At 36.0% G+C, this 72,089-nt stretch overlaps 4 protein-coding genes and 1 pseudogene across 5 annotated transcripts; 1 reads left to right on the forward strand and 4 right to left on the reverse strand.

Annotated features, from left to right (window-relative positions):
• Positions 1-576: 576 nt before the first annotated feature.
• SCC3 (sister-chromatid cohesion protein 3) lies at positions 577-6,482 on the forward strand. The gene is made up of 20 exons (XM_078976041.1): positions 577-737; positions 873-1,056; positions 1,472-1,584; positions 1,732-1,824; positions 1,921-2,084; positions 2,155-2,391; positions 2,482-2,626; positions 2,727-2,905; positions 2,987-3,434; positions 3,558-3,719; positions 3,815-4,015; positions 4,106-4,243; positions 4,313-4,516; positions 4,598-4,742; positions 4,817-4,923; positions 5,030-5,179; positions 5,273-5,532; positions 5,611-5,726; positions 5,821-6,070; positions 6,148-6,482. Exons 1-20 carry the CDS (start codon positions 693-695, stop codon positions 6,155-6,157), a joined length of 3,351 nt encoding a protein of 1,116 aa, XP_078832167.1. The 5' UTR covers positions 577-692; the 3' UTR covers positions 6,158-6,482.
• A 230-nt stretch (positions 6,483-6,712) lies between these two features.
• Positions 6,713-12,451, reverse strand: BSL1 (BRI1 suppressor 1 (BSU1)-like 1). Of its 2 annotated transcripts, XM_078976043.1 has the most exons (22): positions 12,131-12,451; positions 11,808-12,054; positions 11,660-11,720; positions 11,508-11,586; positions 11,306-11,385; positions 11,124-11,218; positions 10,928-11,027; positions 10,763-10,832; positions 10,142-10,243; positions 9,963-10,044; positions 9,702-9,869; positions 9,397-9,568; positions 8,994-9,201; positions 8,757-8,924; positions 8,451-8,689; positions 8,294-8,378; positions 8,097-8,195; positions 7,800-7,999; positions 7,590-7,665; positions 7,368-7,503; positions 7,144-7,286; positions 6,713-7,073 (listed from the first exon to the last, which is right to left on the reverse strand). In XM_078976043.1, exons 2-22 carry the CDS (start codon positions 12,010-12,012, stop codon positions 6,990-6,992), a joined length of 2,652 nt encoding a protein of 883 aa, XP_078832169.1. In that variant the 5' UTR covers positions 12,013-12,054; positions 12,131-12,451; the 3' UTR covers positions 6,713-6,989. The 2 variants fall into 2 exon arrangements, with proteins under 2 accessions (XP_078832169.1, XP_078832168.1); XM_078976042.1 differs by having other exon boundaries at positions 11,808-12,451.
• Positions 12,452-12,995: 544 nt separating this feature from the next.
• On the reverse strand, positions 12,996-14,251 carry LOC145018129 (histone H2AX-like). Its single transcript, XM_078976044.1, has 3 exons — positions 13,965-14,251; positions 13,368-13,880; positions 12,996-13,280 (listed from the first exon to the last, which is right to left on the reverse strand). The coding sequence occupies exons 1-2, from the start codon at positions 14,160-14,162 to the stop codon at positions 13,659-13,661; spliced, it is 420 nt and encodes a 139-aa protein (XP_078832170.1). The 5' UTR covers positions 14,163-14,251; the 3' UTR covers positions 12,996-13,280; positions 13,368-13,658.
• A 20,208-nt stretch (positions 14,252-34,459) lies between these two features.
• On the reverse strand, positions 34,460-35,125 carry LOC145017370 (putative histone H2AXa). Its single transcript, XM_078975413.1, has 2 exons — positions 34,867-35,125; positions 34,460-34,776 (listed from the first exon to the last, which is right to left on the reverse strand). Exons 1-2 carry the CDS (start codon positions 35,068-35,070, stop codon positions 34,555-34,557), a joined length of 426 nt encoding a protein of 141 aa, XP_078831539.1. The 5' UTR covers positions 35,071-35,125; the 3' UTR covers positions 34,460-34,554.
• Positions 35,126-47,905: 12,780 nt separating this feature from the next.
• On the reverse strand, positions 47,906-49,489 carry LOC145014089 (protein VAPYRIN-LIKE pseudogene; annotated as a pseudogene).
• Between the last annotated feature and the right edge of the window lie 22,600 nt (positions 49,490-72,089).

Consider the following 72,089-nt stretch of genomic DNA (forward strand, 5'->3'; position numbering starts at 1 on the left):
ATAAATAGTAGGGACCATTTAAGTTAAAAAAATAAATTAGGGACAAAAACCATAAATTCCCCCAAACCACAGGGACCATTCATGTAATTTAATTTTTAATTTTCATTTTGTTCATATTTGGGTAACTATTTTTTTTGTACACATTTAAGTAACAAACTTGTTGAAAAAGTTCACATCTAGGATTTAACTTGCTATAGCAGGTCATAATGGTCATATGTGAACACTTTCAAAAAGTTTGTTACCTACATATGTAAAAAAAAAAAATAGTTACCCAGATGTAAACATACCGAAAAGTTAATTACCTTGATAAATCATATTCCCATTAAGTTTTGGAATTCCCGATTGGACTTTTTCCCATAAACCGGATCATTAGAAGGATCCGAACCTGAACCAAGATTGGCCAATCTGGTTATGAATCTGGATGCGGGTTGAGAAATACGGATCACATTATTTTAATCGTATACGATAGACGGAAAGTAGTAAAAAATTATCTACGAAATTACTGGAAAAGAGTGGGAAATGATCCGGTGAAAGCCGTCTTCCAAAAGACAGGATGCACTCGTTGTACGGTGCAAGTAACCGTGTAGGTATATAAACACCAACATCTCCGGAGCCCCAAATAATTTGCTTCATTTCCTGGCGGGAAATTCCCAAATCTCACACACTACACACACACTCAAGATCACAACGCCATGGAAGACGAACCCGATGTTCCTGAGCCACTCGTTCGCCGCTCGGTTAGTCTTGAAATATGCTCGCAAGTTATTTTTTATTGTGAAGTGATTTGATAACTAGGGTTTTAAAATTTCATATTCGCCTGTTTGTGTAATTGTGTGGATATGAAATTAATTGATGTGCTTATGTGTTAACAGAAAAGGAATAGAGTTCAGACGAGGACTTTCGATGGGTTAGTAAGTGATATTAGAGATATTGTCGAGTCTGAGGAGGAGTCTGCAGATGAATTCGTCGAACCTCGTCGGAAACCTACCCGAACTCGAACTGCGGAAGCAGCTCCTTCTACTACGGCATCCAAAGCTTTTGATCAGAATTTAATCGGTGAGTTTAGTGAAATTAATATCGTTCATAAATTGGAGTTGGGTGTTATAAAATCATTTATTGTAATGCTCAATTCATCATTCAATTTACAATAAAAAAAAGAACATACGAGGTAAACTATGTGGATAATACCAGTAGACGATGTTGGAAAGAAGAAGAGGGATGGGTTGGGAGTTTCCTACTTCAAGCCTTAAAATTATAGTGGTCAAACTAAAGTGATTTGAGTTTATAAGATAGTTACGCTTCATCAAGACATGGATTGTTATCGGCTAGTTCAATGCTGTATCATAGCCTATACTGCCTAAACTATCTTTGTCTGTTGTTCCATGTGAAAGTTTAGTGTCAATTTTTTTTTACACTGCATAAACTATCATTTCAACATGCATTCATATTGTTTACCCTTTCTCTTCATTAGAGGTCGTTAAAAGCAATGGGAAATTCATTCCACAAGTGGTTAAATCATGGGTTGAGCGATATGAGAAGGATCCGAAACCTGCAATGGTTGAACTCTTAACGATGCTGTTTGAGGTAAATCCGTAAATATGCATTTGGTTTTCTCCAATCTCAAACATAGTTACTTTCCTATGTTGCCCCCATATCCCAGTAGCCTGAAGAAATGTCACACTTCATTTTAGTGACTCGAATGTTTACCTGATTAGACTTGAAAATGTACAGGCTTGTGGAGCTACATATAACATCCAAGGAGAATTCTTGGACGAAACTAATGTTGATGATGTTGTAGTTGCTCTTGTAAATCTGGCTGCACAAGTATCCTTTTGTTATAGTTAATTTCCATGTTCTTTTAAGCTCTACCAACATATGACATCCATTCCTATGTTTTCTGCTTAGCGTGATGAAATTTAGGGCAGAGTTGAAGACTATCAAAATTCAAAAAAGAAGGAATTCAGAAGTTTTAAGGAGAACCTTGTCTCATTCTGGGATAATTTGGTATCAGAGTGCCAAAATGGACCATTGTTTGATCAAGTATTGTTTGACAAGTGCATGGACTACGTTATTGCTTTGTCATGGTTGGTATACCTACACTTTGTTCTATAGCTTTCAAAATACATCTCTTTCTCAGTATACACACTTTTTCAGTACACCCCCGAGAGTTTATCGCCATGTTGCTTCCATGGTGGGGCTCCAGATGGTCACCTCCTTCATAGGGGCTGCCAAGATACTTGCTGCCCATCGCCAGACTACCCAAAGGCAGTTAACTGCTGAGAAGAAGAAAAACTCTGAGGGGCCTCATATCGAATCACTTAATAAGAGGCTTTCAGAGATGCATGAAAAGATCACAATGATAGAGGAGATGATGCGCAAAATATTTACAGGGTACTCACTTAATAAGAGGCTTTCTTTCTAGTTGCTTCATGCTTACCATAGTTTCTTCAGTTCAGTAACAGCTTCTTGATTGTTTTGAAGGTTGTTTGTGCATCGTTATCGAGACATTGATCCTGAAATCCGCATGTCGTGCATACAATCACTTGGAACATGGATCATCTCATACCCATCACTGTTCTTGCAGGATTTGTACTTGAAATATCTTGGATGGACACTGAACGACAAGGTAAGTTGCTTTTGTGGCTCTTATCTTTTTATAAATTATGTTCCTGCTCACCCACAAAAGGATCATTTATTAATGTTATTTTATTTATATATATCTGAAGAATGCTGGCGTCAGGAAAGCTTCAGTCCTTGCATTGCAAAATCTGTATGATGTGGATGACAATGTGCCATCTCTTGGATTGTTTACTGAGCGATTTTATAAACGGATGCTGGATCTTGCTGATGATCTTGATCTGTCTGTTGCAGTGTGTGCTATCAGTCTTGTAAAACAGCTATTGAGGTATCTATCGGAATACCCTTTTTGATTATTTGTATTCAGTTTAATGTGGATAATTTTAACATTATCTGTGGCTCATTGCAGACATCAGTTGGTTCCGGATGACGATTTAGGCTCATTATATGATTTATTAATCGATGATCCTCCCGAAATCAGGCATGCCATTGGGGCGCTTGTGTATGATCATGTTGTTGCTCAGAAGTTCAACAACTCACAGTCTCGTTCATCAGGAGATGAAGGCGATTCATCACATATTCATCTTCTCAGGATGCTGCAAATACTAAAAGAGTTTTCAGCAGATCAAATGCTAAGTACCTATGTGATTGATGACATTTGGGAGTTCATGGATGCCATGAAGGACTGGAAGCGTATAATCTCTATGCTGTTGGATGAGAATCCCTCAATTGAGCTTACAGATGATGATGCAACAAACTTGACACGATTGTTCTGTGCATCTGTCAAGAAGGCTGTTGGAGAGAGGATTGTTCCTGTTATCGACCATAGGAAACAGTCCTACACTAAAGCTCAGAGGGTAAGCAAGTCGCCTTATTTCATTGTTTCATAATCAAGTATAAGTCTTGCCATAATAATATATATATATATATATATATATATATATATATATATATATATATATATTTTGCTTCAAATATAGGAAATGATTGACAGCAATAGGAAGGATATAACTGTTGCTATGATGAAGAACTACGCACCACTTATGCGCAAATATATGACTGACAAAACGAAAGTCCCTTCGCTTGTTGAAATTATTGTTCACATGAATCTTGAGCTTTACTCACTGAAGAGACAGGAACAGGTAGGCTGGTAAAAATTAAAATTTCCCTTTTTGTTCATTATATATGTTTGTAAAGTCTTACTTAAAAGAATTGTTTATTATTTTTTTTATTCCAGGGTTTTAAAACGGTTCTTGACCTGATAATAGAGACGTTCTTCAAACATGGTGACAAAGATGCTCTCAGATCTTGTGTTAAAGCTATCAACTTCTGCATAACTGGAAGCCGGGGTGAGCTACAAGATTTTGCTCAAAATAAACTGAAGAAGCTTGAGGAGGAGCTTATTGTTAAACTTAAAGCTGCAATAAAAGAAGTAGCGGTATGATTGTATTACAATTTAATATCACTAGGATTCCTAAATGTGAGTGAGTTTATCTTGGTGAAACTAAGATGTGTATTTTGTTTGTAGGATGGTGATGACGAGTACTCACTTCTTGTAAACATGAAGAGATTATATGAGCTGCAATTGTTAAGGCCTGTACCAATTGAAAGTCTGTATGATGATATTGCTATGGTTCTAAAAAATTTCCGCCACATAGATGACGAGGTTTGAATCCAAATCTTTTTTAAACATATTTTCAATGCTTTTACATATTTGAATAAATGTATTATGTAGGTTGTCAGTTTTCTGCTTCTCAACATGTATATACATGTTGCCTGGTGTTTATGCTCGATTTTGAACAGCAAAGTTGTCTCTGAGGAATCCTTGTCTTCTCTGGTATCCAAACGGAACATTCTATTTAATGAGCTTGATTACTTTTTGCAAAACCCACCTGAAGCTCAAGGAAAAGGAACTTCTAGAAACCTCATTGCTAGTAGGGTGAGCATATATATTGCATTTTTTTTTTTGAATTTTGAACCAAATTTGGTATTTTCTAAACTCTCTCCCATTTTTTCCAAGGTCTGTACAATACTTGCAGAGTCATGGTGTTTGTTCAGAAAGCCGCTCTTTGAAGCAACACATCTGGAGAGTTTAGGATACTGTCCTGACATCTCTACCATTAGAAGATTCTGGAAGCTTTGTGAGCAGCAGTTTGATGTTTCAGGTAACATAACTTTCTCAAAAAAAAAAAAAAAAATTGTTAATAAGTGATTGAACACTTGTTTTTCTTGTATGCAGACGAGACGGAAGATGAAGAAGCTAACAAAGAGTATGTGGAAGAGACGAATCGAGATTCTATTATGATTGCAGCTTCCAAGCTAGTTGCAACTGAAGCTGTTCCCAAGGTACCTTTTTTGTTTTTTGTTTTTTTTTTAAATTTTATCATTCAAGTTTCTTGTTTGTTTATTTATGGCAAAAAAGTGCAGTGTGATTTATATATTTAAAATGCAGGAGTATTTGCAGGAGCATCTTGCCCCGGATATTATTTCTCATTATGTAATGCATGGGCCAGGTGTGGCTGAAGTAGTAAAAAGTCTGATTATTTCTCTTAGAAAAAAGAACGAAGATGTGTCTGATATATTTCTAGGGGCACTCAAACAGGTAAATAATAATTGTTTTTTTTTAAGAAAAAAAATATATACTTGATGATCCTAGTAAATAGTAATTATTATTTTGATTGTATTTGGGATATAGGCATATGGGAGGTATCTGAGTACGGCGGACAATGAGTCATTGTCTGCCCAGAGGTTCAAAGAATGTAAAGATCTGTCAGCTCGGCTTTCCGGTTTCTTTGTTGGTGCAGCTGCACGCATGAAATACAGAGGGGTCATATTAAAAATCATGCACAATGGAATCAATCTTGCCTTCATGGATCGTCCATGGCGTTTGCCTTTTTTAATGGCTGCTATTATAAATTTCGCATCCAGGCTTGCTAAGTCTGATAATCTTGCCATGTAAGCTTACTTTACTTTTTTTTTTTTGTAATGCAGTCAGTTATACTATACTAATCATACAACAAACAATTGACACAGTATAAAGGATCTTGAGGATCGAACAAGAGGTGAAAACATGGATCAAGATCCAAGTGGGTGGGCCCCATTCAAGGCATTTATGGCCAGCATACATGAGAAATGTTTGAGAAATGAAGGTTGGTTGGTTGGTTGGTTATATTATGTTATGTTATGCTCCATGTGTCGTGTATTTATTAATTAAGTGATGATTGATTTGGTTTGGTCTGTCAGATGAAAAAGAGGTGAGTACTGTTAAACGTGGGCGGGGTAGGCCACGTAAGAAACCACCATTGATGGAGGGGAAGAAACTGTTTGCTGACAACAGCTCAAGTGAAGACGAGGATTCCATAGATGAGGAAGAAAATCAAATGGATGAAGATGACGAGGTGCCCATGATACATTCCATCAGAGCATCTGCTAAACTCAGGGCACTCAGACTTGCAAACAAAGGACACGATCTGCCTGCTTCTGCATCAAAGACGTAACACAAATGATTTTTTAATAAAAAATTCCTGCTTCTGTTGTTAATCTGTGTGATTGTTGCTGTATTTTTTGCAGTGGCCTATAACTAGGGAGAGGAAGCATCAAGTGGAGGGGTTTAATTAAAAAGATGTCGTTTATAGGTGTAGACGATAGGGGAATATGTAGATTGTTGTTTTATCATCCTCATGTGTGTGTGTGTAATTTTATGCACAAAGCATGTGTTTACAGAGAAGGGAAAGAGGTTAATTAGTTTTGTATGTTTTCATTTCTGTAGTAGATGCTTATTTTGTTCAGGTCAACCTTGTAACATTTGATATCTTTAAAACGTATCTTGTTGGTGCTGAAACCATAAAGCGGAACATGTGTGTATGTGGTAGTTTGAACATTTAATTAGTTATTTGATCAAATCATTACACAATGTATAATCAAAATTCAATTGAACTAAGACAGCACACTTATCCTAAGATGCTCTGCAACGTGATCATTTTGGGGCAGTTGCAATATACGACAGTTATTCCTTTATTCCAAACATTAACAAAGCTACCTGTACACAGATCACATTTGGGTGAAATTGTAACTAGTCTGGTGAGCTCATCATAACCAAGTGCAAGCGTATTACATAACAAATATTGGATCAAGATAAAAGTAAGCTACATTTAGTTTTTTTTTATTTCTACAGTACCAGTACACACCATCATTTGTCTTGTGATGTAACAAAATATGCCCAAATTTACAATATATATATATTTATGGGAATAAAACTATGTGCATGGTATGATATGTTACAAACAGTCTTGATAACTATAATATAATTTAAATAAAATACAAGACAAACCCTTGCCAGTGGCCATGCATGCAGTTGCCTTCCACATACAAGAAGAAGAAGAAAGAAAATAGTTCAAAAATGGATATGCTTGTCAAATATATGCAAGGGAACTCCTATCGTGGTCAGGTTGTGGGCGTCCCCTGGTTGGGGTAGGTGGTCTTTGTATATTCAACTCCTACAAACAACACAGAATCGGAATCAGAATGATAAGACATTATAAATTGAAGTGTGAAGAGAAGAGAAACCTGCATCCAGGTGTCATCTTGGGGGGGACGTTCTGGAGAAGTTTCTGGTGATTGAAGTGGAGGTGGCAATGGATGAATGAGTTTTGGAACAATCATCAGCCCCCTCCCGATTACTAGTATAGCACCAGCATTGTTAGCCGTACCTGAAACCCACAAACAAACCCACCATAATTTTATATTTTGATTAGATGAGATACCAAAATCAAAAATTTTCTAATTGTTACCGCAGTAATTGGTTGCAGAGAAAAGGGTAATGAGTTGTCCCTGAGCAAATCTTTCAAACCCGTCCATTACACATTCATGCGCTCTTATAATCAGCTGAAGTTTGTTCCTCTTACAAAAGTCCGAAACCCTGTCAGGCTGCAAATGCAATGCATGTAGTAGTTACTAGCTATAATATTATGCATAAACTAATCAGTAGCTGTAAATAACTAAAACATACATACCCCAAAAGTGACGAGACCAGGGCCCCTAGCGTTTGGCCTCAGACCTTCCACGCTATCATTTTCTGTAGGATCAGACCTGCCAGCCAGATATAAGAATAAATGTATATGTATAAATTATGATGTATCCTTATCTTTCTTGTCTTGAAAGTTGAAACACAACACAACAAAACAAAACAAAATAAAAAAAAAAAGCAGAATTTAGTTGGTTACCAGAGCAGATCCATGAGGACAAGGGATCCGGCATCCATGGTTATGGGCCTTTCTATTTTCTCAATCTGTTCAACTAAATGTATGGATCTCCCTATGCCACCATGCATACAGATTATCTTTTTCTCAATAAGCGCTGCAAGTGGAAGATGGTTGAATAGCTGATTGAACCGTGTCCATGCCCATATCCCATCATTCTCTCCCTGTATGTATTATGTATTATATGCATTATGTATTACGTACATCCATAGTCCATCCATGCATATAAAAAATAAAAACCCTTCATCAGCAGAATCATACCATTCTTTCAATGCATTCAAGACGGAAACCAAAGAGTGCGTTGATATCAGCAGCCTCATGATTCCCTCGTATCAAGTGAACATTCTCCGGATACTGAATCTGATAACAACCAACCAACATAATAATTATTATTAATAAATCAAATCAAATCAAATCAAATCATAGTATGATGTTGGATGGCTGGCTTGCTTGCTTACCTTTAGAGCAAGGAGCAGAGTGATGGTTTCCAAACTATGTTGTCCTCGGTCAACATAATCCCCAAGGAATAAATAGTCGATATACCTGGAGTGGACCCACACACAAAAACAAGTAAACAACAACACAAATCAAGTATTATAATCTAGTCATACTTACGTTATATCTCCAGCTGTTGAAGGATATCCGTATTCATCAAACAACCGCATCAGATCACCAAACTGACCATGTAAATCACCAAACACTTTGATGGGAGCTTTCAGCTGAAGTACTGTAGGCTCATGCAAAAATATCTGCTCAGCCGTGTAGCAAAGCTCTCCCACCTCATAAGAATCCAGGAAAAACCTCCTGTTGGCAGGAGGTTTCCAGTTTCTAGGCCTAAGCAAAGTAGATATGATCTGCAAAAAAAACATCCATATATACTAAGTAAATCAATAACAGAAAAAATGGACTCGGAATTTTTACCTTCTTATGGAGCCCTTGTGGTGACTTTTGCCTTGTAAACTTTTTGGCAGAATATGACATGTCATTTTGCAAAGGAATCATTCGTCTGCTTTCGTTTTCAAACTGATCCAAGGACAACTGCCTCACCAGTCCACCTAGGTTACCCACAGCCTCTTTCGCCACAACAACCTGCAGTATGTTACTGTTACTTTAGCATCTGAATAGTAACATAATGTTAGAAAACAAGAAATATCATACAGCTCTTGGATGAAGTCGAACATCTCCCTCCCCATCACTACCCTCCGAATGATTATCTGCAGCTTGTGCGCTGTTATCATCTGCTGCTGCAACAGATGTCTCTTCAGGAGATGCAGCATGTGCCTGTGCGGCTTGCCACACCGCATTAGCAGCTTCCGCTTCAGCAGCCGAAGCTTCCACCAGCCTGTTCATTGATTCTTTGTCCATGCTGTCAGCCCAACCCAAACATCATCATCATCAATCACTTCCATAATTAATAAAACCAACAACATTATGTCATGTTCTATAATACGGGAAAAGTTGAAATTTGGAAACCAACTTTCTCCATTTTCAAAGTTATTCTAGCAAAAAGGGTTTTCCAAAATTCAACTTTTTCCCTTTAAAATATATCACGACTAATAACCTTAAGCCTCCAGATGAGGGACTTTGAGATCCATTATCAGGAGTTAAAGGATCAAATGGGGTCAAAGGATTTGTCCTGGGACTGGAGCTTCTCTCTGATGTTAGTACAGGAGTATTCACATCAGATTGGTAAGGCGAATTCTCAGCGATTAGGAAATCATCTAACAAAATCTCTGCACCACACATATAACAAACAATATTATATTATAAAAAATATATATATATATATATATATATATATATATATATATATATACATATTCTGTTTGACTTATGAGTAGTGAATTTATTGGGTTTAAGCCTTACCTCCCCTGAGGCCACCATAGATATATAAACGGACACCGACAGCAGAAGCAGCATGGCGACAACGGCGCATGACTTCCAAAGAAGGATCTTCTGTTTGGGGCTTCGTAGTCCGTGTGGCGGTCACCAACCCATGTCTATCTAACCAAACACCAGCAGCCGTGTCCAAAACTGTAAAAGTAAAATTCATATCTGCTTATTTATATACACTCACTCGTTAATTATATTAAAAAAAAAATACAAACTTAATCCATATGAATTAACCTGCAACGGCTGCTTCACCATCTACAGCCCGACCCCCCCTCAGAACACCTCCTGTAACATGCAGCCGAGCCCCAACAAAGACCTGATTACCACCAGATCAATTCATCATTAGCAACTTTACACACACACACACACACTCACACACAAGAGGGAGAGAGAGTCAGAGTCCTATTACTTACAGAGGCATGTTGGTATCTTGATGATGGGGAGACTCCAGGTGCAAGAGTCCATTCCCATTGGCCATTCCTATGCATCAGGAGTCCATAAGCATCTGCCAACGGCTGCACATGCACACATACAACTAAAACCATCACAAAATCTACTCAATCTTACAAAAAGACTTGTACTCATTTGTTATTGGTTTAACAATATTGGCTGGTTATAATATGAAATTTTGAACTGTAATATTGTTAATAAAAAAAAGAGAGAAAAAGCATCAAGTTGTATGTACTCATCTGTTTACCTAAAAATGGGTTAATTTGGGTTATACATTATCTTCATCGGGTCGAATGGTATATATTTAAAAGAACTTGGCTAGTATGAAGCAACTCAGATGGGTCAAATAGGTCACAAATCACCCATACTGTATCCAAATACTTAAAACCTCCTAAACCACATTATTAAGTAAATGTACAGGTTTATGTATACTAGTATAGCTTTTATCATCTTATATAATATAATAATTATTAATAGAATTTTTAAAAGTGGACAATGGACTGTAATCACTGTATTAAAATTAAATATAGTAATAGAATATTATGGTAAGCCTACATGATAATTGATAATGATAATCCACATACCGTGCCAGAGGTGTCTCTTCCACCACAAAGCAAAAACATGCCATCTGAGCGTGCGCTAGCTGTTGCATACCTGAAAAGACCAACATAAAATCGACAGAATACACAAATACCCTCAATCTCAAATAAAGGACAATTATCTACTTACAACTAAAAATATCCACTTACATTCTAGCAGAAGGTTTATCACCTTCTGGATTCAGCTTCTGCCATGCATATGGTTTTTGAGCAGTATCCAGAGCCCAAGCATCTGACAATACTCTCTTTCCTAGAGAAAAACACAGATCACAGATGATATTGTTAGTGGTTACAAATTACAATTACAAGAATGTAAATGCACCCATCTGTTCATAAATCCACTCACCATCATTGCCACTAACAGTAACTAGGTATCGTTGTGCAACCAAGTCCATGACATGGCCATATCGCGGGCCAGGACCCTGTCCTTGAACAACAAGTCTGCACACCACAAACAAGAAATCAAGTCAACACTTGAACAGAATTGTAAGCATTAACTGAGAATTCCAATTCCACAAAAAAGGTTACCTGTGCCATTTGTATTTATCATTAGTCATGTCAAGCACATAAAGATCATCTGTTGAATGCCCAGCAGGACCAATGCCGCCCTAATCATGCACAATCAGTTTATCAAAAACCAAAAAATCAGATAAAAGGCTAAAAGCTCTCTCTCTCTCTTTTTTTTTTTTTTTTTTTTCGCTTTAGTTCATAATTATGGATTTATGGTTACCTGAAATACAACCATGGTTCCAACAACAGCAGCTGCATGAGCAGCCCTGGGTGAAGGTGGTTCTCCAGCTGGTCGAATTCTGAAAAAAAAAAAAAACATTAGCATTGACTTGTAGAAAAGTTAAATCAAATACAAGAACGAATTAGAACTACCTGGTCCATTTCCTGGTCAGAACATCGTAAGAATGAACAGAATTTGTCACGCCAGCTAACCCTAAAGTTGTGAATCCAACAAAGAGTCAATAACTCGAAGCTATTTCAAATTATTTATGTAAGGATTAAGAGAGGTTTAAAACATTACTGATGCCGGGGACGGGGGAGGAAGCGCCACCTTCGATGGCAGTGGCGCCGCCGAATAAGATCAGCCGAGGGCCGTGAGCTTTGGTTTGGGCGACGGCGGTCAGAGTGTGGGCACATCTAGGTCCAGGGGCGTCGTCTTCAGTGTCCCAATACGTCTCCAATGGGTGATAGGAGGGAGCGGGTTGTAGCCAAGGCTTTGAACCCATCAAAGCCAAAACCCCAATTCTTATGGATCCCCAAAATCAATTCTACCAAGTAGAAAGAATAAGAAACGAATCTCAATGAAACGTTCGAAAGAGAAAAAAGGATTGGAGCAAATCCCACCTCCGTGCCACGATGGTGAATGGAGGTGGTGGGAGACGTGGTCCCTGAGTTTTAGTGAGACTCTCTATCTAAATCACTATTACTGCTTCAATTGTTAGTACAAAAAAGTTGACAAATAATAGAACATGAAATTTGACGATCGATGTTGAGACTTTTGAATCTTCTTCTGCTGATTTTGAATTGAAATTTGGGTGAAAGTGAAACCCCACAGGATGAACGCATCAAAGACGGGGATTAACAGGGAAAAATCAAAAAAGGGAGAATGAGAGTTAGTGGGCCAGCAAAGACCAAACTGTGTTTGAAAGGCTGTATCTGTATCTGGTGGAAATGGAATACTCCCGGAAGTAACAATCTGGAAAGCGATCAACTAAAAAAGTAATAAAAAAATAAAAAAACAGAATTCTTCTCATGGTATTAAATAGCTTTCTCACATGAAAATTTTATTTTCTTTCTTCTTTGTCAACCAAAAACTACAATATCTTTACTAAAAAGTTAAAACTTATATTTACTTAATGCCAAAAACTACAATATCTTTACTAAAAAGTTAAAACTTATATTTACTTAATGCCCTCGTCATCGTGATATTATCTATTAATAAAGAATATTTGTTTATCAAAATACTGTTTAAGAATTTAATTAATTAATAAAAAATATTCTTGTCAATCTATCAAAGGCATGTTCTACCAGTTGTTTCATCCCTAAGTCATTGGATATTCCGCAGCCTAAAAAGTAACAAGAAGAACAAACTCTTGTATGCACAACTATTCATAACAATTTACAGAAAAAAAAAAAAAAAAAAAAAAAAGATAAAAGTCAACTCATGAAGAAGCTTATTGGTTTTAGTAACAATTATTTTTCCCTTCAATCAAGCACAATTATATAGCAATGGGGTTTCCTCAACGTGTTCATATCCATTCATAATAATGTTCGTATTAAGTATTGCCTACTGAGCCAATGATCACACGATAAATTCTAACCCGTCATGTTATGTGGTTCCCCAAAAGCTGCAACAGAATCAAAGAAGTAACATTTCATTTTTGTCAAAATATAAAAAGTCTGCTTGTAGCAAAAGTATGAACCGTGTTTCTTTTTTTTTTCCAGCGACAGTAGTATTCATGGCTTTGTCTGTGTCTTTTTGCCACTTGGATGCCTGAAAAAAGTTCTTAGAACATAAGTAGAGGATAAATGCTGTTCCATTGCATGTAAAATAAACTCTCATGAACTTTAAGATGATTACCTTCATCAAGGTCAAGCGTGTTAGTATTAATTAACTCATATAATATCGTTTGCAAACTCTTGTTCATTGGCATAACACACAGCAAAAATAAACCCTCATGTCAAATTTTTACAACTAAATTTCATTTAATCTTCAAAATTCAGGATCAGGGATCAACTGATCAATGTGTATTACGTATATAGGCCAGGGTTTTACATTGATTTTGAGATCAGGAAAACAATATGAAAAACCCCAAAGATGTTTAACAATCCTCAAAACTATGAGATCCGGTCGCAGATACTAATTAAACCCTTAGAATTCTTGCGAAGCAGATCCAATCTCATCCTTCCCCTTCCCAAACTTTTTAGGCAACAGATTGTGATGAATATTAGGTAAAACGCCGCCATTAGCAATAGTAACAGTCCCCAAAAGCTTGCTTAATTCCTCATCGTTTCTCACAGCCAACTGTATATGCCTCGGAACAATCCGATTCTTCTTATTATCCCTCGCTGCATTTCCCGCCAATTCAAGGACCTGCTAAAACAAACTCCAAATCAAATCACAAGAACAATAGCACAAACCAAAAATAAAATGAAACAACGAATGTAAATGATCAACCTCAGCAGCGAGGTATTCAAGAACGGCAGCGAGATAGACTGGAGCTCCGGCACCAACACGTTCCGCGTATTTACCGGCTTTGAGGAATCGAGCGATTCTACCGACGGGGAATTGGATGCCAGCTTTCTGAGATCTGGAGACTGATTTTGTTATTTTAGATTTACCTCTCCCGCCTTTAGTCGAACCTTCCGTACTCATTGTCGATCAGCGATGAAGAAAGAAAAACCCTAAAATAGCTCCGATCACTTAAGCGTTGTACTTGTGCTTGATTTGGAGTGTCAAAGATGGGACGAAGAGAATGCTTATATATAGGTTTTCGAAAGGCCGATGACCGGTTTTTACGAACCGTCAATTTTACAACTTCCATCGGTTCAAATATTCTAATAAAACCCGTTTACATAATTTTAAGAGTAAATTACTCAACTTGTCCCTGTGGTTTGGTCAAAATTACACGTTTGGTCCCTAACTTATTTTTTGCATTCAGATCGTTCTGTGGTTTGATTTTGTTGTGTTTTTCGTCCATGTGGTTTGATTTTGTTGCATTTTTCGTCCCTTACATACATAAAGATAGGGACCAAACATGCAAATTTTACCAAACCATAGGGACGAAAAACGCAACAAAAGCAAACCACAGGGATAATTCGAGTGCAAAAAAAAAGTTAGGGACCAAACGTGCAATTTTGACCAAACCACAGGGACGGTTTCAGTAATTTACTCTAATTTTAATGGTTTACCTAATCATCAATTTTTTTTACCATCAAAACTTCAAACTTACTACGCTTTTTTAAACAATATCCTTTAGACTCAGGGCGTGTTTGACACGGAGCTTTTAGAAGCGTTTCGGAGCTTCTAACTTTTAGCTTTCAACAAAACGTTCTAGTTTAAACAAAAAACTTTGTTTGTCAATACGCTAGCTTTTAGTTTAAACAAAATGTTCCAAATCTAAAAGCTACTTCATGTAGCGTTTAACAAAACGCTACTGACCTTTTGAAATTAATTTCCATAATTACCCTTAAAATATATATATATATATATATATATATATATATATATATATATATATTAATCAGTTGTCCTTTTATGTAGTTTTATATATTTCAAAAGCTTCCAACTACTTTTGCCAAACACTCATATAACAAATAAAAGCTACAGCTTCCCGCTACCAGCTACCCGCTATCCGCTAACCGCTTCTAGCTAACATCTACTTTTTCCAAACACGCCATTAGTGGGGCCGTCAACAAAATTGATAGCACACGTTATTGCCAAACACTGCCCATGACTTTCATCAATGGGCTCGGCAGGGTGTTGCTAAAGGAGTAGGGATGTCAAAAACTTTCGTGGAACCCCGTTCATGTGGAACCTCGATACTGTACGAGAATAAATTATATAAAAAAAAATCGAGAGCGGGAGCGGAGGCAGGGGCAGAATTAAACCCCGTTTAATTTCGGAACCAGGGTCAGGAGTCGGTATTTCCGTCCCGTACTCCCACGAGGGCCACGGTTATACATTTATGTTAAAAAGAATATATATTTAATATAAAATACATATACAAAATATATTTTCAAATTTTAGGTTTTACTTTCCCGTTTCCAATTAATGGATAATGAAGTTGTAGTGAATTTGCTCATATATTTTTGGACATGTAAGTATTTTTTATTTGTAATGTTAGATTTGTCGTATTTTATATTTGTAAGATTGTTGGAATTGTCGATTTGTAATGTTGAATTTTTAATTTTTTAGTTTCTAAAACACCATATTTTAAGCTTTTAAAGTTATTAAACATAGTCTTTTTAGCCAAAAACAAAACAACTTTTTAGCAAAAAAAAAAAAATCAAATTTTATACATGTAAACCGGGGGTGGGATCGGGGGCGATAGAGGTAACTGCGGGTTGCGGTCTGCGGGTGGGACCAGGGGTAGGGGTAGCTATTTTCGCTCCCGCTTGGTCCCGTTGACACCCCTATAAAGGAGAGAGAGAGAGAGAGAGAGAGAGAGAGAGAGAGAGAGAGAGAGAGAGAGAGAGAGAGAGAGAGAGAGAATGTGTTTTTACCAACTTTTTTTATTTTTTAAATAAATGTATATATTTTTATAAAAATGTAAATCAATTTTTTTACTTCTTATCAACCACTATAAATAAACACATAAACTTTCATATTTCAACACACATAAATTTCAATACATCTTTTAAAGCCTCCATCATTTTATAAAAAAATAGTCCTCATCGTCATCTTCCTCATGTGATGCTCTCATGACAATATATCATCAGCGTATATAATATGCTAGAACAAGCAATTAAGAATTATGAAGCGAACATTGCGCAATGTAAACGAAGAAAATATATCCAAAGAGAACGTAAAGAAGTCCACCATTATCTCATGCATGATTATTTTGACGAACATGTTTTTTTTTCAAGGATATTACTTCTGTCGATCGTTCTGAATGCATAAAGATTTGTTTATGCGTATTTTCAAAGGTGCGAGTGGAGCGTCTGGTTATATCTTGCAATGCCCCAACGTAAGAGATACATTAGACTTTGATCTAATAAAAAAAATGCACGGTTGTATTTTATACATTAGCATATGTGTAACATCTCAAAATCGAGACCCAAAAATTTATGTTTTAAAGTATATTACTTGTAAAAATAGCTAACCGAAAACAACATTGAAATCCTTTCAAACATAAAGTCACAAATCACAAGTCTCAAAACCATATTAGCAAATTGTATAATATCATAGTACAATCTCAGGTTTCTCAAATGTGGAATATCATGTGTGAATATATGATGCGCTGCTACCCCGCCGGCTCCTCCCCCTTAGCTGAAGAGGTACCTGAAACCAAAATTAAAAACTGTAAGCACAAAGCTTTGTGGGTTCCTCATCATACCCATACAAAATAATGTATAATCTTCGGTATCTTTCAACCGGTAATTTTCGGGCATAGCCAGGAGCTGGACTCCTCCTCGGTATCTTTCAACCAGTAACCGGGAACTAACCTCCCCTTCGGTATCTTTCAACCGGTAACTGGGAGCTACCCTCCCTTTCGATATCTTTCAATCGGTAATCGGTGAGTATTTCACCCCTACTACTGCTAACACATATCAAACACAGTAAACATATCAAGCACAATAATCATATTTCATATCAACACTAGATAATTATCACAAAGACAATCATCTATCCAACACTCTTACTTGTGGGCCGACATTGTGGTCGTAGACTCACTCCATTCACACCTCTTATAAGGAAATGTTTCGTTCTTCTTCCTAGTCAATGTGGGGTCAGGTGCAACCCACCTTCACCCCCATTATAGGGTTCGACGTCCCTGTCGAACACATCGACCCGTGCCCCTGTTTTGATATCATTTGTAACATCCCCCTCCGGCACGTATCACAATATTGTCCTCTTTGGGCACTCGACATGAGGACTTCCTAGGGGGTCACCCATCCCAGTACTACTCTCGCCTGAGCACGCTTAACTGTAGAGTTCTTACGGGATTTACTGTCATCACGACTTTAAAACGTGTTGTGATAAGGAAGGTATCCACACCCCTTATAAGGTACCCCCCTGGGAAGTTCTCGTGTCGAGTGCCCAAAGCGGACAATATTGTGATACGTGCCATAGGGGTATGTTACATCTACAATTCATGTCTGCAAGGTGAAGAACAGTTCCTGGAGGATATAAGGAAAACAAAAGCAAATGCAAAAGCTCATGGAGGTTATAAGGGTGCAACATATAGTCTTATCTTCTCTTATCACGAGAGTTATGGATTATTTAAATAAACACTTTGTGTTTCACCGAGAGTTGTGAAGAAAAACTTCAACAGATGGCCTAGGTTGCCACAAATGGTAAGTTTGCAAGAGAAAAACACAGAACTCATGGGACCTCTTGAAATCATTTGTGGCATGAGGTTAAGGGGAATTATGGTCTGGGTACCACAAGAAAAAGATGAATGGTCAGAAGCATGTATTGCGGCCATCGAGTAGATACAGGTCCCTGCTGACATTAATAATAGACAAGTCTGAAAAGCAATGTAGAAAGAAAGCCTTATTAGAAAGTAGTTTTATCAGAAAAAACTTGCATCCCATCATAAATTAGTTTTTTTTCTTTAAAAAAATACAAAAATTGAAGAAGGATTCATGCTGACATGTAAAAAAAAGAGCTTTGCATCAGCTTTTTGTGTTTTTATTTCAAGATAAAGGAAAGTGTTTTTCACGCTCTATTCGGTTGTACACATACTATTTCTACCAACAATGTTTCACGAGTCACCTGTTTGGACAACAAAAGAAATATTTCAAATGGAGGAATTTGTTACAGAAATTGAAGAATGCGATGTATGTTGTGAACTCGCTAACCTTGGCTGGAGCTAGAATCGAAGGAGACGCTATGAAGCAGGTTGCAGGCGACGCTATAAGGGTTCTATAACCTTTTGTTTTGGGCTTCTAATCTTTAACCTACATGTTCTCTATAAAAATTAAAAATAATAATAATAATAATAATAATAATAATAATAATAATAATAATAATAATAACACACCTAAATGTTGATATATGTTCTTAGAAAACATTTTCTTTAAATAAATAAATAAATAAACAAAAAAAAATTGTTTTCCAATGCTTTTTTCTTTTTTCTGATTCATTTTTGATTTAGTTAGTTTTCTCTTTAGTTTAAATAAAATAAAATAAATTTATTTTAGTTAGTTTTTGGTTAAGTTTTACTGTCTCTAATTTTAATTATGGTTTTAATCTTTTATATTTATTTTGTTCTTATAAACTATAGTTTAAATAAAAATCAAAAGTTTTATTTAATTTTATAAATTATATTTTGTATATTTTTGTTTCTAGTTCTAAAATTTATTTTGTTCACTTAACTTTTATCTTTTATATTTATTTCTTTTTCTAGTCATACTTTAAAATAAAAAATATTAAATAATAATATATATTTCAAGTTATTAGTTTTTGTGTAGGTTAAATTATTTTTAATTGTTAATTTTGTTAGTTTCTAATATCTAGTTGATATTATTCATTAAAAAAATTTCTTATATATTTATTTCATTTTTCAGGTTATACTTTATATCTAAAAATAAAAAACAGGTGTTGTACAAGTCTTCGCAGCCAAGAGTTTAAAATGTATCAAGGGGACAAATTTAACGTTGTGTCTGATGTTCAAATTACCTATGAACATTAGAACTTATTTACCCTCCAATGCTCCTAACAGTTGTATCTTTTTGTGTTAAAAGTACTTTTGTTTCAAGCACTGATTTGAAATTAAACAAGGGATAACATGGATGCTTGATCATTTGATGTATTTAGACAGTTTCAAGTGGGTCTTGGTGATGATCTACCTAATGTGTCAATACACATCTTGTTCATGATTTGCAAATTTATTGCATCACTTTAGTGGAATTGTCGAAGAATATCATAATGATCATACATTGTGTTTACAAGGTGTCGCAAACAATTGAACCACAAGCATAGGGGGAGAAATCAAGGTTGTTAAAGGCAAATGAGCTCGAATTAACAAGCAGGTAAAAATGGTTTTTGAAGATGACACTTATGCTTCATTTGGTTTGGTTTCTTGTGATAATATCATTATACCTTTCATGATTTAACGGTGGCATTTCATAAGCCAATTATGTAACTATTGACAAATCACTGTCCCTGGAACAGATGATGCCGCATATGTCTTAAGTCTTGTGTCTTCTAGCAATTAATCACCTAATGAGACTTAACTTAAAAAGTCTTTAACCCAACAGGTCACAATCTTATCTATTAAGACTAAATGAGTGTGACAACCCGAAATTTTCATTCGGTCAAACCCTAAAAGTCAACCACTTCATATCATAAATTAGTATCATTATTTCTTATTTTAAGAAATATAAAGTTCGTTTGATTATTTTAATATTATTTTTAAACGAACGGGTGAAAGAAGGTGTCGTCTCGGGTTTTAAATTTTAAAAAAACCGCAAACACCTCGTGTCTTAGAAACTCTCGGCCAAACTATTTCGTTTGAGTCGAAAAATCATACCAAAATCCGAAAACTCATGCTTATCCATGAGTTTACTCCTTAAGTCTAGTCAATATGAGTTTACTCCCCATTTATCCAAAAGAGTAAACTCAAGAAACACTCTCAAGTAGCAAACTAGAAACAATTCAAGATCTTCCAAGTTGTAAGTGTTCTATCCATTTCAAGTTGATTAAACACTTAATCTAGTGTTTGTGCATCTATTCATCCATTTACATTTGTGTTTTTGATTAGATTTCCAAAAACACCAAGAACACACACTAAGTGTTCTTGGACTTTTAGCATACTTCAAGCTTCCTTATTGTAAGTACTTCACTCCTTGAGTCTTATTGAGATAGTATTACAAGTTAGCATCAAGAAATTATGCCAAGAACTCATGGAACAAGGTGTTCACGGTCCAAGAAGGTTCTTGGGCCATAAACACCCTAAATGACACCAAAGTGTGTCTAAGCCTCAAAACTAAGCCCTAATTGATGTTTAAACCTTCCTTGACATGTTTAAACCCTTCGTTATTGTGTTTAAGCCTAGAAAAAAGAACCTCAAATACCATCAAAGATAGGTGTTTACGATTTGGGGATCTCCCAAAACCGTAAACACCCTAAAGTGGATTTAAGTTGGTCATTTTTCTTCGTTAGGCTTAGAAACTAGCACATACTTTTACCTACTTGTGTTAGGGACTTGAAAACATGGCTATACACTTCTCCATAAGGGTTTATGGTAGTAAACCCAAAGGAAAATTCCATTAGGCCGTAAACTCCTCAAAGGAGGTGTTTTGTTGCCCTAGTCCCTTCCAAAGGCCAAACCAATTAGTAGAATTGCTTCAAAAGGCTTGCCAAACCGCAAAACAACACTTGGACCTTAAGACTATAGTTTACTACCGTAAACTTCCTAGGTCTTGACCATCAAAATAGTAAACTCCAAGGGAGTTTACCCTTGAGCCCCAAAATCAATGGCAAGGTCCTTTAGCACTTAGATGCAATCCTTATGGCTTGTAGCACTTATATAAGGTGTTTTACATGCCTTAGGATGTTTTAACTTTTTCAATTAGTGGTTTAGAGTCTAATTGGATACTTATATGTGTGATTATTTGTTAACTAGGATCATTGAGTGTGAACAAGTCTTCACTTGTCACCTAGCAATCCTACATCATTCAGTTCATCCAAACCACCATCTACAGGTGAGTTCATACCCCTTAACCAATGATTTAAATGTTTTTAAATGCTTTATGGGGGGGGAGGGGAATACAAGTTAAATACTTATAGTTATTATATCAATCACATGTGATTAATAACTACAAAACCAGTGATTTCTTACCGTTTAAACTGTTTATCAAACCGTATTGTTTCAAACTGTTTTACTTATCAAATACTTTTACTTAAACTCTTTAATACTTATTATCAATTGCATGTCTATGTATGTATACTTATATAATAAATGTTTAAAGGGCTTAGGAAGGCCTGCCCGCCCTATTTCCTTTTCACGCTTGAGACGTGGTCTGGTGGGATATCGGGTATCCGTTCGAAGGTCATTTAAATATCAATTATATATCATGTGTACATATGTAGCCATAAAGGTCCTTCCAGTTCATTCAGTACCCTTGGGTAGCAAGGGTATACTTCCAGGTTCATATGTACCAGTTACATCATTAGTAAGTTACCATAGGGGTAGCACAGGAGAATACTAATACTATAACTAGAATAATGAAACATATAATGAGTCAGTTTATTCATGAGTCAGTTCGAGTAGTACACACAGTACATTACTATACATGCTAGATAGAGAGAACATACATTACAGCTAGCACAAGCAGAACATTTCAGTACACACAAGCTAGATCGAGGAAGATTACACTTTCAGTTAGCACATTTATTACATATATGTTTATGCAGTTATGTGAACCATTGAGCGGGTCATGGCACTTCCTGCCATGACCGTTCTTGTATCCTGAATCTCCTTAATTTGAGAGTGTATGAGTTTGCGTATAGATCTATACTGGATTGACTATCCTACACCTTGTTGCTCACTACAGTGGGACTTGCAAGTCTACGGGTGCCAAATGTCATTTCTTACGGCTTCTTACATCGTCGTTTTACAAGAGTCGGTAGCAGGATACAGGTCGATCACATGTTATTTGAAAACACCTTTTTGTATTAAGGTAGTTAGTACCACGGTAGTCTTATTACAAATACTACGGTACGATAATATTTTCCCATTACATTCACTTCGTGAATATTCACACGATGCACGGTAATGTAGTAACTATATTTTTGGTTAATGATAGTCAGAACTTAGGAAATACACACTCTATCAAAAGACATATACACGAACACGAGATGCCTTGGTAGAAGGCTACAGTTAATAGAAAACATAGGGTTTTCTAGGAGGAGCTCAAACATTATACAAAACATTGTACAAAACATTTTACAGAAACAACTTTCAAACGTTTTTATACAAACTCAGACATTAATATACTTACGATCTCACCAGCATTAAGCTGATACTCGCTTTCAAAATAACTTGTATTCTCAAGTCACCACTAGACAGGTGCAGGTGCCAGGCTTTTCAGAAGATGGAGTTCGTTCAAGACTCATCTTTTATTTTGATATGTATATTTTTGGTGTCTATAACTTTGACAGAACACACAAGTATGAAATTATAATATTAATGCAATGGATGATGTTGTTGCTTGTTTACTACTATTCATTGTTGTGATACTGTACATGACGTCCTCCGCCCCAAAATGTTTCCGCCATTCGAAGTTTTGGGGTGTGACAATGAGCCATCCATATCTTTTGTTGAATTTGATAACAAGGTCTATTCTTCAACTAAAGATATTTCCTTGTCACAAATGAAAATTCTTATAGGCAAGGATATTATACCCTCTCTTATCCAATCTTTTTCTCGTGTCATTGACCTCCTATACTGAGGTATGACATGGTACCATTACTAATTAATGGTGAATCTTTGATTCTAGACTGTAACTAACTCTATGATGCAAGGATTGAACCACTTCTTACTTATGGGTTATCAATGTCATTGATTCATGTTGATTTCACATCAGCGTGATTGAGACATCCTAGTTCTTTCCCACAAGTCTTATTTATAGAACTTGATGATTCACTGTGTAAAACCACACACTAATAAAAGTTCGAAAGTCTTGTCGATGGTTAGACTCTGTACCGTAGTATATCACACGCACCAACCCGTTCTTATCTTGTCATTCTTCTTAAAAGCTTTATGATTCAGTGTCAAATTTCATGCACTGATGAGAACTTGAGAACTCTGTGTCAAAGGATATATCATGTATCATGACGTATTACACACACCTACCCACTTTCACCCTTTTTCTTCTAATAGAAGTAGTTAATGATTCAGTGTATAAAGCCAGACAATGATAAGACTACAAAAAATTGTGTAAATGATCTACTGTTGTAACAACACAATAGTATGATACACTTATCCTATCCTTTAACTTTATTTGATGTTTATTTTTATTGCATGTTGCTTACTGTCTTCTTAAAAAAGGAAGGCAATACCTATTGATGTTGTCAAAAAAGGGGGAGAAAAGTCTAGTTCCGCTACACTGTTACTTGATCATTCCTTGAATAGCAGACACTCTTGAAAAAAAGAAAGTTATACATCTGAGGGGGAGCTAAATCTAAGGGGGAGCAGAAACTAGCATATCACTTCAGTTGTATTTATCTATTAGTTCATTCTTTATTAGTTTAGTTTTGACATCATCAAATATGGGGAGATTGTTATGTCACTTATTTGTATAGATTTGAGGATGCAAAATATATATACACTATTGTTAGTTAGTTGGTTAGTTAATCTGAAGATATGTTGATGGAAGTTTATATGTTGAATACTGAAGAACATCCCCTAATGACTGAAAGAACCTAAAGACTTTATCAGCACCAAAGGCATGAAGACATCATCTACTGAAGATTGATCAGTGTGTCTAGATGTTGATAGTTACACACTGATGAAACATTGATAAGATGATATGTTGATGCTACTCACTGATGGTCATTCACTATCTGTTGAAGCTAAAGCTGATCAGCTTAAACCTAACACTGATAACTAAAGTTGAAGCTGATCTCCTGACACTGAAGTTGATGCTCTGATCAGCTTCTGATGTGTTGGTGCTAATATCCAAATATGGAGAAGATTTGATTTGATACATTCCTTTTATATCATATTAGTTTATATTTAGATTAGATACAATCCCTTGATTAAAGGTATTCACTAAATAAGATTAGTATATATTCAACATTATGATAAAACCCTAATGTGGTGAACGTCTTGGTGACTCTTTTGTGACAAACCATTTTTTGAGTGAAAACAAACCCTATCTTGGTGAAAGACAAATTGGTGATACTTTTTTGTTCTTCATTGTTCTTTCGTGCTTGTATTTGATCTACGAATCTACAAAGGGGTTAGGACTTTCAAAATTAAAAGTTATAATACCTAGAAACACAACTAATTCAAATCATGATGTAATACTTAGAACATGACCTAATACATAGAAACACGACTTAATACATAAAAGAACACACTTTATAACTGAAACACACTTCATAAAAACACACACACACACACACTTCATAACTAAAGCAACGAGTCTTCCTCTGAAAATTGGCCTTCCAATTCATCTATCGGTGACATATTAAGATCAAGATTGTCAATTGTCTAAAGATGATCGGTCAAATGACTGTGAAGATAGACATGGATTACTGCATAGTTGACTATCCTCATTCTCCATATCTATTCTTGACCACTATATTCAAGTGGTTGTGTCTCAAGGATGAGTTCATTCTCATTGTACACACATATCACATTTCTTTCATGTTCTAGTATCATATTATGCAAAATGATACATGCATACATCACCTATGTCATAGTAGAGACATAACAAAGCAAAGATGATTTGGTAAGTATATGTTAACACTTTTTAAGTGCTCCAAACTCCCTTTCGACATATTTTATTGCTTTTTCTTGGACTCTCTTAAATTTGGACCTTTAAGGGTCATCCGAAAATGACAAAGCTTTAATGAAAACAGAAAGGTCATGATAGATCCCCTAGACAAGATAGTACCTAAATTTGTATTCCATTCCTCGAAGTACAAATGAGGAATTTGGGGCAGTACCAACATACACTTTGTTGAATATTGGTAAGTTATTAAGAATATTAATGTCATTAATCGAACCGGTACTGCCGAAATAGGCATGTCAGAACCACAAATATTGTGAGGCTACAACTTCAAGTGTAGTCTACAGCTTAAAGTACAGTCGTAGGATAATGATAATTATCTTTTGTGTATTGTCCATGACATGCATTTCGACATAAATTTCATGTTTCATCCCTATTTTCACGGCCAGAAAAGACCGATTTTGTTTATGCTTTATAAAAATCAGAGTACCTCTTTTAATAAAAATGTTGCGGAATTTGTTCCTAGTAAAACATGATAAATACGTTATCAAAGCATTTCATAAAAAAAAGTATTTTTATTCATTTTAAAACATTTGAGATCTCATCGTCAATACAAAAACATAAGAATAAGCACAACTTACATTCATTATCACTAGTGATTTATATCTCCTTAATCTCTCAGTGTAATGTGACTTCATATCAACACCTGTTATATAAATAAACTAAGTGAGTCAGGTTGGTAAACTTGGTGAGTACATATGGTTTTCAACCCACAATAATATAATTATTATGTTTAATCATCAAACAATTAACCCAATTACTAATCCTCATTATCTTATTTAGTCTTAAGGATCTACCCTAAGAATCAGCTATTTCTTGTTCATTCATTCCTAAGGGACATCCTAAGGAATAGGCACGAAATCCATCGTTACCAAAGTTTACTCAATGGGCACTAAATCCATAGGTGCCAGTGTTTAGGCACTAAGTCTGCATAGTCGCCAGGGTTTATCTCGTTTTTTTTACATTATCATTTTCGAGAGTCCACTCGTAATACATGTCAATGGGTTTTTAGAGTACACCGGGTGAACGTCTCGTTCACAACATCTACAGGTTGCGAGCCAGCTAGTGTTCCACTGGATTGTCTAGAATAGTCTGTGGTTGTCATCCATACTCTAGTAGATAATGGGGCCAACGCTTGGGTAAAAGGCTTCTCTCATTGTTTACCTCTCACCCTTATCTCATGGTCTATATCACATCTTATCTCATCATCCAACTCATATTTCATCTACCCATGGTTTATCCAACATATTTTGTAGATATAAATACATATACAATTTAAATCATTTAAGACTTGTATAAAATCGTTCATTTAGCATAGATACAATTATATAGTTAATATGCACACATAGCACGTAGTTTATATAAAATACTTCATATATGTGTAAGATAAAAGTAACCATGCACTCACTTGTTACAGTGATGATTCGAAATTCGAGCAGCGCCTCGCTTCTTAACAATATGATTTCCTTCGACGAAACCTAGCATTATTATTGATAAATTTTAGTCTAATCTTTATTGCGAATAATTATTAGTCTAGATTCATCATTAACTCAAAGTCTACTTCATGATCTATCAAGTAAGGAACAACTAGGTAGGATCATATCAGAGGTATGGTATGTTTGGTATACGAAGTACACTGTTTGGAAATCTCACTTTAAACACTTCACTAAATCACAACCTAGACATCATCCTCGTAAGTAGATTAATCAGTATAACGACTTTGAATCACTGATAAATCTTGTTTATAAGTTTATAATAACGATAATGAACTTAAACATAAGTTACACTTAAAGTAGGGTGAGCATAACTCATTTACAGTGAGTTTTTCTCAAAATCGGGCTCCATTGAAGCAGAGTTTCTGAACCAAAAGCTCTTCTTTTCGAAGCCGTCGGGCGCTCCGGAGCTTTTGCCTCGTGCTAGGGAGTTACCCTAGGCTTTGGGGGTTAGAGAGAGGTTCCGGAGAGAAAAAGAAGAGATTGGAATGGTGTGAAGAATGAAGATTACCCTTGTGACATATACTATAGCTCGGTAAAGATTACCCCTTCTAAATAATATTCCATCAAAAAATCATTTTTGACACCTATTGTCTCTAAATTGACTAGCCTGGATCTGTGAGTGTTACATTTCATCTCCAATGCATGCAATCTAACCTTCCTAACATCCCAAGTAAACCATTCACATTCACATCATGAGCATACAACTTTTATATGTCACCAGAAGTAGGATGACGCAAATATCGTGAAACGTACAAAGAAATCACAGATCTGCAAAATTCACAAAGACTTTCTTGTGTAGTACGTGTAGACATCGTAAAACTCTCGTCTAGTGCATCAGGGGTTTTCATATGCTACATACGAAATACAACAGTACTCTTTTGAATTGGATCAAAGCCTAACGTACCTATTACGTTCGGGAGTTATCGTATATACTCAAACAATGCAGTCACAACTTTGACAATATGCACAAACAAATCTTTATTCGTTCGGAACCGTCGGCGGAAATAATATCATTGAAAGAGAGTATGCTCGTCAAAATAATCATACAAGAGACATTGGTGGGTTGATGCACGTTGTCTTTGGATATATCTTCTTCTTTTACGTTACGCAATGCTCGCTTCATGGTTGTTAACATGTTGTTCTAGCCTACTACATATGGAGATAATTGACTGTATTACGCCATCAGAGGCATCGTTTGATGAAGATGACAATGATGATGAAGACGAGGTTGAGGATGAAGACGAAAACGGGATTTTTTAAAAACTGATGGAATGGTTTGGGAGAGAGACGTATTGTGATGTGTGTGTGTGTTCAAATAAGAGAGGGGAATGGTATATATATATATATATATATATATATATATATATATATATATATATATATATATATTGGTTGGGTTAAAATTTGGAATTTTGATTTTTTTTATAAAAATAGGGTATTTTTTATTAAAAAAGAAAGAGTTTAAAAATAAATTGGTTAGAAGGTTTATTGTGGTCAAAAGTTCCAACAGTCAGTCAAATCAAATCCTCCCTCTTTCCCTCCTCGCATTAGCATGCTTAACAAGTTCCGTTTGTAGGGCGAATCATGATTATATAATCAATAATCGAATGGCGATAAAACCAAACTTTTAGTGGCCAAATTGTAACAATTTCAGGAGTTTAACGTCTTAATAAACATTTTACATATTTAGTAACTAAATGGTGACATTTATATAACTTGGATGGTTATTTAAGTCAAAAATTCTAAATAAACACGGATTAGGTAAAAATCACATTGAATAATACATAAAAAAGAAAAGATATCTTCTTATGGACCATGAACTTTCCCATTAGGATATAATAAGTGAGTTACAAAGTCCTTGATCAAATAATGCACAATGTCAACGTCACCTCAACTTAACAACATCCTTACTAATACTTACACATAATATGAAATACACATCACTCACATTAGGTTTTTTATCCCAACAACCCAAGGTCAATGGTCAAAACCTTCTCTCTCTTGTAACCTTTTGTAGGCAAAGTCACTAGAGGTTACACCTTCACATGGCAGGGGTCGTGTCCGTCCCCTCCCCCCCCCCCCCCCCCCCCCCCAAAAAAAAAAAAAAAAAAAAAAAAAAACTCACATGTGACTTAGCCTTCCAAGTCAGCACATGCATAATGGAAGCAACCATTCCATTTTACCTTATAGTTTAGACTATTGGTTTTTGATGTACAAAAAGGCTTACTTTAAAAACCAAACTAATAGGACATCAACATACAACTATTATAACATTATTTACCAATTACCATCAACTAAGTACGTCCACCCAAACATTATCCCTACGATCAGCTGTGTTGAAGGATATATGAGTAGGGTGATGGTGGATAACCGAATTATTGATGGGTCGTGTAAGTTTACTTTTTGAACTGATATTTTCACCCTATGTTTGGGTTACAGGAATCCAGTCTACGATAATCCAAAAGGACACTTGTGTATCTAGGCACATAAACACAAACCACATCACCAGAGAATTTTGTTTTCGTTTAGATGAAGAAAATCTAAGAAAAATGTTTTGTCTATATGACTCAAAGGAATAGTCATATATATATATGACATATTAGGGTTTAATCTTCTAAATTAGTTGGGAGAACCACCGCCAGGGGCTCTACCCCTTGGACCCCGCTAGGGGCACTGCCTCTAGGACCCTGCAAGGGGTGCGGCCCCCTTGACCCCCGTCCTTCTGTTGTATCGGCTTATAATTCAATCTTATATATGCATAAATTCCTCATTCCCCAAACATATAATATAGAGTACAAACAATAATCCCTTAGCTCACATGTCAGTTCTAATACCACAAAATGTCACGTGACACTAAAATCACCAATAGAGTGCCATTACGAAATAACTTTAAAACCTCACAATTTGTAAGTTGAACCCCAGTTACCCCCTCACATCCAGATCTTGAGAACAATGGAAAGAACAATACAACAGGAAGCCCAACTTAGGATAAACACCACTATCTAAGCCCATTTCAGTTTATCCTTAACTGTCTTCACTTATGCGTTCAACTTCAAAACCTCCGACTCATGATTCACATACTCCTTAATCCTCAGTGTCTCATTTAAGGGTTATTCGATAGCCTCTAAATTGAGAAATTAAGAGGCAACATATTAATATTTCAGACTTAGAGCGTTTGGTAGCCTATGAATAACAGGATCGTAATGTCTTAAAATCCTGTTAAACTTTTAGAACTAAACTTATATCTTAATAAAAAAAAATATGTGTCCTTCCTTGTTTTGCCCTCATATGAACGCTTCCATAACCCACCTTCACTACGCATCTCATGTCTCCTCCCACCTCCGACCAACTCCAACGCTGACCACCTCCTCCCATCACTGAACACCTCATCCCATCGTCGTCCACCTTTTCCCATTATCGACTTGTACAACACCACCACCCGTTGTAAACCTAGCACATGTACAAGTTTCACACGACTTATGATATCACTCCCACCTCCATGAAATCCACTCCCATAGTCGAACTACGACCTCCGACGCCAAGCTCGAACATCGCTAGTTCCACCCTTGAAAGTGTTGCCATCTCCAGGTTCTGCCCTCGACAATGTCGGTCTCCACCAGGCGATCTTTGATCTTCTTCGTTAGTCAGGTACAATGTTGCTAAAATCACTCCATATACGTGAATCAAATTTTTTTCATGATGTGAAATCGAAAATCGATTTTATATTCTGAGTTTTTAAGTGTTCGTATTTTAGGTTTTATGTGATGTTTTGAATCGATGGTGAAACATAGCTTCATTGAAAAATTAGTTATTGATTTATAGTGTCCTAATATAATAATGATTGTTATTATCATAAACTGATGTGTAGGGGTGTTCGTTTAGATGGATCGGTTTGATCCGATTCAATCAAGTAAATCCAAATTGATTTCGGTTTTCAAAACATGGATCTGAATTGTCCAAACTAAATTCAAATCCAATCCAATCCGATCCAATTACAATTCGGTTGGATCGTTTTTATAATTCGGTTTTCAAAAACCGAAACATTTTAAAACGACATATAATTATAATATTACCCAACTTTACACAAGAAGCAAAAACAAATCATTTAGTTGTGATTTGAAATTTATAAACAACTAATAAGAAGATATATTATAGTTAAATATTTTATAGATACAAAACTTTTGAGAGAAAATGAATATTAATTTTTTTTTATTGAGTGAAACGTTTTGAACCTATTTGAAAAAATAAATTACAAAATTAATAAATAATTATATATATATATATATATATATATATATATATATATATATATATATATATATATATATATATATTATAAATAGATAAATAAGACATGTTTATTCGGTTTTTTTGGACTATTCGGTTCTTATTTTATAAACCAAAACCAATCCGAAATCCAAAATACTAATTCGGTTTTGTTGAAAACCAATCCAAAAATCCGAATATCCGAACCAAATAGTCCAATCCAAATTGTCCAATTGGATAATTCGGTTTTATCCGAATAGTGAACAGCCCTACTGATGTGTAGTTTCCAAATTGGTTATTGATTTAGAGCATTGTGTGATTTTGATGGTCAAGATGTGGTTGATGAAGGTTGTGATTTTTTTTGTCAAAATTGTTCCTTTTCTATCTCTCATTTGAGCAATTGGAACTTTAGCCATTGATCTTTTACCTTGAGCAATTGGAACTTTGGATGAAACTATTGTTAAATGTTCCTTTTCTGTCTCTTCTAAAACGATATATAAGATTGTATTTGAATGAAACTAATGTTAAATGTTCCGTGTTTATGCAGTGGGATATTGTTGGACAAGAAAGGTTCAAGACAATCACTAGTAACTAACCACATATCATTAATTTGGAATACAAAAAATGAATGGAATAGTTTCAATTTTGTAATTTATTCAAAGTTTTTCTTTATGTTCTCTTAGAAAAGGGTATTATACTTGTCAATATGTGTAAATGAATGAGTTATATACATGTAATGTGATCCATATAAGTAGGGTTGTTCATGGGTCGGTTTGGGTCGGTTTTGGACCCCAACCCAACCCAAACCGTAAATGATCGGTTTCTGGTTTTCAGAACCCAATAGGATCGGCTTCTGGTCGGTTCAGTTTCTCGGTTTCAGACATTGGTTTGGGCGGTTTCTCGGTTTCTTGGGTTCAACCCATACACTTACGATTTCTGGGTTTAAACCCATGGGTTTTAGGTTTGAACCCATTTTCCAGAAATGGAACAATTAGTTAAATAATTCAAAAAACACCTAATTGAAGTTAAATACTTCAAAAAACATGAGTTTTACAACCAAATTCTCTATAACAACCAAACACACAATCAAACTAAAACACAAAGTCCGAAATTGTCGATTAGACGATTACAACCAAACACACAATCAAACTAAAACATAAAGTCTGGAATAGTCAAATGGTCGATTACAACCAAAAGTCCAAAACACACAAACACAAATCTTCAATCCACATCCATGTAAATCTCTTCACCAATTCCCCATTCATCTACAAACCAAAAACATTAGTATTGATCAATGATTATTGAGTAATAAACTTGTGTAAAAGTATAAAATTATAATAATTGAGTTATAAACCTTTAAAATTCAAGTAAAATACTCATCCATGCAACTCCTTTGACCACACCCAATTCCTCTACAACACACAAAAGTATAAAACAATAGTATGTAATTAATTAATTAATCATAAAAATATATAATTACAAACTTATAATTATGTAAAAAATAGTAAAATATTTACCGGCTTCTATTAGCACCAACTTCTCTCGCGTCATTGTTGAACAATATGGGCATTTCACTTTCTTAGCACCCTTCTTTGTGGCATCTCGATCAAAATGTTGTCATACCCACGATACTCTATGACCACCACACTTATTATCTGCAACTTCTTCATCATCTCCTTCATCAACATCATGATCAACATCAACAGTTTGTGGAGCATCAACATCAACAGTTTGTGCATTTAGTTGAGACTTTTCCATCTACAAAAAAAAAAAAAAAAAAAAAAAAAAATCAACAATCCATATGTAAATCAAAAGATTTCAGGAAATAAGAAGCTTCAATTCAGCAAGATTTAACCAATATTTATCAACATTTCACAACAATATTTGTCAACATTTCACAACAAGATTTAAGCAATATTTCACCGCAAGATTTATCAACATTTCACAGCAATATTTATCAACATTTCACAGCAAGATTTCAGGAAAAATCTAACAAAAACCCTTGATTATTTTGATAGCAAGTAAACATAATAAGAGTAATAAGATTTCAGCAAGATTTCCAGAATTCTTAAATGCTTGGAACGAGGTCACGAACCTAAATCAGAAGAAGAAAAAAAAAACGAAATCAGAGGCAAATCGACAAAAAAGAAATAGAAATCAGAGACACATTGGCACATTCAAAATGAACACAACATTCATAACATAAACACACAGAAATCAGAAGGAAAAAAAAAAACAAAATTAGCGACACATTGACACATTCTGCATGAACAAATTTAAAACCCACATCGTCGTTTTGATTTGGTTTCATTTTTTTCGATTTCAGTTTCGTCGGTTTTTGTCAGTTTCTCGGTTTCTTGGCTCAGGTTTGCTCACCCCTACATATAGGCATAGAACTCAAGTTTTTTTTCATAACTATTGTAAGATTGTTTTTGTAAGAGTTAAATACAAAAAATAACAATGGACTTTTATTAATTTATTTATTATAGAATCATATTTTTACCTCTTTGTATTAGATCATTATTTGATTTATCTTGTCAAATATTTATGTTTGATTTGATTTTTTTTAATTTAGATCTTGTATTGTGTTTATACTTTCGTTATAATTATTCAAAAAGTTGGTTTGATTATTTTATAAACATAAACATTGAATTCAACAAAAAAAATAACAATGAATAGTAAAATTGTTATTTTATAATTCAGCACAGAAATTCAAAAACTCCAACCAAAGCACGGTAAAAATTCAAAATTTAAAATTTTACACCCTCTTAAAAATTCAAATTCAACAAAACAATCATTTAGTTTATAAGCTATACTTCATAAACCCAAATTCTTCCGTGGTATTAAATAGGGATGGGCATTTAAACCGGGGAACCGGAACCGGAACACGATGAGATCGGGACCGGGACGATATTCTTGTAGATTTTTTAAACCGGCACTGGTAGAACCGGAACCTGTAGGACCGGCAAAAACCTAAACCGATTGTTCTTATTTCTCAAGGACCGGTCCCAACATTGAATACACGGCAAGAACCGACGATCCGGTTCGGTTCCTAGTTTCAACCAAGTTTGGTTCCCTAGCCGGGTCGGATCCAATGATCATCCCTGGTATTAGAGGGTGTTAGAAAAATCTTTTAACATGACTTTTAGAAATTTTAGTTTTTCCAAAAAACTAAAAGTTTAAAAAAAAATTTGGGCATTTCAATGAGTTCTTTTAACATATCTTTTTGGCAAGAACAAAAACAAATTTTTGAAAAGTAATGAATTTGTAAAATTTTGAATCTTTTGGGTTTTTATATTTTGAAAAGTCAAAAGATAAAACCCAAAAAAAAAAAACTTTTAGCATGAAAATAAATCCCAAACACCCCCTTAATCTCATACTTAAGCTTCCTTAACATCTCTAGTAGAGTTCATAGAATAACGATTCATCAACATATTCAAAGTACAAAAAATGCTATCCAGAGAAATATAACAAATGGTGAAATTAGGGCTTTCACGTATGAACTAAACAAAAAGAAATCTATGCATTAAAAGTGTTTTTGACCAAAGTTTGACCAAGATCGTCGTAGCTGAGAACACACCGATTCTAAAAGACTTTATGTGACACAAATTATCAGTTTTACGATGTAGCCACTTAGTAATCATACAAATCTACAGAATATAAAATGCCATTTAAGGAATCACCAAACACGTAAATGTTTATGAAACTATGAACAGATAAATTCAGCAAAAGTCGTTTCATTTTTACTAGAAAACAGAAACAAATGAGATACTAATTCAAGGTATTCATATTCCTATTCAATCTAAACATTAGAACCTAGAATTCCTGAGAAACAGATCCAATCACGTCCTTGCCTTTTGCCTTTTTGTTTGGCAGCAGATTTGAATGAATATTCGGCAACACTCCTCCATTGGCAATCGTCACTCTTCCCAACAACTTGCTCAACTCCTCATCGTTCCTCACAGCTAATTGAATGTGCCTGGGTATGATCCGGGTCTTCTTGTTATCCCTCGCTGCATTCCCAGCTAGCTCCAAAACCTAAATCACAATAGCATTTATATCAGATGATTAATAGAATGAAGCTTATGTAGAGATCGAAACGGATCTACAAGACGGAGTTGTGTGTACCTCGGCTGCTAAGTATTCAAGGACGGCGGACAGGTAAACAGGGCTACCGGAGCCGACGCGTTTCGCATACCTGCCGTTTTTTAGGTACCTTGAAACTCTACCGACGGGGAACTGAAGACCAGCTTTTGAAGATCTGGAGACGGATTTCGTGGATTTAGGTTTGCCTCTTCCACCGGCGGATTTTTTTGCTTTTCCTGATTCCATTTCTGGTTGGTAAAGGAGGTTTGAGAGGGTTTAATAATTTGTATTTTAACTGATGGGAGATGAATTTGAAATGATACATGGAACGTGGTTTTATAGTGGGGCTTCTGGAGGGGAAATGGGAAAACAAGCCTCTCATTGGTTCGCTAGGGGTTTAAAGGATTGCCAGCGTGACATCTCTTGCTCATTGGTTGTTGTTTGTTAACTTGGATTGCCAACGTGGAAGACCCACCAAAGTTTTGGCCAAGTACACGGCGGTCAACTAATCAAGGAGACTCAAGCCTCGGAGATTTTTAAGAGAATAATTTCTTTTTAGAAAAATTAAAAAAATAGCCATTATTTCTTTATAACTTTATAAAAAATAGCTAACAATTGGCAATTATTATCACTAAGCTAGGCAAGTTGATAATTATTTTCTGCTTATAGTCGTTCCGATGTATCCAACTTTGCATCACAACGTCACAAATCGGTATTTTACGATTTAATCGATTCGCAAGTCTTCTTTATAAAAAATAGTTAACAATTGGCCTAATAAACCATAATGGCCCAATGAAGCTTAATGGGCTTAAAAACACAAATAGATGACTAATGGGCTCAGTGAAATCATAAGGAACCTAATGAACCCTAATTGGTCAAAGGACCTAGCTATTAGGTCTATTGGGCTAAGATGTGTTGGAAACCCTAATTAGGGTTTGGAAAACCATAATGTCATAAAGCCCTAATTTGGGACTTATTGGGCCGCATCAAAATCATTTAATGAACTTAAAATATTAATTAATAATCATTGCAAATTAACCTAAGTCAATATTGGACTTAATGGATTAAGTCCTTACTGGGTTAAGTAGGAAAACTTAACTCTAATTTCACTTTGGTTTATTGTTGGGCCTTTCTATTGGGCCTTGATGATTGGGTAATTAATAGGCCATCCAAAATCAAGCATATGGACTATAATAATTTAATGGGCCTTAGGGTAAGGCCGTGTAAGGGGTTTGGGCCCAATTTGAAAATTTATGCCATATGTGGGCCATAGTTTGGGCCTTTATGATTATGTGAAGTGTAACACCCGTAGATCCGGACTATTCAATTTAGAGACGATAAGCATCAAAAATGACTTTTTGATGGAAGATTATTTAGAAGGGGTAATCTTAATTAAGTTGTAGTATACGTTACAAGGATTCCGTACATATAAAGAATGCCGAAATCCGAGTTATAACGAAAAAGTTATGATTTGTCAAAGTTTCGCGACAGAACCGGTACGACACAGCGCGATGTAAATAATGAATTTACGTTAGAGCAATATTTGGCCTTAGTGAGATCGTGCATAAAAAGAACGTCTAAATCTGACTTCGTATGAGGAAGTAATAACAAATCGGTCTTTTCTGATTGTGAAATTGGGGATGTCACATATTGGGCCATTAGAATGTTGAATGTTGGATTGTACTAAATGGTTGGGCCCTATGATAAGACCTTATAAAGGTTTGGGCCCAATCTGGAAAACTGGGTCATGTGTTGGGCTTTGACTCATAGTTGACTTTTGGGCCTTTGGATTGGGCATTGGGCTCGAATAAAGCTAAGTTAGGGGTAAAGTAGTATTTACCCCAAGCATGTATTTATGGTTAAGAGTTGGAACCCATTTATTAATTGGGTGTTATTTTGATGTTGACAGTTCGAGAACCTGTCATCCAGCAGCTGGGATTGTGTCTTCACGATTTCAGTAGTGTGAGGTGAGTTACCTTCTAGTAGTGGTGGGTCTACGGCCACAATGTCGGCCCACCAGTAGGAGTGTATGTTAGATAATTGTCTTTGTGATAATTATATGTGTTTACTGCTACTTGATATATTTATGTGTTAGCATGTTATGATGTTATGTGATCGTAGCAGTAGGGGGAGATAGTCCCCAAGTTACCGGTCGATAGGGGCGAAGGGGTAGATTAGTACCCAGCCATGCTAGACAGATTATGATATATGTGATATGATATTATGTGGTAGTAGTAGGGGTGAAATAGTCCCCAGTTACCGGTCGACAGGACCGAAGGGGTAGGCCAACACCCAGATATGCTAGGTAGTATGTAATTTATGTGTTTATGATATGCTTTTATGTGGTAGTGGTAGAGGTGAAATAGTCTCCGGTTACCGTTTGAAAGATACCGAAGGGAAGGCAAGCTCCCGGTTACTGATTGAAAGATACCGAAGGGGTAGGTCGGGCACCCAGATAAGCCTGAAATGGGGTAGGTCGGGCACCCCGGTATGCCTGACAGTAGGATGGGTTGAGCACATCGGTATGCTCAGCACGGTAGGTTGGGCACCCAAAATATGTCTAGCAATATGTGATTGTATGGTATGTGGTATGATCGGGAACTCACTAAGCTTCGTGCTTACGATTTATAGTTTTGGTTTCAGGTACTCGTTTTCAAAGGAAATGAGTTGGCTCGATCGTGGCACATCACACTATGGTTTTTCCCATATGAGATCTTTGGGATTACGCTATGATATTGTGTTATGATAACATGTTTTGATTATTTCTACTTTGGTTTTCACATGACATGATATTATGGATATTTTATTATACTGTTGGTTTTATAACAACTTATCTAAAAATATAAATTTTGGCCTTGAATTTTGGGATGTTACACTTGGCTTTTCATTACTTAGATCTTCACTCAGGGTTGTATTTTGTTACTTTTGGACCATATTAAAGCCATTTCCGAGATTTGAGTGTATCTTGAGGTTTTGACTTCAGATCTAGACACTCATGAGCTTATGATGCTTAAAGTTGCAGATTTATCAAGCATTAGATCTTCCCCATGCCCTATATCTCTTGCATAGCTTAGTTTAGGGTTTCTAGCCTCATAACACCATGCATGGACGTAAAGTTAGCAACTTTACGTGGTAACTTGGTCCTAGGGGACCAAGTCTATGCTTTGGAAGCATTGAACTAGACTGGAAACGGCTGAATGAGTTTAGACTATGGGGGACTTGACGAGTTGTTCATGCAACTTGGCTTTGACTTTGACCAGATGATTGACTTTGACCAGGGTGTGGACCTTGACCAAAGGTTGACTTTGAACATGGTGTTCACCTCGACTTTGACTTTGACCAAAGTTGACCCTTAAAGGGGTATGAGCATGAAAGGGTAACTAAAGGAGATTTTATATGTAAGAGTTTTAGAGGAGCAAATTTCAGAGCCGCGAACAATTCAACTACTTCAAGTATTTAAGATGAGTTACGTTCCAGTAGAAGTGGGTCAAAGGCACCAATGTCGGCCCACTAGTAAGAGTATAGTAGAGATTATTGTCTTTGTGATAATTATCTGGTATGCCACTATCTGTTATGTTTTATGTGGTAGTCCCCGGATCCAGTTGAGATAAAATGGTAGGGTAGGTCGGGCACCCAGACATGCCTGACAAGTATGGTTTGCTATGTTATTATGTGGTAGTGTAAGGGGTGAAATAGTCCCCAAAGCCGGTTGAAATAAACCGGAGGGTAGGTCGGGCACCCAGATATGTCTGGCAGGGTAGGTCGAGCACCTAGATATGCTTGAAAGGGGTAGGTCGGGTACCCATGCACACCTAAAAAGGGTAAGTTGAGCACCCAGATATGTCTGACAATATGTTTATTGTATGGTATGTGGTATGATGGGGAAAATCACTAAGCTTTGTGCTTACAGTTTTCAATTTTGGTTTCAGGTGCTTTCTCTTTGAAGGGTGTCACAACTAGAAATTTTATGTCTTGTAATCACTATACTCAAGTAAATGTTGAATTCAAAAACTCAAGAGCATGTATGATGCTTACTCAATGGAAAACTAAACCCCAATTCACTACATCAAGCAATTGGAAAACCCTAGAAGTTCTTGATTAGGTCCATTTTGGGACTAGGACTTCCTTATTGGACCTAAATGGACCAATAAGCTTCCAATTTGACTATTATGGGCTTATAACCCTTAAATGGGCTCTAATTGGACCCACATCTATTTATTTCAACGTTTTGGGCCATATTGGGCCTAGAATGAAATAAATTCAAAAATTTGAACCATGATTAACCTAAACTAGCCCAACAAAGTGTAAAAATCATATTATATTTTTTTTTTAGGTTAAAACTCATCCAACTTAATATACACATGGGCTTGTGGGCATTAAAGCCCAAATTTTCCCTTTTACCCTCCAAATTCTCGGCCCAAGGCCCAAGCTCAAGAAGAAATGAAGAGGGTTGACTTGTAAGTGACACCTCCTTATTATCTTTTGGATCTCCATGTAATCCATTCCATGTATCCATGCACATCACTTCATGTCTATTTCTCCCTCTCTCTTCTTGTTTCGGCCGTGAGCATCACACACACACACACAAACCTCACACAAACTCTCTCTAGATCACTCAAGACTTCTCTCTTCCTCTCCATCTAAAATCTCGAAATTTGCTTGTGATTCAAGTGGATTCTTCAAGATTATCATCATCCTTTGGTAAGTTTTCCATGTCTAAGCTTCAAAACTCCCCCCTCACATGAGATCTCTTAGTCTAAACAAGTTTCTTTGGTGATCATACTCCTAGAAAACTCCATAAACTCGAGATCTTCATCAAGGGGTGCTAGGGCCGAAAAATCACTTCATTTCTTCCATCCTCTCTTCAATAACGGAATCAACACCCAAGGTGAGTTTCATACCCCCTTATTTTCGGTTTTTATAAGTTTTTGTGGGGGAGAATACAAGCAAAGGTGTAGATCCATCATTATGTGTATGTTGTGGTTGATTTCTATGCTTATATGTATGTTTTGTATGATTTTGATGCTAGATCTAGTATGAAATGCTAAAAACCGAGACATGTATTTTATTATAGCATAAAATATACTACTACATGCAAAGTATACTAAGAAAAATAGCCAAATGGCTTGACAACACTTAATTTGGGCTAAAAACTCATTTTTTTTATAAAATGTTGAAAATACAAAGTTGAAGGGCCTAAAATGAAATATTTCGAAATCTGATGGGTGAGATGAGTCAAAAAAGTTTACATAATGTATTTTCTGAAAATATACTATTTGGAGGGTTAAAAACATAAATTCCAAGCTTATTGGGCTAAAGATGACATTTTCGGCCCAATGAGGCCCAATATGCGAAATTTTCTATTTTGGAGGACCATAACTGCATTTTTCTGTAAAACAGTGGACTATAAGTGTTCCATGTACTTTTCAAAGGTTTAAAATGCTTTTCAAATTTAAAAAGGACCAAAGTTGCAAAATTTTTTCCAAATTGGGCCAAAAATGTAAAAATTGCGAAAAAGAGGGGTTATAACCGAGAAAACTGCAATTTCAAGGACTTAAGCTGTTTTCTATGAAAAATATGATGGAAAATACTTATTTCAATAATTTTTGGTATTAAAATGTCAAGAAATTGATTTAAGGACCAAACCGGAAAGTTTTTAAATAAAGGGGTGAAAAGGGTAAATTTTACAAACAAGGAGGGACTGAAAACAGAAAATTCTCAAGGCTAGTTCAATACATGCAATTTGACCAAATGATGGTACCACGCCTATCGACGAAATACAATACATTACAATACCAAAAGTCGTTGTCAAACGAATTGGTTCGGTCTCGAACCAATAAAAATCCGAAACTACTAACACGACGACACTATGACATTACGACATTACGATTCATAACTAATAACGATTAGGAAGTCACTATACATGCGAGTGTGCACAGACGTCTACGCACCATCTTTGGGCCCTAAAAGTGTAAAATCTTGTTTGTTGAGCCTAGCTAGCCCAATGACCTGATCTTAAGGCCCGAAGACCTCTCTCTTACGAAGTGTTGGGTTTTACCGATCCGACATAACGTAAAAGTACTTTCAATGGCAAACATGCTGCTGGTCCCCAAGGGTCCTTCAGTGCTGCTAGTAAAGTCTGTAACTCACGATTGCGGGTTGGGCTTGGGCCATTCGCAATTGCAATGGTCTTGAACGACGCGGGGAAATACCGAGGGTTTCGCACCTTCTCTTCTTCCCTCCGGTCGTGGGACTACACAAGTCCGGGAGGATTGAGTTGTGTGAAGAATTACGAGTGACGCCTAAGGGATCGCTTGTAAGGTTGTCGATTGGACGTTTTCATTAACGCACGTCACAACACTTCACCACCCACTGTATTCTCAATGCCTCCGGAGCTCAACGATTTCCTCTAACGCAACGAAACAACGGTACACAAACTAAGTAAAGCAAAGTGATAGGAAAACGTCGAGTTTTCCTAGGGTTTTCAACAAGTACAATTATGAATTACCGGTCGAATTTCACAACTCTTACGCTTACATCTATAGAATTCAAACAAGCATACTCATGGATCATCACATATTTTTACACTATTCTATTTTTAGAAAATATCGGATTTTCTTATGGTTTTCAAACAATACATTGGATTTCAAACACTACTTATGAACTCACTAACATTTCATATGTTGACGTTTTCAAAATACTTGTATTCTCAGGTAACAGATAAGGTGAAGGATGATTTGTACTCTATGACGTTTTGCTATGGTTTAAGTAGTATCAAACAGTTATTTTTTTGAGAATGTAATGTTTTGAACAATGTAATGAATGTAAACGCTACCAGTTGTATCATTCCAAATGTTGGTGATGTATAATGTTATGTTTCATGTATATGCATTGTGATGGTATTCAATGAGTCACGATAGCCCTCGGACGTTTCCGCCGTCCGGTTCGGGGGTGTGACAAAGGGAAAGGAGCCGGCATGATCGCAACGCATCACACCACATTTTTCGCACCAGATATCTATGGGATTTATACTATTATATGATTATGTTATGACATGTTTTCACTATGAATACATTGGTTTTGATATGTATTATTACTATAAGGTTTTCAGGCAAATGGTTTTATATTTGTTTAATTTAAAATGAAAATTTTGGATCGTATTTTTGGAATGTTACAACAATCATATCCCAAAGATAAAGATGACCTAAATACACAAGCTATGTGAAGTCCACAAGCATCCAAACTGAATAATATGTTCGGATCCACATTTATTTGTATTTGTTTTTGTCATTCTCAAGCAAATCACTTACATTTACCCTCATTACATCTGGAAAAGCCTTGAAATATAGAGTTTATGTTATTAAATAATATAAGAGTTTGTAACCAAATCAGGATCTTTACAGTAATTGAGGTACTAGATTTGGACATCCCATTAACCTTATTTGATTTTCTCTGATTCTGAGCTCGTGCATTTGAACCTGATCTAGGGCTTTGAAGATATCTCTCCATTATTCTAAGATTCATTTTGGAGGCTGGAATATTCAAGTCTACGTGCACTTAAAGAAGCCAAGCGTACAAGAAATCTGTTATTAAAATGAGCCTTTCATGACCAGGTGAGCACCCATATATGTATAATCTAAATTAAGTATGTTCAAACATGATACATAAAGCAAGTAAAATCAACAAGATGGCTTATCATTTATTAAGGAATTGGATTGAAGTGCTTAACAAATTAAGGTATAACGTTTACTTTAAAAATTGCAAAAGGAAATGTTGCAAGTATGATTAAACATCACAAAATGAAATTCCTAACAGTTTTCATTGGCGAGAAAGAGTAATAAACACATTTTTTTTAGAGCGAGAATCTAAGTTAAAAGACCCCCCCCCCCTTTGGCGCCATTAATTAATGTCGAAAAGGATCACCTAAATTGCTTGTAGAATGTTCTGATGTACATCCTTGGATTTTATGTTTACTGCTCCATTCCATATTTAGCAAAGGCGCTAATCATGGGTTTCAAATCCAGGTCCTGGAGGCATTAATTGATGTTTTTGATTATCGAACATAAGCCACCAATTGGATGCCATCAACCTCACACCATGAATTCAGGTACGTTGGATAATAACCCATGAATCGTGATCCCTCATGTAAAATTGAATTCATATGTTGATCTAACATGAGTTTTTAAATAAAAAGTGATATTGCCGATTCATAATTGATTCAAATTCATAAGAGGAAACGAGATGAATGGCAACATATAAGCATGCAATTTAGGGAAAACATATTCCAATATAAAACTAGTCACACACAGAGAGAGAGAGAGAGAGAGAGAGAGAAAGAGAGAGAGAGAGAGAGATCGTACTTATATTGATTTCTAGATTTATAGTAATGATGATGAATATTTTTAGGTATAAATTCCTCGTGGTTCACAGATATCGAAATATCTGATCACTGAAAAGGCAATGGTAATCAAATTTTCTTCGAAGAACAAATAAAATGTGACGAGCATTCAAATCAACCCTCCCAGCTTCAATCCCTGCTGGAAGGCATTGAAATGATTCATAAACAACATATTCTTTTTGTTAAGGTCGTATGGTAGTCGGCGATGAAGATGATGGTGGTGATCAGCAACCGGTGATTGGATGGCCTACATGAAGGGGTCTTTAACTGGTATGTACAATCGGTGATGAAGATGGATTCTACATCAACGAGACACCTTTCTTGGTGAGGATTTCACAAGTGAGATATTATGTCGATGTTCTTTCAATGGTGGAATGGGGGGTTTTCAAAGTGATGTCGGTCGTACATGAAAAGGGGATAAACTAAGTTAAAAATCAACTAGCATAATTATAGGGGAGTTTTTAGGGAAATTATCTATCAAATTATCTAATTACCCTTATTTATTTATTTAATTATTTATTTTTATTTTAAATTTTGGTTGGTTCACAATTAATCATACATCCACACAATACTTAGTTAGAATATTTCAACCAAATGATTCTTTTATAAATAATATGACTTTATAATTAGTAAATTTCTAAACAAATATGTAAAACTACATTGAATAATTTTGAAGCTTAAAAAAAACTAAACTTCTTATGTATCCGTAAATTTTAAAAAACAAATAATATTCTTTTTACAAACTATGCGTTTTGATTTACATCTTTTCTACATACGTGAAGAAAACTTCAAATATTTTATATTTTAAAAAATGAGCAACACTTTAAGGTTGTAGATAAAAAACACACTCATTCTCAGAGTTTCTGGACACGATGAGGATGTGTAATCGTCCACGTGGTTTGATCAAAATTGTGTTGAGTCCTTAACTTTTGTTTTGCATTTGGACCATCTTTATATTTTCTTTTTATTGTGAATTTCATCCCATGAAGCAACTATTATACTCTTATTATTTTCTTTTTTATTTTACTTGTAACTTATTTATTATCCATAAAAATGCACCACCCTTTCTTCCCTAGCGCAATCATCGCCTTTTACATCCATCACCCATTGTTCTTATATCGAATTTCGTAAACAACCAAACACCAAAATCGTAAAAAACAAACAAACAAACAAACAAACTAAACGCTAAAATCAAACATCAAACTCGTGTTCTAGAAATTGAAATCAATATCAAAATCAAAATCAAACTTGTTTGTTGATTCGAATTTCATAAATCAAATCGAACAACTTCTTCAAAACAGCCCAACCAAGCCAACCATCAAACTTTTTCCATAAATCAAAATTGAAATCAAAAGAAACCTTGTGTTCTTATTTCAAACTTTGTAAACAAACAACACACCAAAATAAAAAACAAAACAAAAATAAAACACAAACCGAAAATGAAAATCGAAATCAATTGTGTTCTTATTTTGAATATCAGAAATCAAAATCAAACCTAGAATTGATCTGCAAAGTTAGGAATGTACACACATAAATGCACATCGATCTGCAAAGTTGGGGCCGTGAGGTGGAACAGATGCAAAGCATAGTAGACGATTGTGGTTGTAATTGACATTTTCGGCGAGAGAAAGAGAAGGCAAAGTAGCTAGCGTTGTACACACAAAAGCATATGGATTTTGTGGAGATAGGTTGTGAGGCAAAGTAGATGATATAGACGGTGGTATTCCGATAATGGGAAGTGGTGGGTGTTTGGTAATGGTCAGTGGCGACCTTTGATTTTAGTAATTCAGGGTTCATAAATTGAGCAACAGTGCAATGGTTCCTGATGATTGATGGTGGTGATAATCCAATGGTTCCTGATGGTTGATGGTGGCTTTAAACCGCATATTAGAAGGGGTTGTTTCCGAAAGTGGATGTTCGGTGGTTTAGACGATGCGGTTTGGGGCATTTGTTTGCTCATTATAGTGACGTTGAACGCCATAACGACGTTGTAATGAGGGGAACATCCCCCTCTTCTTGTTTTAAAAGCGTATCTCGTTGGAGTCACAACCAGAAGAAACGAGCCAAATTTCAGACTTTTCCCATTGACCAACCGTTGCCAACGAGTATTTTTTTAAAGTAACTATTAAAAAATATTCATTTATCCTATAACTACCTAACATTTTATAAATTTTTTTACACAATTTCTCTCATTTTGTCTACATAATTTCAATTATCTTAAAAAAAACATGGATCATTTCGACTCGTCTGATGATTCCGATGATGATATTTTCTTCAGGATGATATATCATTATTACGCTACTGATCTGCTACAACCAAACCCAATCCCGCTACCAACAAGACGTTCGATATTAAACATAAATCGCGAGGAATGACACGAACATCTATACTGCGATTACTTTGCGGAGAATTGTGTCTACGGGTCGAAGGACTTCAAATGAAGATTTCGTTTGAGTAGGAATGTGTTTCTACATATCGCCAATGCATTGGAAATCCGGTATCACTTATTTACTATACTTTTATACAAAATAAATACAAATGTACTACATGTTTCTTTAATTTTACAACAAATGTACTATATTTTTAAACTGTAGATACTTTATGTTTAGGTATGATTTTTTTTTTCAATTGAGTTATGAGGTTAGAGGTAGACGGGGGTTTACAACGTTGCAAAAATGTGTTGTGACCATTCGTTTGATGGCTATGAGGGAGTCACCCGACACCATGGACAACTATATGAGAGTGTACAAAAGAACCACATGAGAGAGTTTATATACATTGTCAGTGGGTGTTGTTGAAGCATTTAGAGACGTGTATTTACGGAAACCTTCGTTGCATGATTTGCAAGAATTGTATGCGGCCCATGAAGAACGTCATGGGTTTTTCGGAATGATTGAAAGCATTGATTGCACACACTGAAAATGGAAAAATTGTCCGGTAGCATGGAAAGGGAAATACGCAAGTGGTCATCGCGAATTGCCTTCGTTGGTTTTAGAAGTTGTTGTTTCTCAAAATTTATGGATTTGACATACATTTTTTAGGGTTGCAGGTTCCAACAACGACACTGACGTTCTTGATCAGTCGCCGATATTCGATGATCTTTTGAATGGAAAGGTCATGGATGCTCCTTTAATGGTGAATGAAAACAAATACAAATATGAATATTACCTTATAGATTGAATATATCCTCAGTATTCTACATTCGTGAATGCATTCTGATATTCAGTTGAAGAAAGAGACACATTTTTTTAAGAGAAGATAAGAAGGAACACGTAAGGATGTGGAATGCGTTTTTGGAGTGCTGAAGGCGAAGTGACATATAGCTGAACATGCAACATGACCATTGGATTTAGAAACTCTACGATATATCATATATGTATGTATCATAATGCATAACATGGTAGTAGAAGATAAATGACGAAATATTGCACACTATATCCCAACGGAGCCTAGACACGTTTAATTTCAACCAGGAACAACAAAGTATTTGCATCGTATCGTTGACATTTAGAACACAAATAAACACAGACAACTTCGAGAGGATTTAACGGATTATATATTCTATGGTAACGATAACGATAACAAATAGCATTTAGTTTTTTTTTTTTTTTTTTTTTTTTTTAAATGTTTTTTTTAACGAATATCGTTTTTTTTTTTTAATTTGGATGTTATGTATGATTTAATTTCTATGTTATTTTTAATTTCTAAAAATTATTTTTATTCTATGTTATTTATAATTTTTAAACAGTATGTTTTATTTATTATGTTATATTTAAAATATATTTGTTCAAATTAAAAAAAAAGAAATTCAAAAAAAGAAATTATAAAGTGGAAAAAAGTTGATGTTATAACACGATGTAACATGGTGACCACTTCCATACTTGGTGTTATAACATGATTGGTAATGTGGGTGACACCAAAATGATGTTATGACTAATTCCCCCACCTAATGTTTTTAGATTTTTCTAGTTAATCATAAACAAAAAGATGGAGAGTAATTGTACGATGCATCAGACAAGGGGGAATGGGTAGCTTTAGGGTTCATATATTTAGGGACTTAAGATTCAATTTTGGCAAAACGATACACAGAGGATTTCAATAATTTATTAAATACTAAAATCGTGGTTGTCAAAATCGCGATCCTAATCGTAGGATCGTACGATCCTATGATCTTAGGTATGAAAAACGATCCGGATCGTAAAAGGATCGTATTTTGGGTAGGATCGCAGGTAGGATTGTAAGATCGTAGGTAGGATCGTAAGATCGAGATCCGATCCGATCCTACTATCCTTTGATTTTTTTTATTTTTTTTGTTTTGCAAATGAATTTTTTTACCACTTTATGTATTTTACCCTTTACCAATCTACAATTTATCATTTTTTATTGTGACTTATGACTAGTATTTTAAAGTTTTATAACTGTTGAAATTTGAATGAAAAATTAAATGTTTGAAATGTTTTTCATGATTAAATAATATAAATTAAGATTATATTCTATTTTGTGGGATCTTAGGATCTCGATTTCGATCTTACGATTCCGATCTTGCAAACCCAAAAACGATCCTAAGTAGTATCCCGATCTTGACAACCTTCACTAAAACTACTCTTTACATTATAAATAAGACTTTGATCAAAATGGGCCTAAACTAGTCTGGTTTGGCCCATGTGCACCTCCACATCTTCATCTGTAAAATATAAATACGATTTAATAATAATCGAAATCAGTACAAATCATGTTCACCATTTAATTTACAACATTAAAATTGTGTTTGTCAATTATTCATGCTATACACGTTGATTCTAGATCATATAACTAACGAAAGCCTCACACCATTTACTAGAATCTTAAGCCAATTAACAAAGAGGATCGACAAGGGAATGATAATTCTTCGAAGACATATGATCAATAAGAGACTTGGTACTAGCTCTTGCACCTTGAGCCACTAGTAGCATAGCCACCTGACCATGACCCGCATCAACCGCCCGATGTAAAGGAGTGCACCCGTCATTATCCTCCACATCAACCCGCGCACCATAACTCAGTAAAAGTTTCACACTTTCAACCCGACCCTTAAAAGCCGCTCTATGTAAAGCGGTCCACCCATTCTGATCCTTTCCATTCACCACCGCACCTTCTGCCAAACATTTCTTTAATCCACTAACATCGTTTACGGTGGCAGCTTTATGCAAAACATCTCTCAAATACAACATATCGTATAAATCCAGGTGATCATTCTCGTACGCAAGAGCGATTGCGGTCTTCCCCTCTTTAGTCACCGCGTACTTCACAAAAATCGATGAGTTTAGTAAGAACTCAACCGCCGCCACATGGCCTTCACTCGAAGCACAGTGAAGCGGGGTCCACCCTTTGTTATCCACAACGTCGGAATCACTCCCTAATGTAACTAAAAACTCAAGGACTTCAATGTACCCATGATTTGCGGCTATATGTAGAGCCGTTTGGCCTCGGGAATCAACTGAGTTTATATCGATATCTAGATAATTCATACATAAAACTTCCATTGTTCCCACCCCATCTACACACGCTGCATCATGTAAAAAACGGTCAACCGAATGGTCAATCACGAAATTGGATTCAACCATGACCCGAACCATGTCCACGTTTCCGGATCGGATGGCTAACGACATCACCGACTCCCGGTTCACGTCTCGGTGGTTCACGTCAGCACCGGCGGTTATCAAAGATGAAAAGAATAGTAAGTTCCCGGTTTTAGCAGCTGATCTCAATAAAGAATTGAGCTCATGATTGTTGCAAAATGAAATGGCTCGTGATAGAATAAACGAAGGGTTAACAATTTTAGCAGCGGGAGACGAGAGGAGGAAATCAATAACGTCATGGCCAACAAAATTGATCGGAATTGTGGCGTCTTTGAAGATATGCCGCCCGGATTTGGAGAATAAGAGATGGAGATTTTCCTGATTGGTATTTCCGGCGAGCACGATTGATGAACGAACGAGAATGGTGTCTGGATTAGGGGCGGCAATTGGCGGCTGATTAGAGGATTGAGATAGGAAAAGAGTGAAAGAAACGGTGGCTAGAGGTGGAAGGACGACTAAAGCGTGGTGGAAGGAGAATCGAGTGGGGTTTGTGGTGTCGAGAAACACAGCAACTGACATGGTGTGCATGAGATTGGTTAACGTAAAGGTAGTAGAACATTTCTGGCCTCTGATGAACACTAGGTTCAACTCCTCCACATCTGGTTTGACCAGTCTGTCCATGGCATTCTGTTGGGCAAATGGAGATTTTTAGTATATATGGAGTGATTAGGAGACTTTTTCTAACAAAAAAGATGTACTCTTCTAACATACGGAAGATGAGCGAAGCAAGACTTAGTTAACTTGTTTGACCCTACCAACACGCTAATTATAATGTTTATTAGTGTATAATATAATATTATTATAATTCGGGGACCATTTTGAATGGCATCCAAGTTTAGAGCAACCTCCGAAAGTGGGAATCTTTATATTTGATCTTGACAAATAGATAGTAAAATTGCTACTTGTTTGATTGTTTCTAATGGATCGATGTTAGGAACACGGCCCAATTAAATGCTAATCATGAAACCACATATTCACAAGAATTATGTGTTTTGTAAATGAAATTAATAAAAATGGTAGAGTTACATAACACATGTCCTGGACAGTATTGACCAGCCATTGATCAGGGTTTAAAGTTACCAACAATTCAAACTACCGTGCCAAAAATTTGAAAGGTTACTATTCCTAATACAATTGAGAATTAATACTATATATAATTGTTAATTCCAATCACATGACGTCTGTGGGCTTCAATTAGAATGCATGCATTAAGCATTTGACAATATTTTCAAATATAAATGAATAAGTTTCAATTTTATCAAGTTCGATGGATGAAATATATCGATTAAGAATAAGATCACAATATATGTATTCAAACACATTATATACTTGAGCATAAATTAGCGTCATTGAACCAAGAATTTAACCTCAGTCTAGAAATCTAGAAATCTAAAGATTTTAAGCTTAAATTTTGTATAGGAAATCGATCCAAAATTACATCACAAATATGTATGTCTTCAATCACATTATCATGGCTAAATTAAGAAATTGATAATAGTTGACTTTGATGACCATCTAAGTAATAAAAACATCACCATTTAGTCATCTAAAGTTCAAATCGGATTAATTAAAAATATTATGAGTTTGGAAGGACTAAGGAGGAACGAGGATGATGAAATGTGAACAACGACAATAACCATAATTAACCCAATTAAGTCACAAAAAACATTAAGTAAAAAAAAAAAGATTTGAAAACCATGATATTTTTCTTACAATTAAGACACTAGGTTTTTATAAAATCTGATTTTGATACTATTTTTTCAATTTGATTCAATAGTGACTAGTTGACAACTGACATGATATGATTATGTGTTATTTTTGATGATATGATATTGACATAACATGACACATAGTGGTGACATGTGTTAAAATTGAAAAAAAAGTGGTGTGAAAAAAAAAACAATGTCAGAATCAATTTTTTTAAAAAACTTTATGAAACTGCGAAGCGGAATGAAATAAGGGTCTGCAGTTGTTTACATGAACCACATGCAACATTCTTTCCATCAAGGTATTGTCCTCCAGAACCGTTTTAGACAAGAAATCTGGCACCCTTCGTTTCACTGCACATAAAACAATAAAAACAAATATTAGTTCAACGCCAAATCAATACTGTGATGAAAGTACTTTAAGTTTTTGTATAGTTTTCTCTGATATAGAAAAATATTTTTATAATGATTGTAATTATAAAAAATAAGGGCTTAAGGCTCATTTTACATATATTTAACATCATTGAACAATGTGGTGCAGTTGAGTTGATGAAGATGAAACCTGGAAGAATTGTGATAATCTGTAATGCAAAGATTGATATGTTTAAAGGGTCAATGAAACAAGCGGTTGACAAATGGGGTCAAATTGACGTAATTGACCATGCAACTTTCGTTGTGAAAGAAGACAACAATCTATCAGTGGTTGAATATGAATTGGTAAATGACAAATGGGGTTAAATTGACGTAATTGACCCTGCAACTTTCGTTGTCAAAGAAAACAACAATATATCAGTGGTTGAATATGAACTGGTAAATGTTTAGTGTTTTTAATGAGCTCCGCTGTTGACTGGCCTCTATTAGGTAAAGATCTATCTTTTTGTTACTAAATTATTGATTATCTTTTCAGATGAAAATAATAAAAAGGTTAAATCTAATTATGTTCATGTACTACTGCAGATGGTTTAGATGGCTCTAAAAATTGTCAATCTGGTGAAATTCAGGTTCGTTTTTTAGCAAATTCAGTAACAGATGCATGTTTTTCTATAAAATATAATTTTGTTTATTAAGTTTTTTACAACATATTCTTACATTTATGCTATTGGGTGAGAACTGAAGACATAGATACTCCTACATCAGTGATAAAGATTGACATAAATACCCCTTGTTTATTTTTTTAACGCCTTGTCTTTTGTAATTTTATAGCGATGTGTTTGGCTTTTTTTTTTATTTTTTTTTGTAAGTTTTTGCTGGTGAATTGATACTTTTGCATATGTGAAACATTGCAGTTTATGTTGTTGATTACTGGCATGATATTTCCATAAGAATTGTACATATGATATTAGGAATTTGGTTGCTTTTTTTCTAAATTAAAAAGAAAATTACATTGCTATTATGTGACTTTTTATGTCTGTCATGCATAACCGATAAACAAAAAACTAAAGTTATGGTCTTAACCGAACCCCACGGAGCGGGGTTTAACACCTAGTTTAATTTAAATATGTTGAATAACATATAAGATGTTATTTAATTTTTATTAATTAATTTTACTTAGTTGCCTAAAATATAGATACTTTTTATTTATCTCTCTTTATAAAATGTCTTATTTGCAATAAATTGTATTATACAATGCATGCTAGTTCATGTTACAAACATGTACCTTAAGATCATATTTTTTCATTATTTTTAATCTGATAGTTAAATTTTGATCATACAATTATACAATACTTATGATTCACATTTAATCTTAATTATATATATATATATATATATATATATATATATATATATATATATATATATATATTTGGTCATACAATTATACACTACTTATGATTTACATTTAATCTTTATATATATATATATATATATATATATATATATATATATATATATATATATATATATATATATATAAAATGAGATACAACAGAAAGTAGAAACAATAATGACAACTTGAGAGAGAAATCAATTGGTTTAAAACAAAAACAAGAATGATTAAATGCATGAACAAAAGAACAACCATCCAAATCTGAAACCATAAAAGAACAACGACAAAAACCATAAAAGAACAAAAAATCTGAAATTTTGAAGGTGGAAATTAAGAAATTAAGGAAAAAAGTATCGTTATTCGACTTAATCGCTAATTTTGAAGGTGGAAATTTAAGAAATCTTTAGTTATTAGAAAACCTCAAATATTTTATTACTTTAGTCAATTTTGATATGTTCAAAGGTTATAAGACCAAATTATTAATTTTCTCAAAATAATGAGATTTTTCTGGAGATTTCTTCAAAATTTGTTTATAATGTATAGAGTATTTTTTTAAGTATTTTTACTTTATATGATTTTTTTAGTATTTTTACATATTTTTATGTATTTTGGTATAATTTTTTGAGATATTTATGTATTTTTAGGTGTTTTATATAGTTTTCTTTTCATATTTTTATGTATTTTAAATATATAAATGTGTTTTTATGTATTTATATTTATTTTTTAAAGTATTTTGGTATATATTCTTTTTACGTATTTTTATATATATTTTTTATTTCAAGTTCATTATATGCTAACAATTATACTTTGTAAATGAAAAAAATAACATTAGAGTACTTCAAAATAATCATTTTCAAATAAGATCCTTAACAATCAATGTGTAACACCGTAAATTTCAAGACAAAATTTTCATTTAAAATAATCATTTTACTCTTAGAAACACTTGTTTAAAATCTTATTCATAGTCGATTTACAAAACATAACTCCATTTTCACTTGCATAGAAAACCAGGATCCTCCAAAATATGACTCTTTCTCTAATGTGTACAATCAAGCCGGTGCCGTCCCGTGATACTGAAAGAAACCTGAAAAACATCAAACAAAACACTGTAAGCACGAAGCTTAGTGAGTTCCCCAAAATACCACACATAACACATATTAGCCACTCGAGGCTATAACTCTGTGGGTCCGTGCACCCAAACTCTGTGAACCCTCAGGTTCTAACTCTGGGAACCTTCCGGTTCCAACTCTATAAACATGCACAACATAAATCACATAGAAATAATGCAGTACAACACATCACGTACATATAGCATACAAATACTCTAATCACATAACTCTGGTTACCTACTCAAGGTAAAGTATAGTGAGAAGACTCACCTGGCAAGCAGGAAGCACATATCCCCACACTTGAATCTCGAACTCGCCACCGCCTAACACGTAAGGCAAATACACTCATGAATATAACTCTCGAGACTAGAATAAATCCTCTCATAACACCCTCTTATGGTTAAAAGACTATTTTACCTCTCTCTTGGCCCAAAGGCCACATCGCTGACCAAACCCTAAAAGTCAACGGCCAACCCTTGGTCGAAATCAAAGTCCTCAGTCTAAGTCAACCCCTGACTGACCCTACTCGCCGAGTCAACCCTGTGACTCGTCGAGTTCCCATAATCAGAACTTTATTCAATCTGCGACCTAACTCGCCGAGTCACCCCGAGACTCGCCGAGTCCAACAACTCTGAGTCCACTCGCACTCGACTCACCGAGTCATCCCTCGACTCACCGATTCTCGGCTCAACCAGAGAATATTTGGGACTCTTCGACAAGACTCGTCGAGTCCAAGGCTATCTTCAACCTACTCGCCGAGTTGTTCTTCCAACTCGTCGAGTTCCAGGCCATCTTCAAGCAACTCATCGAGTCGACCCATGTGACTCGCCGAGTACCACCGTTCTGAATCCATTCAGAAGCACTCCAGGCCATGCAATTGATCCAAAACATAGATCTAGCCTCCTACAACCCATCCATCACGTAAAGTGGAAAACTTTACGTGAATCCAAAGAGATCTAAGCCGTTTGCACATTGGGGCTAGGGTTTGGGACATGTAAGCTTCACTAAACACTCCAACACAGGGACTTTCATGCTCTCTGATTCTTCTCCCTTCCAGATCTGAGGTAGCAACCTCAGATCTAACCTCTAGACTTCCCATTTCATCCATAGACAATTTCTCACAAACCCCAAAATGAAGAAACAACATAACAACAGGTCAATAACGAGATATTACCTCTAAGTGATGCCCCAACTGCAATGAAATTCGAATCTAAGCAAATCCCCTTGCTCCAAGCCTTCAATCTTCCCAAAATTCCTTCAACCATTACTTCTCCAAGCTCCAATCCACTCAACAATGGTGCTTCTCCGTGATTTAGGGTTTTCTGGGGCTCAAGGGGTGATAAAGAGGCTGGGAGGAAAACATAGTGATCTTTATATAAGGCTCAACCCCGAGAATTAGGGTTTTCTCCACTCAGCGCCTACTCGCCGAGTCCATTACACTGACTCACCGAGTCGGCCACTTAACACACGACCAGGTCGCGACTCTACTCGCCGAGTCCGCACATGGACTCGCCGAGTCACTCTTTCCCAATTTACTCTTTTAGCCCTTCAACTCTACTCTTGATATTTCGGGATGTTACACAATGCAAAGTAAAATTTTCATTTCTTTCTTGAATTCAATTTATAAATGAAAAAAGTTTATGAATATCTGTGGTTAATAAAGATAATCGTAAATTTTTTTCATCTACAAACTAAATTCAAGAAAAATAGAAAATTTTACTTATAAAAATGATGTTGATTGCCTTTGAAAAATGTTTGTTTGATTACCTTTGACGTTGATTGCTAATGATCGTTTTTGAAAAATGTTTGTTTAAAGTCATATAATGTTTTTTTTTTTTCATTTATAAAGGTTAATACTTAGCTTATAATGAAACTTGAAATAAAAAATATTGAAAATATGTAAAAAAAAAACTTAAATACTTAATTTAAAAAAAAAACTACATATAAATAAATATAACTACTTGAAATTACATAAATATATGAAAGATATTAGATATACCAAATACATTAAAGTACATAAAAATACTTACATACAAACAGGTAAAATATATGTTTATATATTTAAAATACATAACAAAAAACTAAAAAAAAAAACTATATAAAAAACTAAAAAAAAACTTTAAAAAATACATATATATATATATATATATATATATATATATATATATATATATATATATATATATATATATATATATATATAATACTTAAAAACAAATATAAATACATAAAAATAAGTTTATAAATTATATATAAATTTTACGAAAATATGTAGAAAATTTAAATTATTTTAGAAAAATTAATAGTTTGGTTCAAAAACATGCAGAACAAGTCATAATGGCTAAAGTGATTTATTTTTATTGATTTCTTAGGTTTTTCTATTTAAAAAGTAATTTGGAACATAATCATAATTTTTTTCAAAATAATAAAACTTTTTTTTGAAGATTTCCATAGAAATTATATAACGTCTACAATTTACAATTTGCAATGTATGATGATTCTTATTGATTAACAAATATAAGGTTATATTATTAGTTATTTACCTTTTTTAATTTCATAATATATTTTAAAAGTTATTTATGTTATTCGTTTGATTAGAATTTTCATATTACCCTTTCAACTTTCATAATTTCTCATTTGTTCGGTTCACTTGATGGTTTATAATAATTTTAAGTAGTTTCAAAATCAAAAAATATTCAACATGTCATATTTAATGAAAAACGACAATGAATTTATGCATGTGATATATTTGGATTTATATGGAGTATCAAGTAAGAAAATTTATGATAAAAAATAAAAACAATCCACTTAAATAATTTTAAAAGAAAAAAATTAATAATCTATTCAAACAAATTTGGTCCAATATTTTTATAAATTTTTCGAAACCTTTTTTTATATATTAAAAAAAAATGAGAAATTTTGTTTTACGATTTTTTTTCATATATCTTTAAAAATTAAAGAAAATAAACAATAATTTTTTTACATACAACCCTAAACTTTTTCAAAATTTCTAGAAAAAACATCATAAATGGTCCCTGTGTTTTCCCAGATTCTAAAGTTTAGTCCGCGTGGTTTAAAAATCTCATAGATGGTTCCTGTGCTTTCAAAACTTTTGACAGATGGTCTTTATCCTTCACACCGTTAGAACCCCACCGTTAACCCTTATTTCATAAAAATAATATAAGGGTAAATCGGTCTTTTCACCTGTGCCCTCTTCTTTATTGAGGGAAATGATTATGTCACTGTCTTCTTCACATCAACTCCCAAACACTCTTCATCTCCCAAGAGTACAGTGACTTCGTCTTCAACAGATCACTCTCATCCAAAGAACGAAATTGGGGTTTAGGGTTTACACAGCACCAAAGGACAATGGTTCTGTCAATATGGTGTTTGTGTGAAAAAAATGCAAGCTTGAAGGATTTGCAATCGAGATACTGTAAGATTTGTTATAAAAAAAACTTAAGTTTTTGTTTTCCTTGAATGTATTCGTGAAGATAAATCATATTCTTTACCCTTTCTATTTTTGTGTTTGCAGAGGGATATGATAACTATTTCACGTTGAAGATACACTATAGTGGTGTCTTCACCAAGTCACCTGGAAGGAAATATGTCGATGGTACTGTATCATACGTAGATGACGTTGACACTGATTTATTTTCAGTCCATGAACTCGATGACATGGTTTGAGAATTAGGGTACAAAGGTGAACAAACTATTTACTACCATTTATGTATCCCTTAATTTCCCTTAGACTACGGGTTATTGCCTTTAGGCAATGACCAAGATGTTCTTAAATTGGTTTCGTATGTCCCTAAGCACAAACTTGTAAAGGTCTATATTGAAATTGGTCATACTAGGGTAGCTAGTTATTTTAAGTCTCCTTCCAAAGTTGTTATTGAGGAACCGGAACCTGAGAGTGTGTCACCGGAACTTAATAGAAAAAAAAAACTTATAGAAGAGAAGTAGGATCGTGTAGTAAAAAGCTTGAGTTAGACCACCCTGCCAACCATGTTGTTGACCAGTCACAGGTAATAGATATGGATGAAAGTCAGGATCATTCAAAGACTATTGTTCCATATGTTATGTATCAAGTTTGCCAACGAATTAATGTCATTGATGTGAATGAAGGATTGATCATGGGCCACATAGAAGAAGTGTGTAAGGGTAATTTAGGCAATCTTGCAGAGGAACCAATTTGTGAAGATATTGATGGACAAAAAAGTGTAAGACTCGATGAATTTGAAGCATTTACAGATGATTATTCAACTTATGTTGACTTTGATGCTGAGTACAATGTACCAAACGGTGAAGACAATCAAGTAGAAATGGAAATTCTAGAGGGCATGATAAGTGATGACAGTGGAGATGCTTTCTATAGTCAGAATGAAGATGGTTTTGATTATAGTGGAGATGATTCTGATGATAGTGACTACATTGTACATGAGTCTAACTTGCAATTTGATGTGGATGTAGACATGGATGAATTCCAAAGTGTCGTGGATGTAGATGAACATGGAATTTTAAACAAGCAAACCAAAAGTATAGGTAATGACATAGTTGATGAAGAGTTGGAAGTTATTCAAAGTGATGATTATCAGTATGCAGGATTTTATGAAGATGAAATGACAAAAATGCTTAAGGAGTTGAGTAGGTCAACTCCATGCTCACATGAGGAGATCCATTTAAAACCATATAGGGTGAGGCAGTGTTTCAAAAAACAGAAGGAAGTTGTGGACTACATGCATGCACATGCTGTAAATACAAGGAGGTCCCTATACTTAGCAAAAAATGATAAAATCAGGATAAGGGTCAAATGTGGAGGTGTTGTGGGCCAATTTACTGAAACAATTCAATGTGGTGGGCCATCAACTAGAAGTAAGGTAAAGTGCAAGGGACAATCTACTGAAATAGTTGAATGTGGTGGGCCATCAACTAGAAGTAAGGTAAAGTGCAAGGGAAAAAATGTGATTAGTAAAAAAGGAAAATGTCCTTGGGCAGTCCAAATCTCGAGGCCAAATGAGAATAAGGATTGGTTGGTGAAAACAGTACATGATGTCCATAAATGTGAGCAGACAAGATCAGTTAAAGCTTGTACTTCCAAATATTTAGGTGTTGTTTGTTTTTTTTCTAAAAAACCACTTCAAACCACTTATTGTTGTGCCGCACAGCACACGTGCAACACTTGGCCTTTCGCAGCTGTTTGTTTTCAGAAGACTTCTAACTTAAAAACTATTGCGTGTGTGCTGCGTGGCGCAACAGTAGACCAACTGCTTCAAACCACTACACACTTTACTTTAACTTACTGCAGCAGTCTACAGACGTTAAAAACAAACGGACTTTTTATTAAATGTTGCAGCCGTTTGGTCCACCTCTTCTGCTACAAAGGGTTGCAGAGGTGGTTCGCAGACTTCAAGCATATTCGCTTCGAAAAAAACAAACAACACCTTAGCAAACTTAATTGTTCCATAAATCCAGAGTAACCCTAAAATTCCAATTAAAGCTTTACACGAGGAGTTGTGTAAGAAGCTGGAGCTTGGTATGTCAGTTCAAAAGGTTGGTAGGGCAAAGCAAATGGCTGAACGTGTGATTAGTGGGGACTACCAACTTCAATATGGATATTTGAGGAATTATTCTTTGGAACTACTAAACACTAATCCTGGTTCAACTGTTAGGATAGATGTGTATCCTGAACCATGCTTGTCGACTACTACAAGAACTTTTAGAAGAATATATGTATGTCTAGGTGCATTGAAGTTGGGATTCAAACTTGGGTTAAGGGATTTCCTGGGAGTTGATGGTACATTCTTGAAAGGCCCATATCCTTGACAGGTACTAACTGTTGTGGGTCTAAACTCAAATAATGGAATATACATTGTAGCATATGCAGTTGTAGAGGCTTAGACAACTAGTTCTTGGACATGGTTCATGGAAATGTTAAGATAAGACTTGGAATTGGGAGCAAATTCAAAATTTACCTTCATTTCTGATAGACAAAAGGTATGTTTTACCTAATTATTTCTCATGATAGTGTAGCTTACATTCTATTTTTATAAATTAAACTGATTGTATTTGCATTTGTTAAGGGGATAATACCAGCAATTGCAAAGGTATTCCCCAATGCAGAACAAAGGTTTTGTTTGAGGCATATTCAGGAGAATTTGAAGAAACAATGGAAAGGAAAAGAGTTGAGTGACTTTGTTTGGGAATGTGGTAGAGCAACAACATTAAATCACTTTAAACATGCAATGGACGAGTTGAAGAAAATGAATGATGAAGTGTAATGTCCCGATTCCATGTATAAATTTAATTAAAGAATAATTGGTATTATGTCCTACTCAGCGAGTTGGTTGCCCTACTCGCCGAGTAGCAGTGGGATTGGAACGCATGTTTAGTGACCTACTTGGCGAGTCCACCAAGGGACTCGGCGAGTAGGAGATGGCAGATGAAACCCTAAATTCTGGGGTTTTACACCCTATTTAAAGGATCATTGGCCTCCACCAGCCTCCCCTTATGCCTCTTGTCTCTCTCTCAAACCCTAAAACGTGTGTGTGTGTTTTTGGTGTCCAAGCTTGAAGGAGTGACCTTGGAAGGAAGCAATTGAAGAATAATGGAAAAGCAAGGCCAGGAACTAGGGAAAAGCTAAGGGATTGCATCAAACATCAGTCTCTGGAAGGTAATAAGCTATTTCCTTAGGCTCTTTTCACTTTGAACCTCCCTTGGATGGGTGCTATGAAGGACTCTCCATGTTTAAGCTAAGATCTGAAGTTATAACTTTAGATCTGGACTTCCCTTGACCTCTAGATCCATAAAGTTCCCAGATTGTGCAAGGTTGAGGCTTTCCCAAGGTGTAAAACTCCATTAAAGAGCCTAGATTGATCATTTCGGGCCTTTAGAGCCTTGCATGTACATAAATATTGCAACTTTACGTAATAAACGTGCCTTAGGAGCTGGGATCTGTAATTTGGGGCCTTGCCATGGCTTAAAAAGCAGCTGCATGGATTAAGATCTGCATGGACTCGACGAGTTGATTAATGGACTCGGCGAGTCTGTTGATGATGGCCATAAACTCGGCGAGTTCGTTGAATATTGCCTTGAACTCGGTGAGTGTTAGGAAACTCAGCGAGTCGGAGACCTGCACTCGGCGATTCGAGTCAACATGGATTGTTGACTCTGACTGTGGACTTTGAATTGGAACAAGGGGTTGACCAATTGAATTCTGTGGGTCTCTGGGATTGGGAGATTTATGAAAAAGGTTGTATGGTACTTTTAGGTGGTGAAGTTAGTGTTGGACCCGGGAGTTGAGCTTTCTTATTTCCGACGACAGTTGCGAGGTGAGTTATCCTCACTATACTAAGGGGTCTAAGGCACCAAGGCCGACCCATTGGATTTGATATCCTAGTAGTCATTGATATGCTGAGTTGAGTTAGTAATGTATGCCAGTTGATATGCTAGTCGGGTAGATTTGTAGGATGGCCTGTGATACTAATTGATTACCTGTATGTGCATTTATCTGTTACATGTCGACATGTTATGTGGGGTGGGTTGAGGTTGTACTGCTCCGTGCGGTGGCCAACAAACCCGAGAGCATTCCAAATACGAGCTGAGGGCTCGGTAGGCATTCCAGACTCGTACTGAGGGCTCGATGGCATTCCAGATATGAGCTGAGGGCCCGATAGGCATTCCAGACTTGTATTGAGGGCCTAGGGGTAGTCCAGCTTGTAAAGCTGTGGACCCAGTGCATGTTGTTATGTTCTGTTTTGATTGATATGATATGCTAATGTTGATATTGCTATGTGAACTGGATGTGTATCGGTATTTTGGGGGTAACTCACTAAGCTCTCGGGCTTACAGTTTCAGTTTATTGTTTCAGGTACCTCAGGGGATCGCGGCAAGGCTAAGGCTTGATCGTACAACTCCTCCTATTGTGTTATGTTTCTGGGGAAAACTCTGATATAAATGTATTTTGAAAACAAAGTTGTAATGTTTTGATGAATTTGACGTGTTTTTTTTTTAAAATTTAAATTTGGCTTAAATTTTGAGTGTTAGAAGTTGGTATTAGAGCCTTGGTTTGAGTGAATTGGAGGAACATTCGTGTGAATCCAGTCTCAAATCGAGGAAAGATTTCCAAAATGGTTTTCAAAATAAGTAAAGGAGGATGCAGGGTGTACGATCAGCCGGAGCCAGTAAGTAGACCCCAAAATACCATACAGTTATTTGATATTGTGATATGTTAGAACAACATGCTAGTACTAGGCTAGGGATATTCAGGAATTGCATGATAGAATTTCCTGATTATATGATGCCTGATAGCCTAGGGATTCCTTATGTGAGATTGACATCATTACTGTAGTTGTCTAATGTATGCATCACAGTTGTACCTAATTAAGATCTTATAACCTGAGAATGTTTGATTTGGCCTTATGTTCTGTTCTTGTTTGATTGGGAGCTTGGGGTAGGATTGGATATTCGAAAGTCTATAGGGTCCAACGTTATATATGGCTAGCATATGTTAGTGCTACAGGGTTGGTGGAAGTTTTACGAGTAAAAAGGGATTGAGTGGGACCGAGAGGTCAGTTATGAGATATTTAGCATTCCTCTAGGAGTGAGGGTTGAGCGCTCGCCTTATTGTGCATATTGTTAGGGTTTGGGGATACTTAGGACAAATATGGGTAAGTGTGGAAGGTAGTAGGGGCCCATGCTACTGAAAGCACCGAACCTATACACGTGCCAAGTAAGTCGAAATCCCTAGGGTTAGTAGGGAGTTGGCTCCCAAATATTTATATTAATTATCTAATATCTTGTGCTATGTTTCAGAACGGTGATGACAAGACGCTTTGTGGTTGGATCCAGTTCGGGATCAGGATCAGGGGATGGAGGCCAGGAGGGGCCGACAGCACCTGAGCCAGTGGTGAAGATGGGTACAGAGGAGTTGGATGTCAGGATTCGGGAAATCCTGCATGATGAGGTTGCTGCTGCATTTCGGGCTGAGTTACCGGAGATGTTCGGGTCGATTAAGACTGCCATGGTGGAGTATTTTGATGAGCGCTATGTAGCCCTTGCAGAGAAAGTCGCTGCAGCAGCTACATCAGTTGTATCAGCGACAGGGGGAGGAGTTGGTAGGGGTTTCCAGTACAGGGACTTCGATAACACGAAGCCCCTACTTATGATGGGACGCAGGATCCCATCAAGGCTATGAGGTGGATTTCAGATGCGGAGGGGTATTTCTTCACATGCTTGTGTCTTGCTGACCAGAAGGTCAGGTGTGCCCTGAACCTGCTTAGGTCAGGGGACAAGGACTGGTGGAGACTTGCGACTGGGTTATTCTCTGATGATCAGAGAGCTGTTGTTACTTAGGAGCAGTTCAGGGATATGTTCCGTGCCCGTTACATTCCACGGGTTGAACGGGAGCGATTGTCACAGGAGTTTTTGAGTTTGAGACAGGATGGGGAGTCGGTGACGGATATCACCCGGATGTTCACCGAGAGGGCGATGTTTTGCCCGGAGTTTGCTTCAGAGCAGGCTCAGATGACTCGTTATCTGAGTATGCTCAAGATGGATATCCGTCAGTTTGTGTCTACCCAACGATGGGATACTCTTCTAGAGTTGCAGGAGGCCGCCAGACGGCGTGAGTTGGAGATTGAGCAGCAGTTGAGGGAACAGCGGCAGGCCCCAGCACATTCTCAGCCGGCATCGAAGCGGCCTAAGACTGCTGATACTAGGACTGGGGGTCAGCCGAGCCGCACATGTGGGAAGTGTGTCAAGGGTCATTCTGGTGTGTGTCGGGCTGGTAGTGGATGCCACAAGTGTGGAAGGGAGGGGCATTACGCGAGGGATTGTCGCCAGGCCGCTCCAGTTCAGAGTTTGAGGTTATGTTACCATTGTGATCAGGTTGGCCATTTGAAGGATAACTGCCCGTTACTCGCCGCCAAGCCGGCGCAGGCTCCAGCGCCGGCTATTTTGAGGATCACGGATGGGAGACCAGTCAGGACTGAGCCTCCAAAGGCTCAGGGTCGTGCCTTCCAGCTTACAGCGGAGGAGGCCAGAGCAGCACCGGATGTGGTTGCTGGTATGTTTCTATCCTTATCTGGTTATTTTTATATATGTTGCATTCTTATCTGTGGCACCTATGGTTAGGTACATTTTTAGTGAACTCCTTGCCTGCTTTGGTTTTATTTGACTCGGGGGCGAGTTGGTCTTTCGTATCGCAGACATTTAGCAGGGGGTTTAGTGCACGAGTGGGCGAGTTAGAGTGTTCGTTGCGAGTGTCTATCGCCAACGAACATGGGGTTTCTGCTTCTTCAGTTTATCGAGGGTGTGACTTGGAAATTTTCGGGGTGTCATTTCTGATAGATTTGATTCCGATTCCCATGGGGGAGGTATGCATGATTGTAGGCATGGATTGGCTCAGTCGATTCAGTGCCATGATCGACTGTGAGGGGCAGTGTGTGGTAGTTCGAACCCCAAGTGGGGGAGAACTGATTGTTTATGGTGAGGGCACCAGAGTGGGATCAGGGTTTTGTTCAGCTGCCAGGGCACGACAGTACCTTCAGCATGGGTGTATAGGTTATCTAGCGTACGTGGTAGATACGCGAGCCAGGGACCAGATTTTGGTTTCCGGCGTGCCGGTGGTCAGGGAATTTGCAGATGTATTCGCGGAGGAAATACCAGGGATACCTCCGGAAAGGCAGGTCGAGTTCAGGATTGACCTGGTGCCACGTGCCGCCCCTATTGCTAAGGCGCCGTACCGGTTGGCACCACCAGAGATGCAGGAGCTGTCATCACAGCTGCAGGAACTGTTGGGCAAGCAGTTCATTCGGCCTAGTAGTTCTCCATGGGGAGCACCGATACTTTTCGTCCGGAAAAAAGATGGTTCGCACCGGATGTGTATCGACTACCGGGAGTTGAATAAGTTGACGGTGAAGAACCGTTACCCGCTCCCGAGGATAGATGATCTCTTCGACCAATTACAGGGTGCGTCTTGGTTTTCTAAGATAGACTTGAGGTCTGGGTATCATCAGGTCAGGGTCAGAGAGGAGGACGTGGAGTTGGTTGCCCTACTTGCCGATTCCAGGTATAAATTTAATGAAAGAATAATTGGTATTATGTCCTACCTGGCGAGTTGGTTGCCCTACTCGCCGAGTAGCAGTGGGATTGGAACGCGTTTTTAGTGACCTACTCGGCGAGTCCACAAAGGGACTCGGTGAGTAGGAGCTGGCAGATGAAACCCTAAATTCTGGGGTTTTACACCCTATTTAAAGGATCATTGGCCTCCACCAGCCTCCCCTTATGCCTCTTGTATCTCTCTCAAACCCTAAAACGTGTGTGTGTGTGTGTGTGTTTGGTGTCCAAGCTTGAAGGAGTGACCTTAGAAGGAAGCAATTGAAGAAGAAGGGAAAAGCAAGGCCAGGAACTCGGGAAAAGCTAAGGGATTGCATCAAACATCACTCTCTGGAAGGTAATAATCTATTTCCTTAGGCTCTTTTCACTTTGAACCTCCCTTGGATGGGTGCTATGAAGGACTCTCCATGTTTAAGCTAAGATCTGAAGTTATAACTTCAGATCTGGACTTCCCTTGACCTCTAGATCCATAAAGTTCCCAGATTGTGCAAGGTTGAGGCTCTCCCAAGGTGTAAAACTCCATTAAAGAGCTTAGATTGATCATTTCAGGCCTTTAGAGCCTTGCATGTACGTAGAGATTGCAACTTTACGTAATAAACGTGCCTTAGGAGCTGGGATCTGTAATTTGGGGCCTTGCCATGGCTTAAAAAGCAGCTGCATGGATTAAGATATGCATGGACTTGGCGAGTCTGTTGAAGATGGCCATAAAATCGGCGAGTTGGATGAACAACTCGGCGAGTTCGTTGAAGATTGCCTTGAACTCGGCGAGTGTTAGGAAACTCGGCGAGTCGGAGACCTGCACTCGGCGAGTCGAGTCAACATGGACTGTTGACTCTGACTGTGGACTTTGAATTGGACCAAGGGGTTGACCAATTGAATTCTGTGGGTCTCTGGGATTGGGAGATTTATGAAAAAGGTTGTGTGGTACTTTTAGGTGGTGATGTTCGTGTTGGACCAGGGAGTTGAGCTTTCTTATTTCCGACGACAGTTGCGAGGTGAGTTATCCTCACTATACTAAGGGGTCTAAGGCACCAAGGCCGGCCCATTGGATTTGATATCCTAGTAGTCATTGATATGTTGATTTGAGTTAGTAATGTATGCCAGTTGATATGCTAGTCGGGTAGATTTGTAGGATGGCCTGTGATACTAATTGATTACCTGTATGTGCATTTATCTGTTACATGTCGACATGTTATGTGGGGTGGGTTGAGGTTGTACTGCTCCGTGCGGTGGCCAACAAACCCGAGAGCATTCCAGATACGAGCTGAGGGCCCGGTAGGCATTCCAGACTCGTACTGAGGGCTCGATGGCATTCCAGATACGAGCTGAGGGCCCGGTAGGCATTCCAGACTTGTACTGAGGGCCCAGGGGTAGTCCAGCTTGTAAAGTTGTGGACCCAGTGCATGTTGTTCTGTTCTGTTTTGATTGATATGATATGCTAATGTTGATATTGATATGTGAATTGGATGTGTATCGGTATTTTGGGGGTAACTCACTAAGCTTTCGGGCTTACAGTTTCAGTTTATTGTTTCAGGTACCTCAGGGGATCGTGGCAAGGCTAAGGCTTAATCGTACAGCTCCTCCTATTGTGTTATGTTTCTGGGGAAAACTCTGATATAAATGTATTTTGAAAACAAAGTATTAATGTTTTGATGAATTTGACGTGTTTTTTAAAAATTTGAATTTGGCTTAAATTTTGAGTTTTACATGAAGCTCATGCTTGGTTGTGTAAGATTCCTGCAGAGACATGGTCTAAATCTCACTTCAGTGGTATGTCATTTAGAAGTTGTTGAGTTTTATGTTTTAATATGAATTTTGTGATTTCTCTTTTTGAATATGTTTTTCACAGGTAGGGTACACACTGATTGTTTGTTGAATAATCTTTGTGAGGTATTCAATGCTAAGATAGAGGAAGGTAGGGATAAACCAATCATCACCTGCTTAGAGTATATTAGAGAGTATCTCATGAAGAGATTGTGTGTTGTGCAAAAGGAAATAGATAAGTATCAAGGGGAACTAAGTATTATTGCAACTATAATTTTAGAGGAGATTAAGCCTAAAGCAGTAAAGTATGTAGCTAAGTATAATGGGGCAGGAAAGTACCAAGTTGCAAGCACATGGCAGGATCAGTATGTGGTGAACCTAAATGAAAGAAGTTGCACTTGTAGGTTCTGGGAGATTGCAGGTTTTCCATGTAGGCATGTTGTTTATGCTATATGGAACAAAATTGAAAATGAAGAACATGACCCTGATGTTGAGGATTGGCTCCATCCTTGCTATAAGTTATCAACATGGAGAGCCATGTATCTGAACAAAATTGATCCAATAAATGGTTGTTCAATATGGCCAAACAGTGATTGTCCATTCACTTTAACTCCACCAAAACATCACACACAGGTTGTTATGTCAACTAGTCTAGATATGTACTTTTAATGCCAACATGTATGTTAATGTTTTAAATATAATAAATGCATATGTGTAGGTTGGGAGGCCAAAAAAGAAGAGAAGGAGAGGTGTTGATGAGCCCAACAACCAAACCACTAAATTGAGCAGGAAATTTCTTGCAGTCACTTGTTCAAAGTGTCATAACAAGGGGCACAATTCCAGAACATGTAAAGGGAAATGAGGCATTGGTGAAGTTGGATCAAAGGGAAAGACACGGGGAAAAGGGAAGACACAGGCAAAGGGGAAGACACAAGGAAAGGGAAAGGGTAATTTAGGAAATTCTGTTAAGTAGTTCGTTGGATGTTTAGGTAGTTAGGTCTTTTGAAACTTAAATTATGGTTTGGTTGTTTAATTTATGGTAATTAGGTCTTTTGTAATGTTTGTATAGGTTAAGACCTTCCATTAGTAAGTATGTTGAAAGTAAGTCTCATGTTTGTATGGGTTAAACACGAACTTGTAATGATTTTATCAACATTTTGCTTATGAATTACCCTCTCCAAACCTTTCTCAAAAAGATGCATGTATAACATTGTAGATTTGAAATACCATTCCCAACCGTTTGCAAGATGCAATTATAACAATGTATCATACGAAAATGCACATCAAAACCACTAATTTATAACAAAATACATAATCATCATTTCCATTAAGTTAATGTGTTACACTTCATACAACAAAATGAAACCAAAAATACCCATTCCATCACAATCCAAAACCCCCTAAACTAGTTAGATGCGTACAAAAGAAACCAACCCCCCCATCCTATTACGATCCAGATCCTTACTAGTTAAAAAAACAAAAAAAACATCCATGAACAGAACAAGATCAACCGATAGTTCCACAGTTCTGCACTTGCAATCGCAACCCTTTCTTCCAATCGATTCATTGATCTTATCAAACCTGGAATCACCACCAACGCCCTTGCACACATCGGAGGGTCAACCCACCTTACGAACCGACATCTTGAACAATTCAAAAATTACCTTCCTGGGTTACGATCCGTCCATGAGGTCAACTTCGTTGTTTCCATTCCACATCTACAAATCGCCATCTTCGACACTCGTAGAAATCGTTTTGCAATTGGATGCACAGTAGAGTGAGAGTAGAATAGGGTGGGTGTGAGAAGGGTTTTCAAAATATAGACATGCATTTGGTTATAAAGAAGAGAGCAAAGGTGAAAAGACCGATTTACCCTTATATTATTTTAATGAAATAAGGGTTAACGGTGAGGTTCTAACGGTGTAAGGGATAAGGACCATCTGTCAAAAGTTTTGAAAGCACAAGGACCATCTATGAGATTTTTAAACCACGGGGACTAAACTTCAGAATCTGGGAAAACACAGGGACCATTTATGATGTTCTTTCAAATTTCTATTTTGGTTGTTTATGATAGTCAACATGTAAGCTACATAATTTAGCAAAATGAGAATAAAAAATATGAAAAACTTGTAAGTTTTTATAGAGAAAAGTTTTTTAAAATCATAAGGCTGTTGGGAGTGGGTTGCAGTTTGTAACCGCATTCATGCTACCTGGATCGTAAATACCGCCCCCCTGGGTATGGTTTCTTGTGGTTTTAGCCGCAGTGTGGCTAGAAAAGACCTCGTGCTATGATTGGTTGCTGCATCTTTGACTGTTGAACGGTCCTTGCGTCTGAAGTTAATTTATTTGTTTATTTATTTTTATTTATTTACTCTCTATATATATATACTTACAATTTTTTACATAACTTTCAACCAAAATCCTTACACTTTTACTCTCTTTTCCTCCATTTTTTTTGAAAATTTCTTCTTCCATAAGGCCCAGCAATGAAAAAACACATGTTAGAAACACCACAACCCCAATACCTTCATTTGATCAACCGATTTTTTCACCTCCGTATTAGCACTATGGCGGTATGTTTCCGTATTTTCCACTATGGCCAACACGACCACTACCACAACCCAACACAGATTTTAATCCATTTGATTTTTGTCTCAACCCGAGTTTGTTCAACAAACACAAACACAAGCAGAAACGGCCGTTTCCAAATCCGAACCGAAATTCGTTACAGAAACCCAACCCACTCGAGCAGCAACTAAAAGAACAGAGAAGGCAGAGGCTAAATGTTGAGAACCCCTAGAAGTGGTGGTGTTGGCACAATCTTGGATCGATATTTCACAAGATGCGACGGTTGGAAAAGACCAAAAGCATGAGCGCTTTTGGATTCGCGTTTTACATAGGTTCCATAAAGGAATGAACCGTGGAAAATACCGTTCAAAACATCAAGTGTACTCGAAATGAGGGAAGATGAATAAAGAAATCATGTTATTTAATGATTTGTATAACAACATGAAACGTCAATGGAAAAATGGAGAAAACCATGATGTGATTTTTGAGTACAATGCTGAAAATGTATCAAAAAGAAAACCTGAAGGCTTTCAAGTTTCTTGAAGTCTGGAATTTTGTGAAAGAGAACAAGAAATGGCAAAGTAGCGAAACATCAGATGAGTATATCGACAGTGGTTCAAAACGCAACAGAACATCTGAGTCCGACCACACTACATCAGATGGTCGTGTTCAATTTGATCTGAACGAAGATGAACATGTTCCAGTTTCACCACCTTCTCGACCAATGGAAAGAGACAAAGCAAAAATCAAAGACAAAGCGTCAGATTCAGATGAGTTGAAAGAAATGGGGGCCAACATAAAATATATAAAAGATAGAATGGACAAGATTTTGCAAATTGCTTCTAAAAGAGTGTTTCGGAAACAAAGGGACAACGACATGCGAGTACTATCGTTAGACACGTCGAAATGACCGGGGATAAGCTTCAAGTTATTTTGGCGATGAAGGAGGAAGTGAAAAAACGTTACGCAAATCGTGGCTAACTTCTAGTTTTTTTTTTTTTTTTCAAATTTTTAATCGTTTGGTGTGTGTGTGTTTTAATAAGTTGTAGGTTTAATGTTTCTAATTTGCTTTTCTAAATTTTTAGGTTTTTTTATTTTTTTTTATTTTTTTTTTATTTTTTTTTATTTTTAAGTTAAGCAATATATGGTATTTGTATTTTTAATTAATGAAATATTATCTTTTTAAAATTAGGTTTTTTTTAATTAAAAATAAGTTTTATTAAATTAAAATAGTTAAAAAACAAAAAACAATAAAATAAAATAAAAGTGTGACACCACTCCCTTGGTGTGGCAAGAAACCACACTTGTGTGGTAAAAAATAACGTGACACTTATGTTACCGTGAAGGGATTGCGGATTCGGTGGTAATGTGTCACTACTCCCTCCGGTCTAAAACTTATTGGTCTTTGTAAAAATTAGCTACTATTAGTATGATAATTGTTTTATTTAGATTCGAACGCTTAAAAGATATTTGGAAAAGATTATATAGATTCTTATATGATTTAAAGAACTAAATTTAGAAAAAATTGTACTAATTATCTAAAACATTTTTCTCTTGTGTGTGACGTGGATTTAGATGTTTTATTTCTTTTTGTAGAACGGTTTATTAAATAAAAGAAGTTATCAAAGAAAATTTTCAAAATCTATTTGAGATTATCAATTTTTTTTTTTTTTAAATCAAATGATTTAACATTGTTTTTTATTTTTGGAACGACAAATTTAATATATTTTTAATACCAGCCAGGCACCCACCTATATCTCATACGAGACTTGAACCTTCAACCCTAAAAAGGAAAGACAACACCTGATACCATTAGACAAACAACCTTTAATAATTTAACCTTGTTATATACTGATAAAGATATGTAATATAATATTGTCTTTGAAACCATACTTAAAGATTTCACGTCTAGAAAGAGTCATAAAAATGAATATTTGCAAATATAATTTTTGCAATTTGTTGTCAATATTATTATGATGCAATCGTTGAAAGTTAAAAGCAGCAATACATGCATTTGTAAACGAAATTTCTTGTTTTAAACATTAGCCATCTTAAAATAATTATATGTTTTTATTATTTTTGTTAGTGATTTTAGTGTTATCAAATATTTTGTGGAACTGAAACTAATATATGAGCTAAGATGCTTATTATTTATACTCTATATTATATGTGTTTAAAACATAGGCTTTAAAAATCCATAAAAGGCATTATACTCTCATTTATTTAGTTACTTGCCTTTGACTCCATTGACATTATGTTTATGAATATTAACAACATATTTCTATAAATGATTATGATGTTAGCCTAAGACAACATGCTTCAATGACAAGAGACCATGACTTGATTGCTTTGTAAAAATGTGGAGGAGTGAGTTTATGCTCTCTCTCTCTCTCTCAAACACACACACAAATACCGTCTTATAAATAACATCCTCGTTTTTTCATCCATGAACATCACAAAGCATAAATGCAATTTATAGCAACATACTTTTATTTGTACATTGAAAATCTATTTTATAGCATTGTACTTTCTATTCGTTTTCCTATCATCTCATTGCACATTGAACACGACACCAATTTTTTTATATAAAGGTGAAACACATGAACAGACGTACAAAAACAACATCTTCTGTCCTACACACAACGCGTGGGAAAGCCCACTAGTTTACTATTAAATTCTAAACTTGATCCACAAAAACATATTACCACATTACTCTTGTCCTAAGGCTGAACGGTATCATACAACTTTTAACGATGACAATCCTAGGTGGACAAGATTACCAGTAGTCACACCGCACCCTAAAGCTTTTTTCGCTGGCGGTGTACTTCCACCGCTTTCTCTCTTCTCATTTACCACTCAAACATCACCCTCTCTCATTATTTTACCTCTTTTACCTTCAACATCACACGCTTATCTCTATTGAAAATGACAAAGATTGCAAAAATGTCAACATCATCTTATGTGGAGTGTGGTGCCACCACACCATTCAATCTAAGAAGTAAGAAGTAAAAACACTAAAAAGGGTTCGAAAACCAAGGAAAAGGAGGTTTTTTGTAGTAATTTCAATACCATTGTAGTAGTTGGATCTTTTTACTTGTTTTTAACGATCTTTGTCATTATCTGTAATTTGAAAGGAAGGTAGTATCTTGTCATTCAGCATCAACAATTCAACAAACTATATTTTTATATTCTAACTTATTTTGAATTCATTCATAT

This window comes from Lactuca saligna, chromosome 9 (assembly GCF_052625555.1).
Source record: "Lactuca saligna cultivar CGN05327 chromosome 9, ASM5262555v1, whole genome shotgun sequence".
Taxonomy (NCBI): Eukaryota; Viridiplantae; Streptophyta; class Magnoliopsida; order Asterales; family Asteraceae; genus Lactuca; species Lactuca saligna.

Excerpts from the sequence above, each read along its gene's own strand:
- LOC145017370 (XM_078975413.1), bottom strand. The coding sequence starts at position 35,070 with ATGGAATCAGGAAAAGCAAAAAAATCCGCCGGTGGAAGAGGCAAACCT. Across the intron at positions 34,777-34,866 it reads TTGAATACTTAGCAGCCGAG|GTTTTGGAGCTAGCTGGGAA; the intron begins GTACACACAACT and ends ATTGTGATTTAG.
- BSL1 (XM_078976043.1), bottom strand. The coding sequence starts at position 12,012 with ATGGGTTCAAAGCCTTGGCTACAACCCGCTCCCTCCTATCACCCATTG. Across the intron at positions 10,045-10,141 it reads CAAGATACCAACATGCCTCT|GTCTTTGTTGGGGCTCGGCT; the intron begins GTAAGTAATAGG and ends GGTGGTAATCAG. Across the intron at positions 7,074-7,143 it reads AAGATGACACCTGGATGCAG|GAGTTGAATATACAAAGACC; the intron begins GTTTCTCTTCTC and ends TGTTGTTTGTAG.
- SCC3 (XM_078976041.1), top strand. The coding sequence starts at position 693 with ATGGAAGACGAACCCGATGTTCCTGAGCCACTCGTTCGCCGCTCG. Across the intron at positions 1,585-1,731 it reads TCTTAACGATGCTGTTTGAG|GCTTGTGGAGCTACATATAA; the intron begins GTAAATCCGTAA and ends GAAAATGTACAG. Across the intron at positions 2,392-2,481 it reads ATGCGCAAAATATTTACAGG|GTTGTTTGTGCATCGTTATC; the intron begins GTACTCACTTAA and ends ATTGTTTTGAAG.
- LOC145018129 (XM_078976044.1), bottom strand. The coding sequence starts at position 14,162 with ATGAGTACGGAAGGTTCGACTAAAGGCGGGAGAGGTAAATCTAAAATA. Across the intron at positions 13,881-13,964 it reads TTGAATACCTCGCTGCTGAG|GTCCTTGAATTGGCGGGAAA; the intron begins GTTGATCATTTA and ends TTGTTTTAGCAG.